This window comes from Engystomops pustulosus, chromosome 1 (assembly GCF_040894005.1).
Source record: "Engystomops pustulosus chromosome 1, aEngPut4.maternal, whole genome shotgun sequence".
In the NCBI taxonomy this organism is placed as follows: Eukaryota; Metazoa; Chordata; class Amphibia; order Anura; family Leptodactylidae; genus Engystomops; species Engystomops pustulosus.
The window spans coordinates 154508530-154570677 of record NC_092411.1 but is presented as its reverse complement, the minus strand read 5'-3'; the positions used below and the strand labels follow the sequence as shown (position 1 = coordinate 154570677).

The 62148-nt window shown below is 40.7% G+C and overlaps 1 protein-coding gene across 2 annotated transcripts; it reads right to left on the bottom strand.

The window, feature by feature from the left end:
- Positions 1-3351: 3351 nt before the first annotated feature.
- On the bottom strand, positions 3352-59205 carry APC2 (APC regulator of WNT signaling pathway 2). 2 transcript variants are annotated; one of them, XM_072111971.1, is made up of 16 exons: positions 59105-59205; positions 58222-58294; positions 39738-39896; positions 37482-37566; positions 36738-36924; positions 30531-30639; positions 30278-30391; positions 26879-26956; positions 20654-20740; positions 19048-19426; positions 14967-15062; positions 14248-14387; positions 13355-13432; positions 13154-13270; positions 12859-13073; positions 3352-9668 (listed from the first exon to the last, which is right to left on the bottom strand). In XM_072111971.1, exons 2-16 carry the CDS (start codon positions 58225-58227, stop codon positions 4520-4522), a joined length of 6999 nt encoding a protein of 2332 aa, XP_071968072.1. In that variant the 5' UTR covers positions 58228-58294; positions 59105-59205; the 3' UTR covers positions 3352-4519. The 2 variants fall into 2 exon arrangements, with proteins under 2 accessions (XP_071968072.1, XP_071968079.1); XM_072111978.1 differs by lacking the exon at positions 20654-20740.
- Between the last annotated feature and the right edge of the window lie 2943 nt (positions 59206-62148).

Below are 62148 nucleotides of genomic sequence, written 5' to 3'. Positions count from 1 at the left end.
GCCTGCTGATACACAAGCTCTGCATATGTTCTTCTATGTTACTCACACCTAATATATGTGTTTCCCTTATCTACCTACCTGGGGCTTAGGGGTGTTCCCCTGCTGCAGCTACACACTCTTTCCTTTCTCTTAATCTCACTTCTCAATCTTTTTTCTATCTCCTACTGTTCCCTCCAAACACTTCTCCTCTAAGCGGTGGCCATGCCTCGTTGAGCTAGTCATAGGCTCCCTCAGTGTTCATAGCACTTCATAGCCCCTCCATTCTATTCAACCTACTTAAGCGTAGGAAAATCCAGGTCACTTTTGTTCAGGAAACACACCTCACTGAGGCGCAACCATACAACTTCAAAAATAGGGGGTACCCCCATGCGTACCATACCTACACAGATGATTCTAGGGGCACATGGATTCTACTTGCAAACTCAGTGAAATGGGAATACATGGATTCTCACAGTGACTCTGAAGGCCGTGCGATTTTGGTGGAGGGTAAAATAGCTGGTAGTGTGTACACCTTCACCTCGTTCTATCTCACAAACACAGGACAGGCCCAGGTGAGTTCTACTTTTCTAGAAATGATTGACAAGTTTGCTGAAGGGACTATAGTGGTTTGTGGGGTCTTTAATGTAGCAATGGACCTGCAATGGACCTCAGACATGCAAGCTTGCATAGGATAAAAGGACTTTTCCATGAACATCAACTGATAGACACTTAGTGACTTCTATACCTATCCGTCAAAGATTTCTCATTTTATTCAGTTGTTCATGACAACTATTCTAGACTGGATTATTTGTTCCTACGCCGCTACATCATGGGTCACCACTGGAGAGATGCCCATAGACAACATCACCTTCTCAGATCATTCACTCCCAATCCCTTCTGCCTTTCAGCGGCAATGCAAACTAAATGCATCTCTGGAGGCCCCCCTAGTTGTAAGGGAAATTAGGGACTCTATTAAGACACATTTTGACAGAACCATTGCAGAAGACGTTAACCTGTGTTATCGCATGAGAAGGATATAAACATAATATTTGCAGCATACTGATAACACATGGCGCTAACATCTCTATTAGATCATATTAGATTTTTAGAGACGACACACAAAGGATCACCTCACCTTAACACTTGTTTAGCCAAATGTCGTGGACATTTCTATGAATATAGCAATAAGTGTGGCAAGACTGTGACCAGAACTCTTTGAGACCAAAATTCAATTCCCTACTCAACTTTGCAGCTCAAACATCTTTCAGAGACCAGGTAGTAACCAGGACATCTCAGTGTCAGGATCAGGAGTAGTGGACCCACTGTACTACCTTGGATGATGACGTGAGCCGACACCTGGGAGCAGATTCTAAGTGGCACCTGGAAAAGCGGGTTGGACTTGCTGTGGCGTGGTACCACCAGGTCCCTCCACAGGTGTCACAATGTCAACTCTGGTGGCCAAGGCGAAGTACAGAGTTGTAGAGCAAAATTGTAGTCGGGGACAGGCAGGAGGTCAGCACAAGAACATAGTCAGTAGGGGAGCAGAAAGTCAGGGCAGGCAGGGGAGAAGCAAGGTCAGGAACAGAACCAAGGTCACAACCGGAAATCAGGATAAGCCCACAGGGTATGGAATACAGCTTTCTTTGAGGCATGGAGCACAAAGATCAATTATTGGCGCGCTGGCCCTTTAAATCTCAGAATGCCGACGCATGTGCCCCATAGGAGTCGGGGACACTCCAGAGCGAGAAGACCGCCGGTGGAATGTGGACAGGTGAGTAAGGCTGCAGCAAGGAAGGCACAAGGAGGCACACGGGTGCGTCTGCGACATGGGAGAGAGCACCTGTGACCCTCAGGTATTGAGAGTCGAAGTTCTTCCACCAAAATAGCAGTTTATGCTGATGATTTACTGTTTTTAATTTCTAATCCACAGATCTCCTTACTTAACCTGATGCGGGAGATGCAATTATCCCAACTGTCCAATTTTCGTATCTATTGGCCCAAATCTGAGGCCAATTTCAGCTTTAAATGGGCCTCCGACAGTATCAAATGGTTGGGGATTAATCTACCGGCAGATCTATCCTGGCTGTTCGCCTTGAGCTTTCCTCCGGTACTTTAGAATATCCGAAGGGACTGCTCCAGATGGTCCAGGACCATTTTCTCCTGATTTGGTAGATGTGCTATCTTCAAAATGAACATCCTGCCCCGCCTGTTATATTTGTTTCATCCCTACTCATCTTCCCTCCGCTTTGTTTCACTCATTGAATAATAATAATTCCTTTATTTATATAGAGTCAGCAGATTCTGCACCGATTCTGCTGCACAGAGCACGCCAAATCAGTTCCTGTCCCCATGGGTCCCACAATCTAATCGACCTACCAGTATGTTTTTGAAGTGTGGGAGGAAACTGGAGGACCCGTCTAGCAATTCATTTGGAACATTCCTTCAGTAGAAGACCCTTACAAGTGATGCCCTGGCTAGAGCCCACAAAGACGATACCCTTTAAAAGGCACCCTACGATTGGCCTGACATTAACCTCCTGCAAATCCAGATTAGTAAGAAACTGACTTCTGCCATCAAAATTGCCTCTTACACCAATTCATGGTCAACCGGATTTCCCTCCGGGATGTGAAGACCCACTCTTTAAACAGTGTAGGGTTGCAGGTAGATTTAGAGCGGAACTCTTCATTAGAGATTCAAACTGGCTAACTACTAAGCAACTTTACTGATTTGACAGACCCACAACCTCTGGAAGTGTGGAGAACCATCCAGCTGCCACATTATCTAATATCATTGCCCCCAAGTACACAATGTACCACACAGAAAACGGCCTTTGAAGGCCTGTGTTTCACCACGGGTTGACGCAGACAAACACTGTCCTTGATGTACTCCTGCCTACAGTCCATCCCAGATGACCTTGGACCCCCAACAATACAGAGAATGCGGTTCCCATTCTCACTAATGGAATAAAAAGTAGGATGAGCATGCTTATCCTGCAGTTCAGTTCAAAGCTTGGCTATCTAGCTGTCTCAGTGATATTGTTAAAACAGCTGGTTTGAAGAACCCTGGATAAGTTGGATGCCTACCTTCTCCCCCTTCCTACAATACAACAGTCTACAGCAGATAGAGACCTGATGGAATTGGTAATCTAGCTTCAATCAAATGATTATGAACTGGAAGAGGAATTATAATTGTTTTAGCACAACCATGTTCAGTCTACGAAACCAAACCTTGTTCGGGCCACATCTGTGGACTTTTGCATTATCACAGTTATGTGAATCATAGTGAGTTACAGTAAGTAATTTGATGCACTAAGAGCTAGGCAACAGTTTAAAGACATGTAGAAGACAACATAAACTCACACATCACTCTGAATTTCATAAATTGCAATATTTATTTTTACATTTCATACATAGAACAAACTAAATTTCATCTACTCATAAAAGAAAGCTTGAAATGTAGATACTAAGATGCAAAGCTCCTGTTTTGTGCTAACATTGCAAGTGAAGCCATTACTACCTTCCTTCTGCATCAAATGTACTTTAATGCCCAAGATTTAAATCAATGATCACAGGGAACTTAGAACATCTAGGGTCTCAATATTAGCAGCCTGAAAGGAGCAAGGTCATTCACTCTATCTTCTCTCCCAAGATGATGACCAGGATTTATGTGTCTTATAGTAGTGTATGACCTCGACTAAACTAAGATAGAACGTTAATGTCTCTACAAGTGTTAACATAAATTCTAAAATATTGGCACATGTGATAACTATCTATGTGACACAAAAGAGCAAAACCTTTTTCAGACATAAAAAGTTCAGTATTCTCTAATTTCTCAGCTGCTCCCCTTCGGTGGTGTTGACTGGAAATCATTTGTAATTTGGCAATATAAAAAAGTTTTACTGAAGCATTAACGTCTGCTGTTCTTCAGGGACACGGACAACATTTCTTTTCAGCCATGGTTTTTCTTTATCCATATTTTTTCAAGCTGTTACAATATATACAAGGCTTTGTAGAAACATGCAGCCTGTGTTTAGATTAAGGCTTTGCTTTAAGCATTTTCAGTTTTTTTTATTGGTTGTGATTGTAGTTAGCAGGAATAGAAATAATCAAGGCAAAGAGATATTGTATGGCTGCAGAATTTTGGCTTCTGTATGTGATTTGGTGTCTAATAAATATAAAGAATAACATAAAACTGAAATGTGGCAGAAGATTATTTTTCTGGGATGACAAAGCCTCAAAAACCTTTTCAATGGGATGGCAGGGTGTTGTTTTATTGCCCTGTAGAACATATGCAGGTTTATCAGTATTCATAAAGTGCCAAAAGACATTTAAAGTCTATTATGTAACCACCTCCTGGAGGTAGCGGAGTAGAAGTGGTACTTCTCATTTTCAAGGTTCACTCATTTTGAGGGTTGGCTGCAATGATAGAACAAAGAACCCAATACCAATTCCTGCATAATTGTTCGAAATGAACTGATCTGTGCAGTTATACACAGAGTTTTACATAGAACACAGGGATCTGATTTGCTCATTGGTACTGATCACTCACTGATTACCTTACCTGCTGCCTCCTCTGTTACCGTCACTATAGGGCTTGGCACATAATTAAATGGAGTAACTCTTGCTGCCCTACTGGGAGAACTGTGCCTGCTTGTAGGTAAGTTTACAATACCTAAGGTTAATTTCCCTGATTCAGGCATTGTTGTCGAAGTACTAGGTCTTTCTATTGTGGGTGAGGTGCTGGAATTCTTCTTGTTTATTGTAAAATCTTCCGTTTGAACCACTGCATCACTCGTCTTTCTGCGTGGCTCAATAGACTCTTCAGAAAGCGGTAAAGCGCATGCTGGTAAAGTGCTTCTCAAAATGTGAGGGATATCTTCATCTTTTATCCGTCTCCAAGTTGCCCTGCCTGAACCAGAGAAAGTATCAATCCTTGGGACTCTGGACCCTTCAGTTTTTAGTGTTCCCTGGCTTACCCTACCTTCTACACGTGACCATGGAAGGTTGATGTGGGGAGAGGAAGAGTGCCTTTTAAAAGGTTCAGGTGGAGATGGCATATTTTTTACAGGTAAGCGTGATGGACTTTCTGAACTTGTCCTTCGTGGAGGTCGGTTTGGTGATGTTGAAACATTAGGTTTTGGTGACTTGTGCACTTTTAGCTCCTCACACCGTGAGGAGCAGAGGAAAACTGCAGGTAAAGCTGCATTTCCTTTGGGAGCAGCTCTGTGCTGTTGTCGTTGAGAGACTGAGAGGTCAGAATGCTGACGTCTCATACCCCCTGCAGTTTCCTTTATGAACGTAAGCTGTCGCAGAATTCCTGATTTATCTGCCTCACTGTTTCGTACTTGACTAAGACGGGTGCTCTGAACTGGTCTTCTGTTGGGGCTCTGACGAGGAGTTACTGGTTCTATAGCCAAAGGGGAAGGACCAGGTGGACCACGAGGGCTTGGCTTCTTCATATAAGGTATTCTCACGGGTGATTTTTGTGTTTTATTGCCAGGAACCTGAGAGTTCCTTACCCCTTTTGACTTTGGAGATGGTGGAGTTACTGGAGACTGTGCTTTCCGTGATTGGGTAGAATTTCTTGAGGAGCTACAGGAAGGAGCAGTATTTATTCGAGCTGGAGGTGTAGCACTTCTTTTTGGCAAAGTCATTTCAACCCCAATATCTCCAGATTTTCCCAAGCGATGAAGACTTCTGGAACGCATACTGTTAGTAACTTTTGTTACTTCCTGGGGTGGATTATTCTGGTATGATTGCTTGGTTGGTGATATTTTTTCTCCAGCAGGCATATAAATCACTGTTCTTCCACGGCACACCATGGGGATATTAGAAGAGGATTTTTGACTGGGATTAACAACTTTTCTTCCTCTACCAATTCTGGATCCCTCACTACTACTGGACATTTGACTTGATCCAGAAATTTTAGAGTCGTGGGTTTTTTTATGATGTCCATATAGTGGTCGTCGGGCTGAAATAGAAGGGCTTGATGCAATAGAGTCTGAAGAAGGACCCCCAGAAAAAGTTGAGGATTCCCTGGAGATAGAAGCAGCTGCTTGATGTATCCAGCTGACTATGGAGTTTGCACCTTCCTTGATTGCTTCCCAGCCCACACTGTCTAGATCAGACATATCTTCATCTTTTGCTTTCCTTTCAAGAATATGCTGAGTTTCCTCTCTGTTATCATTCTTCCTTAGGTTCTGCTTCCTCTTGCGGGCTGACATGCGTCTCCTTCTAGGTACTACTAAACTTGTGCCTTTGTCTTCATCTGATGTATGGCTTGGGGAAGAGTTCTGATTCCCAACACGGTTACTAGATTTTCTTAACTGTAACCTTGAAGACTGTTTAATAGGTTTATCAATTATTTCTTGGCTAAAGGGTTGATCAAGGTCACTAAGCGAGCTCATGGAAGAGCTAAGAGAATAGCATGGCATTGCTTCATCCTCAATCAAGTTACTAAACTTACCAATAGTATGACCAACTTTATCAGAACAAATTGATTCTTTGGAGGTTTGGGTTTCAGCTTTCTGACATTTCTTTTGTGGAGATTTTGATGCTCCTGTTTTCCTCCTTGGAGAATTTTTACTTATATTTGTAATATTAAGGTCTTCTTCATAGAAACAGTAAACTGCTTCTTCTGTAGGTGTAGTGTGACAAAATGACTGAAAAGCAAAGTTCTCTTGATTATTTTCACCTTGTTTTATATCAAGTCTTGTTGGGTGACCAGAGGAACTAGTACCTCTGTCAGGGCTCTCAAAATAATTAGATGGCAGTTTGTGAAGTGCATCAAAGCTTCTACCTTCATTTGTTTCTTTTTGTGTTTTTAACATAAAATTTGCAGTTGAAGGTCTGTTGGATTTATTTGTTTTTGACATACTACCACAGAACATGTTATTTTCTTCTGTAAACGCTACATTTTCATGAGAAAATATTCTTCTTCCATCTCTATGATGATGACTATCTAAGATAGTTCCATAATCTCTAAACTCCCTTCGGCTTTTTGGCCTTTCTCTCTGGTCTTTCCCTTCTTTAAAAGAATACTGAAGAGTTTCATCACTTAAAGATGCAGTACTAGAGAAGTTTACTGGAGTTCCTTCTGCTGAGTCTGTGAAAGAAGAATCATCAGTTGCAAGGTCTTTTTTAGAGTGAAAGGCTTTGTTTACTGCAAGTCGTGCATCAGCTGGAACTAACATGTACACAGGTAAATGGACTGGCTTTTTGGTCTGAGAGTTGACAATATGTCCAGAAAGAACTGATGTTTTCATCTTACGCAACCGAGGTGGCATTGCTGAATTTATGCATTCTTTTAAAATTTCTATCTCATCATCTGAAACAAGTTCCATCTCAGATTTTTTCATAAACCCTAGAAGTCGTTCTTCCCGACTGTCTCCCTGTTTCTCATGTGCTACAAAGTTCAAACTGTTTTTTTCAGGAAGTGGTGGAATAAGTTTGAGTTCAACATCTTTTTGTATGTAATGTTCATGCAAAGGCAATGCACTTAGACTAGATGCACATGAGAAGTTTTCAGTTGGCTTTTCAACAGTAAAGTAAATCATTGAGTCAATATCTCTTGGGATCTGGAATCTCTCTTTAAAATCTGTTATCTCCATGAATTTTTTCACATTGTTTTCCCATTGAATGTTAAACTGACTAGCCTCCTTTTCAAGGTGGTTACTAGGGTCAAAACTTGGTGTTTTGCTTCTACTTGGTGGCATAGTCTGTCCAGGGCTGTCTGGTAGTTCACTAGGACTAATGGTACCACTGATCATTTCACTACATGGGTCACTTTGAATAGAACTAGCAATAGAAGGACTCTCAAAAGAACCGAGAGAACTCACAGAGCTGCAACGGCTCATTACTAAAGGTGTCTCCTGAATGTAGTTCTCTGAGGAGCTCGATGGAGTCATATCTTCATTCCTAGATGGTGAGGCATCATGAAGGTAATGCTTTTCTGGTTTTGTCAGAGGAATAGCAATTGGCTTGGAGATATTGAGGCTATTTCCATCTCTCTCAACTTCTTTAGACCGATCTTGCTTCCTCCTTTCACCACTACTGCAGCCATCTTCTTCAAGAATTTCCAATGAAGAGTCACTATCTATGTAATTTTCACTGCGACTTGGGCCATCTAAAATGTTGTCCCCCGATGAAAGAGAAGATAGGGAACTACATCGGGAGAAGCATATTGGAGTACCTTCTACTGCATACTTTTGAAGTGACTCCTGCTCTCCAGTTGAGGAAGAGTGAATAGAGGTTTTATCCAAAGTCTTTAAAAGCATATCGGAATTGTGTGAGGGAGGCATCCATGCTTTTTTCTTCAAAGTAAGAGCCTGCTGAAAAATGTTAACAGGTAATCCTGACCCATTCTTTGCTAAGTTGTCCATACCAGAAATGTGCTTATAAGATGGAGACAGCTTTATGGTATGCACTAATGCTTCTCCTGAAAGCTTTTGACTGGAATCATCTACTACTTGTTCATCATTTTTTTCAATGCTATCCATAGTTTTAAGTCCTGGAAAAGATAATTTTCTTTTTCTCATATCATGGCCTTCATTTGTATCATCTGTGGACTGGCCCTGTTTTACATGACTATCGTAAGAATCATTTCTCTCTGGTTTAATGACCAGTATGTTTTTTAGATCAAGCCGACTAGGTCGTTTTTGATACCTTTGAAGCTCTTCCTTATAATCCATCATAGCAGCTCTGCTACACGGTCTCATATGTTCTTTTGGACAGTATCCATCACTTGTGCTACCACTATTTAAACTGTCATTAGACAGACTAGTGTATGCTGTTTTCAAGCGTAAAAGTGCCTGAGCTCGACTTAAGTTATCTCTTCTCATCATTCCACTGTTGTCAGAAAGCCTACATGGAGAACAGGACTGAGCTCTGCCCTCATGCAGCTCCTCTGAACCATAGGGCCAGTCAATACAATGATCCTCAGAACTAAGGCTGAAACTGTCATCAGAGGATGTGTGCATTGTGGAAATATCTTCCACCAATCTTTCTATTTTTGCTGCTGTACAAATTGCCAATTTCTCAGCAACAATTTCATCTTGAGTCTTTTTTATTTCATGTTTATTGTTATCTGTTTTTTCAGACTCTCTTCTCAGGGAGGCAGTTCTTGGCAAAGTCTGTCCCTGGGTGATGGAGGAGTTAATGTACATAGAAAGTACAGAGGAATTCCCTGTATCTGCACTGATGGACGTGTTAGGAACCTCATCATCATCAAAGCAGCCAGAATCCGATGCATAATCTTTCACCAGACTTTCTATGTGCCGTAAAGGTCCCTTAACAGGCTGAGCTTTTAGCCCCTGCTTATCCATAGAATCAAAAGTCTCGGCTAAGTGCTTTGCATCAAGCTCAGCTTCTAGAGCTTTCTGTTTTCTCATGTAGAGAGATGGCATGCAAGACCCTGGGGAAATAACAGAAGCATCCTTGTATTTCAGGGGTCTGTGTGCCAGCAAGTTTCTTAGAGCGGCTGCACTTCCCATAGCGATCATCTTGTGCTTAGAATGGATAAGATTCCGCAGCATGCTGACACCTCCCAAATCCCAAAGTAGTTCCTGGTCTTGTGGACACCTAGCAGACAGATTCCACAAAGTTCCACAAGCATTGCTAACAATGGTTAAGCTATGGGATTTTAGATGTTGCAGAAGAGTCTGAAGACAGTTGTGATCACGCAGGATCTGCCTAAAAAAAGGAAAAACAAATTGTAAGAAATTGTAAACATGTAAAGTCAATATCTTTAAGAAACTATAATGTATTTATAAAGGAAAAAATACATTTTATTGACTTGTATCGCATTCAGAAACCATGGAAACCATTAAATCTGATGAGCAGGGAACTTATATAACACATTGAACATATATGCCCCAAACCAGTCCAATACCAAATTTTTCCCTAAGCTGATAGAAAAGTTGCTGGAGGTGGATGCACAAAACCTGATAGTGGGGAGAGACTTTAATGCGGTGACAGACTCTACGCTTGACTGCTCCTCATCTGGATGCTATCCTCCAGGTGTTTGCTACACTGAATGAAATAGCTCTCACTCTGTGATGTATGGCGAACAATACACGACTCAGTCAGGGAATACACATTATTCTCAGTCGTACACAATACATTCTCCTGCATAGACCTGTTTTTGCTGTCCATCACCTTCATGGACTCCATTCAGTCACTGTCCATCCAATCACTATTTCAGACCATGCACCAGCCACACTGACTCTGGCAGTCCTAACAGAGCAAATTGATTCCTATATGTCTGTGAAGGACTTATATTCAGTGTGTAGAACTGTTGAACTATATGACAATTAGTATCTCTTGAAGCGTCCAGACAGCTTTTACAACATCCTGGAGGTCTGTACAGCCTGATAAACTCTGACCTGAAGACTAGTTTGTGCTCACTCCAAAAGACATTTGGTCATCTCTTCTCCACACCTACCCCCATCCCTGCATCAGGACTTGGAAACAAAGAAACTGTTTGAATATTCCTGGACTCTCCCCCCTCATTAACACTTTGTCCAATCCTGAATGACCCTGTGGACTAATTAATCAATGGGATATTCTGAAACCTGAAGCAAACAGAGAACGTATAAAACAATATGATATAGTGGAATCCAGGGTTCACTCTATGGGGGCTGATTGACAAGCTGGGGTGTTCCATATTTCTCACACCTCTGGTGAATCAGGAATTTCTTTAATTTGTAAGTTTCTGTTATTCTTCTCCCTTTTTATTTTATAACCGTTTTGCCGTATTGTGTGTCATTTTATTTTGGAATTCTTTTGTTTTTAACATCTTTTTAGATGCACTGAAGCCTTTTGTAATTAAAGATTTTACTTTAATGTTGGTCCCTGTATGCTCTGTGAACTCATAGCCTTGTAAAGTGTGGTTAGCTGTTGGTCCCAGTGTAAATGCAATAAGTGGGGGTGGCAAATACTCTTGATTGGAGTGCTGGAACTGTATGAAGTGTGTTTTATGCTCAATTTATGTCCTGAGTGAAAGGTGATCGCATGTTTGAGTGGACTAAATTAACCTGTACAGTCGCACCCTAAATCACGTGACAAGGCAGCAGCGTCCTCACCCTGACACTTTCCCAGAGGTCTAAATAGGAGGACTTCCTTACTTTTCTTAAAATTAACTGGACAAACTACTTGGATGACCATTTGGAACATTCTGATGACCCAGCTTTATTGTGGGCGGCGTCAAAAGCAGTTATGAAGCACATAAAGCACATAAACGTAAAGTCGCATTGGAGAAATTTCAAATACTTCACACCTCCCTTTTGCAGGCACAACATGCTTATGCCACCTCACAACACCACAATCCAAATAGGTGTATATAGATGCTAGGGGTCTGTTAGACACTTATGTTCAAGGGCAGGCACACTGGAGTGTCGGGGGCAAAACCAGAACCATACGCTTACCCATAGGGGGGAAATCGTATGGGTAAGCTAATGGAATCTTTGACCAAACCCTGTAAAACTACTACACCTATCTTCTGCTTCTAAAACCCTTTATCGGGTCGACTAGTCACAAACCCTGATGAAATAGTGTCCCTGATTCATACTTATTTTGAGGATTGTGTTGAACCCACCGATGTCACCAATAATGAGAATTTTTTTTCATTCTCTCACTTTGCCAGGAGGGACAGATGAGTTTCCACTTTAAGTGGCAAACATCTTCCCTCACATATCTAGGAGTACAGATAACCCGTCAAGCTGTATAACACAAACATAGCTCCTTACATACATGCCTTAGAACAGACATTCTCCAGATGGTAACATAATTCTTTTAGGTAAGGCCAATCTGCTTAAAATGGTGGAATTCCCTAAGCTGCCATACCTCCTGCAATCTTTACCCTTGACCTTAACACCTAAGGACATAAACAGAATGAATTATTTATAATGGAAATCTGGTGGGGAACGAGGATAGCATTCCACAACTTCCTTCAACCTAAGCCTAACGGGATCTTAATTTTCCTAACATCTGGGTCTACAAGGGATTGGATGCATGGCACCTCGGTCTATACAAATTTTATTAAAGATCAACACTTTGCAGCAGGGATCGGCCTGACTAACCTGTTACATGCCTCATACGACCGCCTGAACACACAGAGGAGATCCAACCCCTTACTTATATCCACATGGAGTGCATGGTCAAGAGTGAGACGACACTTCAACCTTAGTCCCTCATATTCAGTGCACCTGTTGTTTATCTGCAACCCCAACTTTCAACATGGTTACCCACATCTTGATTTTTACACATGGTTTAGGGCTGGAATCTGCATGGTAGCATAGCAGAACTAATACACGACACTGACAAATGAGTCGTTATTATCACGGAACTAAAGGTGAAATTCTGTGACCTCCATACATGCAGGTTTTCCATTTTGCTGAGAGGGTGCTGGCAGGCTTGGTTGATAATGATTGGAACCCCCGCTGCAGAGCTTGTTGGAAGAAGTAGCAGCTAGATGATTCATCCATCACCCCATCCCAACTCCTGTAGGCCCTGGCAAATCCATATAGATCTCTGCCTTCACAACTCTTCCAGGAGATGTTCCTCCAGTTGTGCCACAGTTCCCACAAGTGGTTTTGTAAGGGGGTTTCACATCAGCACACATAACACAACTGCATGCTGGTGGTGTCATAGTGAGGGAGCTGGCCTTTAGCACTGTATGTAGGCAGTTTTGCAGTTTGTATGTCCAGCGTTGCAACAAAGGTTTTCTGGGACTATTGACAGCAGTGGTGTAGAGGGTTGCAACAGTATGCTCTAAACCTGGCTCAGCCTCACAGTGCCATTTTCAGATTGTTCTTGGACAAGCTCACATTCATAATGTGTATAAACTGGATAGAATAGCTAGAAATATCAGGAAAGTGCTTACCTGTAGTCATCACGTGTTGCAATTAGACTGGATACGTTTCTCAGGATGCCTCCGCCACTCTCTATGATGGACAGCGAGTTGCTCTGGCACTTGTATGTCAGGGTGCTCACCAAAAAACCTAGTGATCCCTCAACAGAACAAACAGAAGCCTTGTTCTCAGTGCTGTGGGCAGACAGATTCCACAAGGCGCTCAACACACTTTTCAGAGTAGACTCCTGTTCAAGATAAAATAAACAGTACATTTTTGTACCAAGGATGATAGATAATATGAGTAACTCTTAGCCCATTTTCTTACCTTGTTGGCATGTAATGCACACTGCATTAAACTGACCACACTGCCTATTTCACGCAGAATCTTCTTACTATTAATATCTGCTCGCCATGACAAATTTCTTAAGATACTTGAGGCCACCTGAAGTAAATACAATTTGGCATGATCAGCACAAATTGTTCTATGTGTTGAACAAAAATGTGGGAAGAGTATAAAAGAATTTACCTGCTGAAGTTCTTCACTCTCAGAGGCCAAGTGAGCCACAATAGCCTGCATACACCCACGCCTGGAGCACAAAGTGGCCTGTGTGATAATAAAAATACTGTTACCTACTGTTACTACCCACTGGAAATTTGATATAAACACTACACAGGAATACATGTAAATAAAAAGTTAAAGACCAATAAGATTACTAACTACTGTTTATAATAGTATTATAAGTAGTAATATCTGCAAATTCAGTATATTTACTCTTTCCCTCTATCAGTGAATATATTCAACCAGAATTAGGCTCACAGTTCACACCTGCATTCAGCAGGTTCTATTCCCCCTTTAATTATGAAATAGCAAACAAATAGTGCAGCAGTCATCGTCTTTTTTTCAGCTATTAGAACGGAATTCTAATGGAAGTCAACCTTCCTTTACATGAAAGTTTTGAGCGGTGTACCTACCCAGGCCACCGCTCTGGAATCATTGTATATTACATTTTTTAATTGGTTTTAAATGTATGTCTTTGTGTTTTGCTTGGTTTCTCAATAAAATTAATTGTATTTTTCACACGCAATAGATCATTGTCTAGCCATTTTTGTGCTATCCTTTTTCTTTTTGTTAGTGTTAATTATATATTAGTAGCACATAGCTTCTTTTTGAATTATGGGCTGTGCTGATCGGAATTTTTCGCCTAATGAAAGTTAATGGGCACAGAAGCTAAACTGAGACATTCCATTTGCCTTCCATTCCTAGTTTCCATTATTTTCTCCTAAAATGGAAACCCGGACATAGATGTGAACTGAACCTTATTGGTATGAATAACGTGCAACATATGTCTTCAACATTTTAAGGTAGATTCTTTTGAAAAATGCTGTCTGGTTAATTCAAAATAATGGATCAGTTCTCACCTTATTAACAACATCGCCGAAAGTGAGATTAGTAAGTGCCATTCCTGCATATCGCCGAAGTGCCAAGCTTAAGGGATCATTGGTCATACGATGCATCTGATAGTCTACCTCTAGAAGCTCTGTGATTGCTTGCAGACCACCTAATAAATTAAAGGCATGGAATTTAAAAGATGCAACACACAGGGGCACATGTATCATAAGTCAGGCATTGTCCGTCTGTTTATGTGGACTTCTCTTGGCTTTTCTGTTGGTCAGATGCATCTTACTAGTTTTTACATATGACATCTGATCTTTATGGAATTTGCAACTTTTTAAAACAAAAGTTACAAAAATTCTCCAAAAATTCCAATCATTTCCATGCTGATTTCCATGCCTGGTTAGGAGCAGCCGTAGATTTATGCCCAAAAAGTTTTTTTAAAAAGTCACAATTTTCACATCTGGATCCAGGTGATAACTTAGGAAACAATGCAGAAAACTAGACAATGGCAAACTATGAAGGGAGACCGTTTTAGGCACAAAAATGTTGCTAATAAGCACAAGTACCATGAAAAGTCTCAAAAATTAAAGAAAAAGGCAGGCCAAAAGTTTGATACATGTACCCCACAGTCTTCCAATAAATAATAAACCATCTTCATCTCTCCTACTGGAGACAGGAGCTACATTCTTTAGGAGAATCCATATGAAACTGGTGTAATATAAATGTAATTTGAAATACCTACCCAGCTCATTCATTGCTCTTCGATATTCCTCATCAAATGATAATTTCATGATAGCACAGCTGGCTTGGCAGATCTGTGGTTCTACAGGCACTGGGGCTGAAAGAAAAACTTCTGTAACTGGCATGTCTTGCGGTTATACTTTACATTTCCGTTTCTTAAATTGTAAAACTGTTTAATAGACATAACTAGCTAAACTGACCCTTACTAGGGGAAAGATCTCAAGGTCTATTACGCACATATTTATGCTACTGTAAAACCTTAGGCTTAACCTAAGGTGTGCACAGGGGCCCCCGTGCAGGAAAAAGCAGTGAGCCGACTGTCTTATGACAGCCAGGACCCTGCTCTAACAGTCCGGATTGGAATGAGTTCCGATCTGGCCTGTTTAACCCGTTAGATCTACCTACCTATAAAGGGAGGGGCCTGCTTCCCTCTCCTCTCGGCACTCCGTGAAGCGGCCACAGGATGCCGTCTTTACCACCAAGCATCCAGGGACCTAATAACATGATCACTAGTTCACTAAGCTAGTATTGTAAAAATAAAAAAAGGAAAAAAAAATAATAATTAAATAAAAATTTTAAATAAAATTCATTAAAATGTCTTAAAAGCCCCTAATACATGTAAAACAATAAATAATTTTAAAAAAGTGGAAAAAAGTAAAAGAACAGAAGATATTCTGTATGAGGTATTAGGTATAATATATTAGGTATTCCCCTAATATATATATCACCGCGTCCCAAAATTCCTAGTATATAAAAAAATTAAAATCAGTTATTCCTGAAGGTGAACCCTGGCACTTTTTTCTGTTTTGCAACACATAAAAAAAATAATAAAAAGGGATCTTAAGGTCACACTGTCCCAGCAATGAAAACATCAGCTCGTCATGGAAAAATGACACCTTAGTCAACTTTGTACAGTACTCCTAGTAACATTTGTTACGCAGAAAATAAGCCCTCATACAGCTCTGTACATGGAAAAATAAAAAATTTATAGATTTTTGAAAGTGGGGAGCAATAAACAGAAATTAAAATGGAAAAAGCCCATCGGTGGCAGGGGATTAAAATCATACCACATGATAAAAAGTTTACAAATTTTCTGGGATAAGGGTTTGTGGTACCCGAGGCCACTTCACACGTGGAGTTTTGGAAATGCAATCCAAAGACTCCACTCATGATCACATATTTTGGTAATATTGTGTTTCAAACGCATTAACTAAACGCAAAGTAAATGCAATCTAACCTCAATGTTCGATAGCAGGATGAGCCTTTGGATTGTGTTTCAAAAGGCAACCAAAATGCCACATGTGAACGCGGCCCCAGGGGTTCTTCCAACACGTCATGGCACCTGAAAACTATTCTGCCCTACAAAAGTTCAATGGCTCCAGACAACAGGTTACATCCACTTGAGGAGTGTCCTCTTACTCAGAAGAAACTGCACAGTATAATCGTAGATGAATTTCCTACTTTTATTCAGTTTATGTGGGTAAATTTTAGGGCTAAATGAACATATTAATGATAAATATTAGTGAATTCCAAATTAAACCTTAATTTTGTTTGAAGGTCCGTAAAATACTTAAAGGGTTAACCTTTAAAAGGGTTAAAGGGTTCCTACCTGCTGTTCTGAATAGTTTGTGGGGTGAAGTTAATAGAACAGGGTTATATGTGGGGGTTTCTATTAACAGAACTTCCAAAACCCTATAGAAATGAAATGGTCCTTAACCCCTTAACGACATGTGACGTAATAGTACGTCACATGCCGGGTGCGGGTGCATGGAGAGGGCTCACAGGCTGAGCCCTCTCCATTACCAGTAACATCCGTGATCAGTGCCAGCACAGATCGCGGGTGTTTTCCCGCCGATCGCCGCCGACAACGCTGCCGTTGGCTTGAAAAAGATGGCGGCGCCCATCTTGCTGAGGATCGTCGCTCCCCGTGACGTCATCGGGTAGCGGCGATCCATCACCATGACAGCCTCAGGTCTTCTGAAGACCCGAGGCTGCTTCGTGTTAACCCATTCATTACAATCAGCACATTGTAATGAATGAGGAGCAAAATCCTTATATACTGTAGTATGGCAGTATATGATAGGATCGTACAGACAACCTAGGGTTAAAGTATCCTAGGGAGTCTGAAAAATAGTAAAAATTAAAAAAAAAAAACATTAAAACTCAAATCACCCCCCTTTCCCTAGAACTGATATAAATATAAATAAACAGTAAAAATCATAAACATATTAGGTATAGCCGCGTCCAAAAATTCCCGATCTATCAAAATATAATAAAGGTTTTTAACTGCGTTTAACTCCGTAACGGAAAATAGCAATAAAACGGCACTTTTTGGCCAAATGATAACATTGTAAACGGCATCAAAAGTCACAAAACAAGACACCTCCCAAAGCTCTGTATACCAAAGTATAAAAAAGTTATTAGCGCCAGAAGATGGCAAAATCCCCCCCCCCCCCCAAATTTTTGTACAGGAGGTTTTAATTTTTGTAAATGTATGAAAACATTATGACACCTATACAAATTTGGTATCCCCGTGATCACACCGACCCAAAGAATAAAGTAGACATGTCATTTAGGGCATACAGTGAAATCCGTAAAATCCAAGCCCACAAGAATACGGGCCGAATTTTTTTTTTTTACCAATTTCACTGCATTTGGAATTTTTTTCCCGCTTTCCAGTACACGGCATGGAATATTAAATACCACCATTTTGAAGTGTAATTTGTTACGCAGAAAATAAGCCATAACATAGAGCCATAGCTCTGATATCTTTTTTCTCCAGGCATGGAGAGGGTTTTTTTCTCGAACGCTGAAAAATGGCGCTGGCTGGTCCCGTTAAGAATGATTTTATTTCATTAAACGTAAAATAAAATAATTAAAATACAACAGCGCATTTCAACCAGAGGAAGCGCTTAGCCAAAGCGCAAAACGCGTTGTTCTATTTTAATTATTTTATTTTACGTTTAATTAAATAAAATCATTCTTAATGGGACCAGCCAGTGCCATTTTTCAGCGTTCAAGAAAAAAACCCTCTCCAATCCTGGACAAAAAAGATATCAGAGCTGTGTTATGGCTTACTTTATGCGTAACAAATTACACTTGAAAATGGTGGTATTTAATATTCCATGCCGTGTACTGGGAAGCGGGAAAAAAATTCCAAATGCAGTGAAATTAGTAAAAAAAACATTTGTGCCGTATTCTAGTGGGCTTGGATTTTACAGATTTCACTGTATGCCCTAAATGACATGTCTACTTTATTCTTTGGAACAGCATAGAACAATGTGTTTTGCGCTTGGGCTAAGCGCTTCCTCTGGTTGAACCTTTTTTAATTATTTTATTTTATTTTACGTTAAATTAAATAAAATCATTCTTAATGGGACCAGCCAGCGCCATTTTTCAGCGTTCGAGAAAAAAACCCTCTCTATGCCTGGAGAAAAAAATATATCTGTTTGGAAATGCCTATTCAAGTCAGGGGGGAGTAAGCAGGACCACGAACGCGGCAGCGGCATCATTTGGGAGTTGTGCCCTGGATGCACAACCCCACAAGGTTAGTAGCCTGAAGTATCAAATTTTGACCATTTATCACAAGGGTAATACACCACAGGAGCGCCCTTCTGTCTCTTCTATCCCCCATTTCTTCTAGTCTATAACACAGCTCTGTACATGGAAATAAAAAAGTTATAGATTTTTGAAGGTGGGGAGTGAAAAATGAATATGCAAAAACGAAAAAGGGCTGGGATGGGAATGGGTTAAAATAATTGAAATAATCAAAATTTTCTAACATTTTCTTGAAAATTTGAGAGAATGCTGTTCAATTTGTGAGCTTTCAAGATTCATTATAAAACAAAAAGACACTTCTAAAATGATTCCAACACAAAGCTGAGATATGGTGAATGTGAGCCACCATGTTTTCAGACTGAATACTGTGCTCTGGTGGTTTGACACAATAACCTCTTCTGCTCCTTAATCATCCCTCTAAGAGCACGAGAAAGTGCCTTAGACTACAGTATGATAAAGTGTGTGTTTATGTCTGTGTTTAAAAGAGCATGATTTTTCTAAAACTTTTTAGCTTATACTTTTACCTGGGCTGCTGTCATGCACACCATCCATTTGCTCATGACTCAGCATCCAATCCCAACAGGTCTCTGTGTATGACCGTATCTGTTCCAGAATGTGGAGGACTCTCATCTCCTTCTTGGCTTGTCCTTCATCTGGTTGGGAGAAGATGACATTGTGCAGTGCTGCATTTGCTCGCATGCGAGCATCTTTGAAACTCTGTGATTCTAGTGTCCTTCCATCCCGTTCCGTTTCATGCAGAATCTGGATCAACAATGGGAGACAGCCAGATCTGCGCATTGCTTGACAACTGTCCTGTGAGCTGGACATGGCCAACAGAGTACGTGACATGTCATCTTTATCACGTGTGGCCAACATGGACAAAAGCCAGAACACAACTTCAACCTACAAAGAAGAGAAGGTATTAAGATGTTTAGCATAGCAATGCTGTTCCTTAGATGTGTTACTTCTTTTTCCTTAAATGTCCATGTTAATACATATTCTATGCTGAATGGTCATTAAATAATGTCATCCTAGTGGTTATTTTGTTAAATTTCCCATCCCATTTTGTTTTAATTCTTCTAGGGATTGCACTGGATGAGATCACCTGCTGAAGGATAGATCACATGATCCTCACCTTCTCAAAGACACCACATCTGCTTACAGTTGCTGAATGGTCACTAGATAATGTCATCATAGTTTTTTTTCATTTAATTTCCCATCTGCTCTGTTGTTTTAATTCTTCTAGGGATTGCACTGGATGGGATCACCAGCTGAAGGATAGATCGCATGATCCTCACCTTCTCAAATACACCACATCTGCTTACAGTCGCCTACTCTCCATTACAAGGTATAAGATATCCACTGTCTTTACACAGAATATTAAATAAATCTATTAAACACTACACAATCTCCACCCCAACATAATAGACAAGAGGGGAAGCATTAGTAAATGGGTTCAGTGATATCAAGCGCATTAGAGAGATGTAAGGGCAGAGGGGAGATATCAATATATCGACATGGTGAAACTCACTCAAACACCAGCAGAATGGTCTGTGACTGAATGTTAGTCTGTCTTATAGACACATCTCATATGACTATGGTCTGGCAGGGAAGATTCTTCTCATGAATAGCTTTTCTGTTTGCACAATGCATTGGGATCTCTGAAACCAGCCTCTCTCTTCAATAACAAAACCAGTTCACACACAGACACTAAGAAGATAAGATAAGATCTCTTGTCTCTGATCTATCTCATCTATCTTTTTTCTGTGTCAGATACTAGTAGAATGTACAGAAGCTATATAAAATGTAGATAAACCCTGGACCCTGATAATCTAAGCACTTTGTTAGCACACTAAGCAGAAACTTCCTTTGTGCTGTGAGAGACCCTCTGGAATTTTACACTGACCATCACTGAGTGATAGGAGCTAAAACAGCAATAAAACTGAGTAAAATTGTAAAGTAAGGGGGTTAAAATGATCATTATTGTTTAAAAATCGCTAGGGACTTAACATTTGAGAACTAATGGGCAAACCTTTTTTGAAAAATGTAAAGGGCATTTCTAGATTTGTGATACTGATGAACTACTGTATGTATAGATGAGTAGTACCCCAAACCATCCATTATTATTACCTTGTTTTCCGGTTGACCAGGGTTGTCCACAACTTGGGAGATGCTCTCTGTCATAATTTTCTCTGTAGGCTCATGAGTTACATTAGCCTGAGAAAGATGTCTATATTATTTTTTGCAAAATTCTTTTTCACACAGACAGGGGGGTAAAATACATTTAATACTTCACCAATTTCTAAACGCGCTACTGACATGAAAAGTTATAGTGTACCTACCTGTTGTTGCTACAAAGATTGCTTTTGTGAATGGATTCTTATGCTGGGGCCTCACCACTTTCCCTTGCCCAAAGGAGGCACCTGTCAATGTAGGTTATAGAACTTCATGTGGCCAGCGCAGGCCACTTGAGCACTATTAATGTGGAGGCAAAAAAACTGTTGGTCATTGTTGGTCATAATGTCATTGTGCCGTCTGCGTTGTTTTGCAAAAATCAGGGCTGCTGGGTAAGTTTTATTTCATTATTTTCTTAAAGGATCCCAGTACTGTTGCTCTGGGGGGTGTCAGCTTGTATATAAAGTAACTAATGGAAAGGCCAACGAAAAAAATTTGATTCAAAGGAGGCTTGTGACATACTCTTCTGTTTATGATATAATGCAGGTATTCTTTTATTAAAAAATAGTTAGAAATGACATTATATAGTTCAGGAGGTTTGGTTTACATAATTGTAAGTTATATTATTCAGGGAATGGTGCATGTAATAATATTTAGAGGCTGGCACTGTATTACATAATTCAGAGAGTCTGCTGAAATATAAATGTGGCAGCAATCTTTATAAATAATTGTAGGGGTACTGTATGTAACGAACAAATAAAAAAAATTGTGGTGACTCAAGTTTTTCACCTGATTCTGGGTATTTTTTAACCTGCCAATTCCTAGAATACCTTTCATTTCTCTCTAGCAGCTCTAGTTGATTCTTGTTATGCTCTAGTTGAGCATTTCCATCAATAAATAAGTACAATGGAAGAATAGTACTATGGATACACATGATAGGATACACATACAGTATGACGGCTAAGTACTGTTGGAGCATCCAGCATGAATGTCCAAGAACACCTCTTCACAGGATATCACTGAAACAAGGTTTCAGCCACCTGATGGAGAATGTCTAGACCAGTGATGGCTAACCTATGGCACTGGTGCCAGAGGTGGCACTCAGAGCCCTTTCTGTGGGCACTCCGGCCATCACCAGAGGACTCCAGGTATCTTCCTGCAGTCCCAGACAGCCCAGGACTTGCTGTGCACAGAGCTATTTTAAAGTGACAGCGCTACCTGGGACTATTTTCTGCTTTATTGGTGTCCTCAGGGGCTGGTATCAATGAAAAATGTGACAGAGCAGGGAGTATAAATCACAAATTACATTTCTGTGCTGGCACTTTGCGATAAATAATTGGGTCTTTGTTGTAGTTTGGGCACTCGGTCTCTAAAAGGTTTGCCATCACTGGTCTAGACTATAGCCACAAAATATGACATTCATTTTCAAAAAATGTTTTACCACTAAATCGAACAATCGAACAATAGTTTGAGGAGCAATAAGACATTTACCATCTAGGTTAACATTAATTTAAAAAAATTCTCTAGTGTAGTATTGATTGACAACTAGTTTGAGTAGCGTATACTTCATAAAGTGGCAATGGCAGATCTCCAAAAGTAGAGCTGGATCAGGGCCCAAAACATACTTAAAAACAGTTCCAACTTTTAACTAGTTGTGGCCACGTGACGATACAGATAATCCTAATTAACGAGCTGTTGCCGCATAAGGAGGCCATTTTAGGCAATGTTTTTAAGGTGTAAGGCACCGAAATTAATGTTTTTAGTGTAATTACCGTATATTCCGGCGTATAAGACGACTTTTGAAGACTGAAAAATCTTCTGTCTGGTCTGGGGTCGTCTTATATGCCGGTAATGTTTCTCACCTTTCCTGCGATCCACCGAAGCTCCGCTGCTACACTCCGGCCGCCGGTGACAGCTCCATGGGTGCCGGCGTCGCAGAGAATATGACGTCGGCACGTGGCTGACGTCATATTCTGTGAGCCGCCAGCGCTCAATGAGCTGTCACCGCCGGCCGGAGTGTAGCAGCGGAGCTTCGGTGGATCGCGGGAAAGGTGAGAAGCTCTGGAGAAAAATTAGAAAGGAAAGAGTGGAGGGGGGGGAACATTATTATAAATATTACAAAAAAAAATCCCTGGATGACAATTCAGATGTTTGGAATGTGCTGTGTACTAGGGGGGGGGGCAGTTTGGCTATATACAGGGGGCTGGCTGTATACTGGGGGGACTGGCTGGCAAAATACAGGGGGAGCTGGCTGTATACTGAGGGGACTGGCTGGCAATTTATAGGGGGGGCTGACTGTATACTGGGGTGGTTGTTTGGCTATATACAGGGGAGGGCTAGATATATACTGGGGGGCTGGCGGTGGTATATGTCATAGTAGTTATATTCCTGTACATAAGGGGCAGTATTATAGTACAGTATGGTAACATTTACAGTAAAATGGACGATGGTAATGTTGTTGTTGTATGCCTTATGTTTATGAGCGACAGTTTTCCTGCTATATACCTGCATGTCATAAGAATTTAAATTAAAAAAGGACCATGTTAAATTCAAATCAGTTTTTTTTTGAATTTTTACCGGTGTTTTGTATGCGTTGGAAAAGGGGTAGTCTTATACGGCGAATATATCTTAAACTCTATATTTTTACAGGAAAGTAGGGGGGTCGTCTTATACACCAGGTCGTCTTATACGGTAATTTAAGATGGGGATATTTATATGATAATTCAAAGGAAACCTGTCACAAGGGACCTCATTTTTTCTAAAGACATATTGCAAAAGTCCTTTACACCTGCATTGCAAATAAGCCTTTGTGCCTTTTTTACCCTTATGTCTTGCAGGTTATACAGGATACATAGTACATTGCACAATATGATTTTACATTGTGAGTAGATATCAATAAAAGTGAGAGCAATGAATACATAGCCCGGCAAGAATGGTAATCATATAGGTAATAATACACATAGCATTAACAAATAAACAAACAAGACCAAAATTGATTGCTACTTCTAGATTCTGTCCTAGTAACAGCCATCACACATACAGATAAAACCCAGTTACAACTGCTACATAGTGATTGTCAGTTGAGTATCTCTTATAACTGGAGCGTGCGAGAAGGGAATGTGCAGGGGGGTAAGACATCCTTAAGAAGGTACATATTACAACTTGTGTCTAATAGTTGCCATTAAATCCTAGGTTAGTGGGTTGTGAGAGATGAATCACACCACCAGTCCCGGATCTTATTGAATTTAAGAGGACGCTACTTTTTTTTATAAATTACTTTCTCATATGGTACAATGGTGTTAACCAATTTCTTTCACATGCCAAAGGAGGGAGATGTAGGGTCCATCCACCTGAGCATGGTTGCTTTCCTGGCCATGAATAGCACTTCTCTAAGAAATATGCGGTCATGGTAAGACCAGTCCTCCTCATCCAAGAGGCCAAACAAACAAATGATTGAGAGGCACTGGTCTCTCCACTGCAGAGTACAAAATAGAGACAAGCTCAGCCCAAGCATTCCCATATCATGTAGTAGAAATGACGTCACATTTTGTACAGTCATAAGGAAGTAGCTCTGGTGGATAATGGAGCTGAATAATTGTATTGTTAACGGCTGGGGACAATGATACATGTGACTGACATAGTTTATCAATCCTAGCATCATCTAAATCTGGCATTAAGGTCCTCCACTTCGCAACTGCTGGTAGTGGATTTTCCATAACTCTGGCACGAATGAGGTGCGATTAAAACATAGAGATCATACCATCAGTTCCCTGTGAACAGGTGAATAGGTCCCCTATTAAAAGGTCTTGAGATACCAAGAATTGGGGATTAGCAAATTATGCAGATAACGCATAGCAGAGTCGCAGGTATTTTTTTTAAATTGCATATTAGCTATATCAAACTTTGCATCTTTGCAAAAGCCAATTACACTGGCTTTTGCAATCTGTCTTTAGTGAGAATTAGGTCCCTGGTGACAAATTCCATTAAATCGAATAAAGTACATAATAATAAAATTTGGAAAGATATGTTGTCCAAAAATCAGTAGCCAACGGAGAAGACACGTGAATTGTGAGTTACTATTTGTTACAACTGGCCTTTATCTGAACAGTACAGTATATTGCCTGTATCTGATCAGGTCAGTAAAGCTTCAGTTTTCTGGTGGAGAAGGCACATAAATCTCCCCTGTATTCTCCAGCCTGCACGACATATTGGGAATGTCGCGGCAAAGGTCAGGGAGCGGGACAGGCACGGGTGAGAACGCTGCCAGTTTGGACTTGGTTTTAGAGTCAAACTGGCTGAGTTTGTGCCTTATCTTATAAGATGCTGGGGCCTTTTAGTAGGTGGGTGTCGGAGTACCGATGGGGTACTCATTTCAAGACTAGTGTTTAAAATGTCAGTCTTAATAAATTCTCCCTATGTGTAGTGTGACTCACAGTGTATCACTGAGCCAAAACTGTATTCCAAATGCAGAGGGGGGTTATCAGTTATAAATATTGTCAGTTATTTTTTTTTATTTAGAAGTGGGCTCTTTTGGGAGAATCAGGGGTAGCATGGCCCAAACTTTAGCCATGCCCCTGGCTGCAGTTCCTGAACCTCTGTTATAGAACTGTGATCTGTCATCTATGGCCAGTTTAACGCTGGAACACCACAAGAGCGACATGTCACTGCCGAGATCACTGCTGTATACTTCAGGAACTCGCTGGGACTTTATAGCCTTTCCATATGGCTATTTTCATAAGGAAAAAGATATTTCGCATATTGTGGCCTTATTCTTCACCTTTGGAGTCTGTGGGGTCCTAAGAACGGGTTTGTAGCATGAAAAAAATTTCCACTCAGGTGCTTCCTTGATAAAAAGAAATGGCTATTTCTTTGAGTTTGAAATCTTTAAAAATACAATAAAATATCTTATCAGAATAATTCAATGTAAGCCTATGAATTTGTAACTCTGGATTTATAGCAAATTGAGACATGTTTTTGTTTCTGAACCAGAACCATTGTCTGTACTGCATGTGAATGTCGGCTTAGAGCATTTAAACCTGATTAGTATTGAAAGGCAGTTATGAGTATGATTCATCAAGTAGATTGTAAAGTATCTGTGTAAAGGCCAAAAAGGAACAATCTTCAGAGAAAGCATTTCTTATTTAACAGTGGGGCTTGTACTCAGGATTGAGCGCAAGAAGATGTTGCAGATAATGACCTGGAGTGTGTACAGCAATAAGGGTAAGCGACACCCATTTGGGGTGTAGTGTCTAGATAAACCGTGATCAGTTTATTTTTTTATATTGGACCTATGTTGATTTAGGCGATTATGTTTACCTTATATTGTTTACCATATTTGCAGTCTGTTAGGTAAATCACACAATAGCTTTGATATGTTAAGTGATGTTATATGCTAAATTTTTCTTCCATGCTGTTTGAGGAGAATTTAGTTGTAACTTTTATTTACAACACAGACAATTTCTGTTCTAACAGTTATAGAGGCCTAAAATCAGAGAGTCCGGAACTGAACTGGCACGCTGAATTCACCTCCAGAGCATTCGCTGGTATTGCACCCTCCGCACTGCAAACTATCCTTCATATTCCACCAATGATATTTGTATCTTTTTGTGGTGTATAGTATACTGCCCTTTAGTGTTGGAACCTATGGATAAAATTGGTAACACACAAACATGATTCTTTTGCAAATAATTTCAGACGGTCCCCGACTTAAGGACACCCGCCTTACAGACGACTTCTAGTTACAGATGGACCCCCCTGCCCACTGTGACCTCTGGTGAAGCTCTCTGGATGCTTTACTTCAGTCCCAGGCTGCAATGATCATCTGTAAGGTGTCTGTAATTAAGTTTTATTGATAAGCCTGGTTCCAATAACAGCACAAAATTTGGAAAATCCAGCTGTCACATGGACAGAAAAAAATTATTTCAGGGGCAAAATAATGTGTTCTGCACTCCTAAAAGCTGGAATGGAAATACACTATCTCTGGCTTCTCTATGAAATCCATGCAGGTGCAGATTTATTACATTCGCAAGTATTCTTGTTGGATCATAACCATTGGATAGATGGAGACACTAATTAATTTTTTTCCAAAGAGCTTCTTGTCTACATATATATGCTGTATGCATGCAAACCCATTATAAGGCCTAGCATAATTGATACATCACAATCATGGAGTGTTTATACCTCTGTAACCTCTAGGTTTTCAATTCTTTGGATTTCTTCCAGTTGCTGCTCAATCTGTTCCATGCGGGATGCCCGAATCTGCCATAGATGGATAGAAATATAGAAAATAATATCTTTTCTTTTTATGCTACTTTAGAGTTTTTAGTTTTTATACATTAGTACATAATTATGATTATGGCTGATAAACTTAGCCATGAAAAATTAACAGGGTCAAGTTCCTTCTATATACCATGTTGAAACCCTAGAAAATGTACCCAATCTAGCACAGGCTCTGCTTGTAGGAACATGAGAATATATCACACAACAACATATTGCCTGGGCAATAAAAGCAGGGACTCAGTACATACCCGTTTGGAAAAAAATAAACAGTGGAAAAGGGTTTTAAAATATTCAAAAATATTCCCCTTATTCCTTTAAAATAATTTTATTACGGTAAGTTAAAAAATAAAACGCTCACATATTTGATATTGCTACAATTGTAACTTCTGGATCTATTAATGAAATTCATTATTGAACCCTATTAGTGAACACAAAAATTGTCTAAATTCTGATCAAAAATCCACCGCTACCACGAATGGTTCTAATTAAAATAAATAATAATAAATAATAATAATAATAATAATAATAATAATAAAATAAATAATAAAAATAAAAAAGTTAATAATAGCCAGGATTTAATTGTGTCTGGCATTCTGTTTTTACTTTTAACTTTAAATCATAATTGTTATTTCACATGCCTCTTCTGCTGGCAGCATTGTGTATCTGACAATGGTATAATATACAACTACACAGTAATTTTATCATTTTTTGGCACATGTTTATGAGCACAGCCATTTCACTAATAAACAAAAGATAAAACATAAGTTCAGCTAACCTCCCTGACACTGTCGGTATATAGTTCTTTTTCTTTCGATGCATGGAGAGCTGTGTGGGGGCCAACTCTCCATACATAAATACAATCTAGGTATGTATATGTTTCTTTTCTTGTCTTTTGGGATATATTCATACTAAGCTATGACTAAGGACAGACTTGTCCGAAACACGTCAGCTTTTTGACCATACTATGTATTTTAATACTGCTTTTTTCTACTGCTTATTAATAAAGTAAAGATTTTATCCACATCTCTTTTGGATCTGGTTGCTGGAGTTCGCAAGGATTAATTTTCTCTTGGATATCTGCTCATTGCACTAATAACTCTGTAGCCTTTTTTATGCGACCGTTTTAACTATTTGACAGGCATAAATTTTTGGAGAATTCAATATGCTGGGAAAACATGAATGTGTAAATATGTGCTGTAATTGATCTATGCTAAAGCATAGAATATGTGTACTCTATGAGAAGAACAATTTAAACTGTTCAAGCGTTGTTGATCTTAGCTTCCCTAGGTCTGGGCAATACGGAAGCACAAAGAAATAGATGGTTTTGAAGGTGTAGCATCTATTTGGCCCATGCATTTTATGCTTCCATATTGAAGGCTCCTGACTGCAGTTATGATAGGTTTCTTCATAAAAGCTTCACTGCCTCTGTGTTAAATAAATGTATATGTACATTCCCGTATCTGTGGCATTGTATTACAATTCATTGAAAGCAAAATGAGCAAATGCCTTGTACCATATCTTGGTCTTATGTCATGCGCTGATACAGGAGTAGTAGAAATATGTGTTTTTATTTTTTCCTAATGTGAAGTAGAGTAATTGCTTCTTCACAAGGCTCAAAATAACCTGAGCACTGAGGCTTCAGCTAAGTGGCTCTTTATGAAAATTTAATGAAAGTGAAGTAACTATCATCATATACCTCTTAGGCACCACTTCGGTCTCCTTATGAATCCACCATGGCAGCTGTGCCAGCGTACAATTCTACATCCCATGTTCTGAGCGTATGACTTTTGGATCCAGGTCCAGTAAATTAGTTATAGAACAAGGAAAATGTCCTTGCATTCTGACATTGATGTAGTATGTGAGTGTGGGGAGGTGCAACCAAGTGAAAAAAACTAAAAAAATCGTTTTTGTTACATTTGTGTGGACAAATTTTGATACTTAGCTCCACCACTTTGTTTGTGGTGTTTAGTACATGCTTTTCTCCTAGTGTTTCTGAAGTCTTAGAGAGAAGTCTTATACAATAGTGCAGTGGTATTTGGGACCAAGAACCTAAGTAGGCCCACACTGGATGCCTTCCCCAAGCAGAGTGTCTATTTGATTTCCTACTAAAGCTTCATCCCTGGCCTGATGACATACTGTATTGTCAAAAACAATATATTATTTAATTCAAGGTCTTCTTCCAAATATATCATTGTAATTTCTATGATGTTTTATTCTTAACAATATTATCCAAACAAAGAAATCTAATATTATTCCCTGCCCAATAGAAAGTGTAATAGTGTTCACAAAAATGAACAACTATTTCTTGTTCCTATTCTTTAATCCTTTATTTAGGTGCAGTATGTACTCATAAGACTGTGTATGCATGTCTCCTGGTCTCAAAGCTGCACACCAGACCTTTCTAGAAACTGTAATAGTATATAAGATTACAAAATTTTCATAGAAGAAAGTGGGTCTTATTTACTAAGGGTCCGCGGCTACACTTTAGTCAGAGATTCCGTCATTTTTGGGGATTGCACGGCTGTGACAGGTATTTTGCAGGGGATTGTGTCGCAAGCGATTGGATTTTGGAGCAGGTGCGCTTTCATGCGGGCCGTCGGACGATCCATCTGATTCGGACTCAGCACGGGATTTAACATTCAAATTGTTTCGCAAGATAAAACACTTAGATGCAATGGGAAGAAGAAGGTGAACTCTGGCAGACCTGGGCGGGAAAGCGACACATGCAGGAAATCGGGCTCACGATCGCAGTACAGTGCATTATCCTCAGAACAATGCACTTTGGGTGAACTCCTCGGACAGGTAAGTAAATGTGTCCCAGTATGTTTTTTCCCATAGTAGATTACACTTTCAGGTCCTATTACAATAGTTCATTGACCAAAATAAATCTTTACTGAGAGCTATGTAACTGTTTAAACCATTTTCTCTACCGTGCTAGTGTTTATTCATCACACAGTTTATGGTGGTAAACTTACTCTAAAGTTCTTTTAATGGTTCTAATTTGTGTAACAAAGACTGGGCAGATCATATGTTCCTTCTAGGAAAAGCTGCTGTTTTAATCACAAATTCATGCACTGTGCAATAATTGGTGATTATTTCAGAAAACTGGTAGAAGCAGTAATAAATCCCCCACAGTGATAATGGCAAAGCTCACAAAGGCCCCTTAGCCATACATAAAGATATCAGTATTATAAATGGCACTTGGAAAGTGGCTAAAATTTACAGGAACCTTTCTTATTTCATTGTTGACAGTTACCATAGCTCCCATTAATCCCCTTTTTGTTTAGTTTTAGTTACTACCTGAGCTCTTTGCACCATTTCATCTGCTGTTCCAAATCTTTCTTCCAACACACAACGTAAGTGCTCTGACTCAAACTCCAGCTGTTGGCGGATGAGGTCAATCTGCATGGAGAACTGGAAAAGAACATGCTGTGATCAGTGGAAAACAAAGGAATTCTAATACAGAAATGTAAATATGGAGAACATGTAAACAGGGCAAAGAATGAAGGGCATGTATATGATCTGTTAGTGTGAATCACAATACAACCCTTACCGTCTCCACCTGGGGCAGCTCCTCCAGGCGTTTGGACAGACTCTGAAGCTGGGAGTAATACCATAGCTTCTCTTTTTCTTCCTTGTCAATTTCTGCCAGCAAAAGAACTCTGACAAAAGAAACATTTAATATCAAATTAGATGCAACTGATTGTGTAATGATTATTCCTGGATAACAAATGTATCTGCTTGAAAATAAAGTGTTTGGCTGAGTATAATATCAACCCTTGCATGTAGAATAGCTCCCTTATGCAAACTATAACTAGGCATGAACAAACTATAACGAGCTATAAACAATATCTACAATTATGTAGTGTTTAAAGTCACAAATTATGGCCCAGATTTATTAATAGTGAGGCAAACTGCACTATGTGTGCTGAGTGCACTGTAATAATAGGTCTTCATTAATCTGGCACACCCTGCGCTTATATTGAGTGCACAAGTTTTTTCCTGTTGTACTAAGTTTAACGACCGTGCGCCACAATTATGTCGGTCATGCCGACATAAATGTGGTGCATGGTGCGAATACACACTGCAACACCCCTTCAGGTGCACAGTATTGTATTGCGGCAGACACAGTGCAGCTGTGACACAATACTGGCGCACACGCTTAATAAATGCATGTGCAAGCAGTTTACACATGTATTTATGCGCAAAGACCGCCAGAATACTAGCACAGATCCCTTAATAAATGTGGGCTTGTGGCTTTTTGATCCTTTGTGCTTTTACATTGTCACTTCAACAGGGTTGTGTAATCGAAGTGGTTTCTTTTAAATTAGTACATTCCTCCATGATATATCATATTAGCACATACAGACTGAATCTGTCATCCATTTAGGTTAACTATTAGAGATGAGCGAACACACTCGTCCGAGCTTGATGCTCGTTCAAGCATTAGAGTACTCGTAACTGCTCGTTGCTCGGACGAATACTTCGCCAGTTCGAGAAAATGGCAACTCCCGCCGTTTTGATTTTTGCCGGCCAGAAACAGAGCCAATCACAAGCCAGGAGACACTGCACTCCACCCAGCATGACGTGGTACCCTTACACGTCGATAGCAGTGGTTGGCTGGCCTGATCAGGTGACCCTGGAATAGACTAGCCCCTGCTCGCGCTGCTCGCATCATTCTCTGTCTGGATGCCGTTCGGGAGAGAGCTGCTGCTGCTGCAGGGATAGCGTTAGGGTGTTATATTAGCTTAGTGTTAGGCAGGAGTGAGTCCACAAGAACCCAACAGCCCTTCTTAGGGCTAGAATAGCGTTATATATATATTTTTTTATTTGCTTGTGGCTGGGCTTGCTGGCACTAGTAGTGCAGCTAGTACCATATTGTGAGGAATTTGCAGGGAGAATTGGGAACATTCTATTTAGCTCTTAGTGACACACATATCCATCTCAAACACCTAAGTGGGACAATTTATTAGGGGTTTGATTGAATTAGGCACAGTCTGCCGATTTTTTTTTTTTTTTACTTTTTTTTTCAAAATTAAAAGTCATCACAGGCAAAGCACAAAATCCAGTTGTGTGCTGTCAGTGTAGGATACAAACTAGCCATAGCAATCATCATCATCTTCTGTGGTTGCTGTGGGATTTCTTCTGATCATTTTGTTAAAAAAAAAAATACAAAAACATTAAAAAAACACAAAAAAACAAAAAAAAACACATTTTTACAGTTTACACTTTAATTTTGAAAATGTTGAACCCGAGGGCTAGGGGTAGGGGTAGAGGACGAGGGCGTGGGCATCCAACTACTGCAGGGGTCAGAGGCCGTGGTCCTGGGTGGGGTGAGTCACCACCTGATGATGAGGGAGCAGGGGAACACCGCAGAGCTACACTCCCTAGGTTCATGTCTCAAGTTACTGGGACTCGTGGTAGAGCACTGTTGAGGCCAGAACAGTGCGAACAGGTGATGTTGTGGATTGCGGACAATGCTTCTAGCCTTTTGTCCAACAGTCAGTCTTCCACGCAGTCTACCCATGTCACCGGAATCAGCACTCCTCCAGCTCCTCCACCTCAGCCTCCTAGAGACTGAGGCCTTTCGCAACCTCATGGCGGCGGCCGCCCCTCAGTGTTCGGTCCCCAGCCCCCACTACTTTTCCCGATGTGCCGTCCCAGCCCTGCACCAGCACATGTCAGACAACATCATCCGTGCCCTGACCAACGCCATTTCTGACAAGGTCCACCTGACCACGGACACGTGGACGAGTGCTGCCGGGCAGGGCCACTATATATCGCTAACGGCACATTGGGTTAACTTGGTGGAGGCTGGGACCGAGTCTGACCCTGGGGCTGGTCATTTACTGCCGACGCCGAGGATTGCTCACGAAGGTGCGCCGCATCTGTGCGCATTTCAGGAAGTCCAGCACAGATGCTGCCACTCTCAGGGCAGCGCAGCGCCGCCTCCAACTGCCCGCTCACCGACTGTTGTGCGACGTGCCCACGAGGTGGAATTCAACATTAACCATGTTATCCAGAGTTTACCAGCAGCGCAGAGCGATTGTAGACTGCCAGATGTCAACTTCCACCAGAACTGGTAGTCAGGTCAGTCAGCTTCCTCAAGTCTACAATGAGGAGTGGACGTGGATGTCTGATATCTGTCAGGTGCTGAGTAACTTTGAGGAGTCAACACAGATGGTCAGTGGCGATGCTGCCATGATCAGCCTCACCATCCCGCTGCTTGGCCTGGTCAGCATGAAGTCGGAAGCTTTGCGCTCGTCACAAGAGATGGGGGAAGAAGATTCCCTTGTTGTTAGCCAAAGCACCCTCAGGTCTGTTTCTCAGCGCATATCGGAGGAGGTGGATGAGGATGAGGCGGAAGAGGAGGAGAACGTTGGCGAGACAGAAGAGGGGAGCATTGCTCAGTCCTTCACTGTTCAGCGTGTATGGGCAGAAGAAGAGGAGTTGGAGGAGTTGGAGGAGGAGGAAATGGACAGTCAGGCCAGTGAGGGGAGTGAATTCTTGCGAGTTGGGACTCTGGCGCATATGGCAGATTTCATGCTAGGCTGCCTATCCCGTGACCCTCGCGTTCAAAGAATTTATTCCAGCACCGATTACTGGGTATTCTCTACTGGACCCACGGTACAAGCAAAATCTTTCCACTCTCATCCCTGGAGAGGAAAGGAGTGTGAGAATGCATGAATACCAGCAGGCCCTGGTGCACAAGCTGAAACAGTATTTCCCTTCTGACAGCGCTAGCGGCAGTGGGCGTACTTCTGCGGACAAGTAGCGAGCAGGCAGCTTGTCCAGCACTGGCAGGGGTACGCTTTACAAGGCCTTTCAAAGCTGGACATGTGGCACGAACTGGCGCTGTACGCCTTGGAGGTTCTTGCCTGCCCTGCCACTAGCGTGTTGTCTGAGCAGGTTTTCAGTGCAGCTGGTGGCATCATCACTGATAAGCGTACACGCCTGTCGACTGACAGCGCTGACAGGCTGACGCTTATCAAGATGAATAAAGCCTGGATTTCTCAGGATTTCCATTCTCCACCAGGTGAAAGAAGCTCAACCTGAATAATGTATGCACTCCTCCTCCTCATTTTCCTCCTTCTCCTCCTCTTTGTACACTAAAGCAGAGGAAACTGGCTATTTTTTGCCAGGGCCAACTGGCTCTAGCTATAGTCTCTATGTATTTACTCTATGTATTTACATTTTCTGGAGGGCCACCTACCCGGTCCTCTGTTTTAAACAATTTTTGGGAGTGCTACATACAGGTACTCTATGTATTTAATTTTTCTGGAGGGCCACCCACCCGGTCCTCTGGTTTGAAAACTTTTTTGGACTGCCACATACAGGCACTCAATCTATTTAATTTTTCTGGAGGACCACCTACCTGCTCCTCTGGTTTGAAAACTTTTTTGGACTGCCACATACAGGCACTATCCAAATTTAATTGTCTCCATAGCAGCCTCCACACGTCGTCTTTATAGCTGCCTCCACACGTTGTCTCCATTGCTACCTCCACACATCATCTCCATAGCTGCCTCCCTAAGTCGTCCATATAGCTGCCTCCATACATCGTCCTCTTAGCAAACGAGCTGTGTCAGGCAGAATTTTGGGATGTTTTCATGACTTCCACATCAAACTTGTTAACTTTGTCGCCACCCTGCTCTGTTATCCACAAAATATACTGGCAAACTTTTATCATTTACCGATATTATTTCAGCGCTTCTTGCGCATCTGTTTACATTCTCCTCACCCACCATAACCAAGCCAATTACTTATAAGAACAGTACTACACTTGATCTTATACAAAAGGTTCTTAGAAGTGCTGTTTGTAGCCCCCGCCTGCTTTGAAAATTACAATTTTTTCAAAGTAAACGCTTCTGGCCCCCAGGCCCATTTTGGGTGGGGAGGAGCCGAGAGACAGGGGCTTGGACAGACAAAAGCTCGCCTGGCAGCGGACCACCAGCTCCATCCCAAGATTAGGCAGCCTCAGAGGCATCCATGCATACTGCCCCTGCTGTTTCCTGTCCATTTCGCCTCCATGATCCTCCACAGCGTCCACCAATGTCTCCATGCGCAACTTTCAACTGTCTATACCCCAGATGCTGGAGCGCGAGAGGATATACAGCACATCATCCCTTTATCAAACGAGCTGTGTCAGGCAGAATTTTCAGGTGTTTCACTAGATACATAATGGAACTCGGCGCATCTGTCGCCGCCATGCTGGAGACCTGAAGTTGCAATCATAGCAGCGCAATATAGATGCCCCATACTGTCGCTCTTAATCATGGAACCATTTCCGAAAAAACAATTAAAAATAATACCGCTATGCTATTCCATTATTCCTAGATTAAATATTCAAACGACCCCGCCTGCTTTGAAAATTACAATTTTTTTCAAAGTAAACGCTTCTGGCCCCCAGGCCCATTTTGGGTGGGGAGGAGCCGAGAGACAGGGGTTTGGACAGGTGAAAGCTTGCCTGGCAGCGGACCGCCAGCTCCATCCCAAGATTAGGCAGCCTCAGAGGCATCCATGCATACTGCCCCTGCTGTTTCCTGTCCATTTCGCCTCCATGATCCTCCACAGCGTCCACCAATGTCTCCATGTGCAACTTTCAACTGTCTATACCCCAGACGCTGGAGCGCGAGTGGAAATACAGCACATCATCCCCTTATCAAACGGGCTGTGTCAGGCAGAATTTTCAGGTGTTTCACCAGATACATAATGGAACTCGGCGCATCTGTCGCCGCCATGCTGGAGACCTGACGTTTCAATCATAGCAGCGCAATATGGATGCCCCATACTGTCGCTCTTAATCATGGAAGTCGTCTCCATGGCTGCCTCCACATGTTGTCCCCTTATCAAACAAGCTGTGTCAGGCTCATTTTTTGGATGTTTCACCAGATACGTTATGGAACTTGGTCACCATGCTGTGTTATCAACTAAATATACTGTCAACCTTTTGTTCACATAGGAAATCATTTCAGCGCTTCTTGCTCACCTCCTTTGGTTCCTCTCTGCCGCCTTAACCAGACAAAATACTGATACATACAGTGCTGCACGTTATCCTCGCCAAAAGGAATTGTTTAAATTGGTTTGAAGCCTGAGTCCATTTTGGGTATGTCGCCATGCCACTCTCTAGCCTGCCGCTACTGCTGCTGCCTCTCCATGCCGTCTTCTATAGTGTCAGGGTCCATTATTGGATGTTTTAGATGCTATCTAGCCTCATTCGGTCACTCTGTCATCGCCATGCTGTTGCCCATAATTTTGGCATAATGGTGCGATTAAGCAGCCTCAGAGGCATCCATGAATGCTGCCCCTGCTGTTTCCTGTCCATTTCCATGGTGTTTCCATCATTTTCTGAGGTTTCCAGGTGTTTGGCCAAGCTTCCCTGTGCAGACCCTTGGTCCCCTTGAAAAATGCTCGAGTCTCCCATTGACTTCAATGGGGTTCGTTATTCGAGACGAGCACCCGAGCATCGGGAAAAGTTCGTCTCGAATAACGAGCACCCGAGCATTTTAGTGCTCGCTCATCTCTATTAACTAAACAAGATCGAAATGCAACAATTCTAGGTTGGAATAAATCTGTGAACATTTGGACTTCATTTCTTCACTTTCACTAACCATTTTACCCAACATTATCTGATCATATGAAAATTATTTCATTTAGTCTTGCAAGTTAATTTTTTAGGCGTTGTGCCGTATCTATGCAGTTAAGCACAATGCTACAGTATCTATTTTTCTATTGTATCTTACATTGATTTTGCTCTCACCTTTCCTTATCCAGCTCAACTTTCAGAGTCCCACTGGGCCGGCTTTCTGCTCTTCCTTTCTTCTGAGAACTGTCAGTGAGCATTGATGATGTTCCTGAAGTCCGACCCAAGGCAACAGAGAGATCAGGAGGACCAACCCCTGTCGGTGCATACTGATTATATAGACCAGGAATATCACATTGCAGAACTGAAACAAATGAAAGAATAGTCAATATAAAATGAATTTCTCAGAGAAGATGACTAGAAGAAAGCTTATAAATCCTATTGATAATGTTTTGCTCATACATACATACAAAGCTATATGTTTGAAACACTATGGCGCAGATTTACTTACCTGGTCCATTCGCGATCCAGCGGCGCGTTCTCTGCGCTGGATTCGGGTCCGGCCGGGATTCATTAAGGTAGTTCCTTCGCCGTCCACCAGGTGGCGCTGCTGCGCTGAAAAGCATCGGAACGCGCTGGAGTTCACCGAGCCGGGCTGAGTGAAGGTAAGTGCAAGCTCCGCAACAGATTTTTTTTTTGATGCGGCGGTTTTTGCGAATCCGTTGGGTTTTCGTTCCGCCACGCCCCCCCGATTTCCATCGCGTGCATGCCAGCGCCGATGCGCCACAATCTGATTGCGTGTGCCAAAATCCCGGGGCAATTCAGGGGAAATCAGCGCAGATAGGAAATATTCGGGTAACACATCGGGAAAACGCGAATCGGGCCCTTAGTAAATGACCCCCTATATGTTACCTTACTCACCTTTCATCTGGTCACATAGATCAGGCTGCAGATTTGTTGGCCCGACATCATTCTCAAGTTTGCCTTGAAGATGTTTCAAAACCTCCTAAAATCAAGACAACGCAAAAATGTTTACATTTTCCATGTAGTATAAGCTATATAGATGACTGTGTTTATACATTAATTTAAATAAGCTGCACATTCTATGGGTACCTTTATGGCCTTAAGGACCAGAATGCACGGCACACAGTCAACACTCATTATCCAGACTAATTATAGGGGCTAGTGAAGTGGAAGGGGAAATGTAACAAACTTTCAGATCAGACACAGATGAACACATACATATAATGAAGCCAGTGGCTGGGGGGGGTTCGGGGGGAGTGCATCATACTGTTTGGTAGCAGGGCCCAGTGTGGGCAGCATTAAATTAAATTAGCAGCAAAAAGTCATCCAGATGTCAAAATCCTTAACATCCAGGGAAATATTTAATGATACAGGCGGTCCCCTACTTAAGAACACTCGACTTACATACGACCCCTAGTTACAAACGGACCACTGGATATTAGTAATTTATTGTACTTTAGTCCTAGGCTAGAATAAACAGCTGTAACAGTTATCAAAGGTGTCTGTAATGAAGCTTTAGTGTTAATCCTGGTTCTTATGACAACCCAACATTTTTAAAATCCAGTTGTCACAGAGACCAAAAATGTTCTGGCTGGGATTACAATGATAAAATATACAGCCCTTACTTTACAATTTTACACAGCTTTATTGCTGTTTTAGCTCCTATATCTTGGTGATGGTCAGTGTAAAATTCCAGAGTGGGCTGACAATGTGGTTAGATTATCAGGGTACAAGGTTTATATACACTTTCATTTAGCTTGTGAACATTCTACTAGTATCTGACAAATAGAAAAAGAGAGATGAGAAATGAGGAGATCCATGAAATGGATGACACTCTGCTAACTCAGCATTAATAACTTCTGATAACCACATATTAAATGAGTAAGTCAATCTAAAAAATGTCTGATGTCCTTGAAATGATGCATTGCTTGGGAAACCAGCCATCATGCAACAATGTATCCGTATACCACTGCGATCTCTGAATACTTGGGTATTTTTGCCTAAAAATCAAAAGGCAACTACATTCGTTATCCTGCAAATGAGAGAATCTGTATAAAACTAATAATTATCACCAGACAATGTCTAGCCAAGCAATTGTGTAAATTGACTTTTAAATATGTCAACGTAGAAGGGCTGTTTCTCTACACAGCCTGTTATTAAAGGGCATCAACCATATGAATTTAGTAGTTTTAACCCAAACATACTTACACGCTGCTTCTTCCCCGGACCGCCCCGCCCATTCTATAGGCTGGCGGTGACTGCCAGACTTCATGTGGCAGCCACCGCCTCTTTGGACCTCCCCCCCCCCCCCCCATGAATATACGCCAGACTGCTGTAAACTTTTCGGAGGGTATGGCGCTGCAGTGTTTGCTAGCTTTATCGGAGGGTTCCTATAAAGCTACCAGTTTAACACTGCTACATTTCATGTAGAGCTGGAGTGACAGGTCCTCTTTAATACGCTCAGCATAAGAAAGTTGCCCTGCAAGTCAGCTATTTGTTCGCAACATGTGCAAGCGATCTTCTTCCACTGCTACTGTAACTGTTCTGGATCTGTCGTGCACACATCTGAAGTGGCAAATATGCAGATTTTACATCACATATGGACATCATTTAGTAGACATCATATAGTGGACAGGATGAAGGCAGGATCAGACTTTGGATCAGCTAAATTGCCATTGGCTACCTATGGTCATTTACAGTATCAAAGTGTTGTCTGTTTAGCCTGCATCGGCATAGAAGCTGATTACAAAAAGTTATAGGAAATTTTAAATTACAAAAAATATTTTGCACTTTTTGCAAAAAAATTTCCTTTTGGATAAGTATCTACTTACTGACATATGCCATCAATGAAGTTGTAAGCTACATGGGACCCCAACAAACACTATTAAAAGGGGCATGTTGAACTGTTGGCATTTTCACAACCTGAGCCCATAGCTTTCTATATGGCCAAGCTTTGATGCCCTTTTTGTTTATTTCAGGAAATAAATGAATTTGCATTGCTTAGCCGTGCTCCGAGCTGAAAGGCCATAGTGCTCGAAAAAGTCAAGCAGGCCTGTTCATTGTAATCATCAGTGAAGTCAAAGCTTATGGACCCCTACCATCTACTAACATATCACATATGTTAGTGCATTTACCTTTTTTTGTTACTCTTACCTTCATGTCAGAAGTGTCATGTTCGAGGCGGCTCAGTTGGCTGCTGTTATCCTGTAACTCCCTCCGCAGGTGGGAATTTTCCTTCTTTAGGTCTTCTACCTGACGAACAAGCTGATCGTAGGAGGCAGAAGGGCCAACTAGTCCAATTCTTGAACACACCTGCAGTGATACAGGACTTCTGTCATAATTTGCACCACCTAAATGCCTTGCTCCACATTAATCAAGGTTTTAGCAGTTTAAGACACTTGGAAACTTGTAAGACAAAAGAGAAGAGTGGAAAAGAGCACCCAAATTTTGACACAGTTTTCTAGCATAAACTTAGCCAGCTAATAGCAGATGCAGGGCCGACGTTATGGGGCTGCAAACTGGGCATTTGCTCAGCTCCCCCTGTCCTAATGGGGCCCCCGGCATGTAGACTTTTGTGGGAAAGAGGATGTGTTGCTCATTTAATACCCCTTGGTTAAATATCCGGGTAAAGATTTCTGTTGCACGAAAGCTGGCGCCAATGCACCAAAATCCGATCATGTGCGACACAATCCCCGACGCGATCCCCAAAAAGTCAGAAAACCCGGCGAAAATGCGGCCACGGGACTCTTAGTAAATAAGCCCCAATGTGTTATTATTGTGCAGGACTGAAGGAGCCTCTTATTTTATGTGACTGTTCATAAAATAGTTATTTTGAGGCCCCACTTTGTCTAAAACCTGAGTTGATGCAAATATAGAATACGTAAACAGTTGTAAACTGCACCAATGTCTAGTCTAACTGTACACTGTCTTACTTCAAGATACGTTTGATAAATCTGCCACAATATGTCCACAATCAAATATCTCTCCTCCTTTTATAAAAAGTCCATGCACAGCCCCAAAACAATTGTAAACTAACAGTTGTATTGACTAGCATGATGAAAATATCAAATTGGCAAAAATTAGACTCATTCTAGTCTATGGATGTACGTGTGATGTGAACATAACACAATTGCCATGAAACATAGTATATTGAACACTGAAGCCATATAGAGTTCAAAGACTGAATAGCTGTAAGAATAACATTGCAGAAACAAATCTGCGGCAATGAAGGTGTTAATCTTTGCAGGTCTCTGCCTGCATGAGAATTCATTGGTTCTGTAGCATTACATCTGTGATGTCATCGTCTGTGGATACAGAACTCAAATCGACCCCATTTAGCTAAACTGTTGTTGAAGTCCACCAATCACAGCGAAAGGCTGCGGAGAAAATATCATGGCAACAACCAATTGCAACCCCCTGATGTGATCTCCTGGAAAGATGAGATAAAGAGAACCATTTCATGTGCTGTTTCTTAGTGACACACTTTCCGAGGAGCATAGCTGATTCTTGTTCAGGAATTTGTGCTGTTCTTGGATTTTCTATAGCGACATCATAGATATTGATCCAAATAGAAAAATCTTTTCATTTCAGGTCAGTCTTGGATTTGGCAGCCTGTGATATTGTACTGATGTTAGATACACAGCAGATTCACTGCCCAAGGTTTTCTTTTTTAAATCAAACGCCCCTATTGATGCTTATACCACAGAAGATATTACAGTGTCATATCATGGCAATAATACAGAAAAATGTTTTTCCAAAGTAATTATAACAACTTATGTGAACCCCAGCCTTCAGGGCTGCCGTTGGGGCGCATCCCGTCCACCAAAGTGCTCACACTGCACTGCTAGGTAATAGACCCATGCATTCAGTATCGCCAGCCCCCCCCCCTTCCCCCTATCCTTAGGAAGTTGTAGCTTTTCCTGTTTTATTCTAGGTACCCCTACAAACCAAGTCCCAAAACAAACTATGTATTCCTCAAAACCAATACCTCAGGAGCCTTACTGGTGCATTATGAAAGATATAGGGGGTCATTTACTAAGGGCCCGATTTGCGTTTTGCGCCGATTTTCCCTGTATTGCCCCGGGATTTCGGCGCACGCGATCGGATTGTGGCGCATCGGCGCCGGCATGCACGCAACGGAAATCGGGGGCATGGTCGTAAAAAAAAACCACTTATTCGGAAAAACCGCCGCATCTAAAAAAAAAAAAATGTTGCTCGACACGCGCTTACCTTCACCCACGATGGCTCGGTGAACTTCAGTGCATTCCGATGGTCTTCAGCGCAGCAGCGACACCTGGTGGACGTCAGAGGAACTGCCTTAGTGAACCCGACCGGACCCGAATACACTGCAGAGAATGCGCCGCTGGATCGCGAATGGACCGGGTAAGTAAATCTGCCCCATAGAGTAGCTGCGGCATCAGAACCATCTTGATTAGATTGGAGCGACCTAGGGCTGACAGGGGTAGCTTATTCCAACCCAACACTCGAGAGCGCATTACACTCAACACGGGTGCTAAGTACAGATCAATGTAATCCATTAGTGATCTAATAGACGCGCAGAGCCGTCTTAATATGTAAGCCAGTTAATACGTAACCCGGAAAAATATACAAACTGAGACAGAAGTTCCATGACTATGGGCAGGGATTGATCCACCTTAGTAAGGAATAGAAGTAAATTGTCTGCATATAATGCAAAAGGTCCCCGCCCAATGGAGTATCTAAAACCTCGCAGACCAGGATGTTGTCGAACCAGACAAGCCAAAGGCTCGATGGCCACTGTGAACAGAAGCAGGGACAGTGGGCAGCATTTTCCCTGCTGTAATCTGCCCAGATACCATCCCATTAACACTTACGCATGCCAATGGTGCCCTGTACAGGAATTGGACCCATTTCACAAAATTCAACCCAAAACCCAATTTCTTTAATACCGCCCACAAGTATTCCCATTCAATCTGGTCAAAGGCTTTTGCAGAGTCTAATGAGATCACAACCGCATCCTCCACAGCCTCCTGTGTCGCTTACATGTTTAAGTAGAGGTGCCGTATATGCCGTGCCATAAATAACAATGGATTTCGATGGGATAAATCCCGTTTGTTCCTGATGAACTATGGACTACACTACTCTACCCAGCCAGTTGGCCAGCACTTTTGCTAGGATTTTTTATTTTTAATTTGGCCTCCTCAGCATATCCCCATACTCCTTGAATATTTCTCATGGCTGCCTATTCTAACTCTTTTAATGTTATAGGCCCCTCTAGAAGATCCTGTGCCTCCTGGGCATTTTTATTCCGCTCAGGTAGTCTTCCACTTGGACTATAGAATAATTTACCCTAGAGAAATACAGTTGGGCATAAAATTTTTCAAAGACTCCTGTATCTTTTGTAAGATGTATTTCTTGCAGTCCCATGATGGGGATGGGATGATAAAATTTGACATAGCACAGACATTCACATGTAACAAAAGGAGTGAGGTCCCTGCTTGCAAGAACTTACAGTCTATGGTGCATAGAATAAAATATAATACAATAAATAGAGGTGCTGATACTTGACCCAGTCATTAGCAATCATCTTATATATAAAGTCCAAGGTGAATGGGACTGCAGAAAAGCCTAAAGCTTGGTGTCTGGTGGTTGCTGGATAACATATGGGAGGAGCACACAGGATGGGTTAGTAAAGAGAGTAAAAACTTCATGCAGTTAACGTGTTTAATAGGCTTGCCTAAAGAGATGGGTTTTAAGAGTACTTTTAAAACTTTGGAGCTTGGGTGTTAGTCAGATAGTCTGCGGCAGATAATTCTATAGAATGGGTGCAGCTCTAGAGAAGTATTGGAGGCATGAATGGGAGGTTCATATTAAGGTAGAGATTAATCTAAGATCACTGGCAGAGCAAAGATCACAGGTAAGAAGATAGACTGAGATGAGAGAGGAGAGGTAGGGATGTGCAGCATTATGCAGAGCTTTGTGGATGAGGGTGAATGCTGCATTAAAAATAGATTGGAGAGGAGAGAGTTTAGTGAGTGGAAGTCCAATAAGTAGGGAGTTACAGTAGTCTAGACAGTAGTCTAGACGAGAGTGAATCAGAGCAACAGTTAGATTTTTACAAGTTTCAATTGTGAGATGCATGCGGCAAGAGCGAGCAAGAGATGGAATATGTGGTGCATATTCAATGCAGGGCCCCTAAGCCCCGGACATTTCAGGACTTACAGTGAAATACTTCTTCCATAGTGCATATCCTCCCTTCACCCCCCCCCCCCCCAAATTTTACTTCCCCACAGACTGCAAATGTGTGTTAATGAAATAATAACCTAAAGGCCAGATCGCTACCCTCAAAAAACATTCCTGTATTCCAGCTTCAGTGAAGCATTGAGAGAGGAGTTGCAAGAGCTCTGGATGTCAGTCCTTTGTGCCTCATTGGACTCACATCTGAATAAGTATAAACACCATAAGGACCTGTGGTCCCAAATCCACCTGGCAGGTTCTCTTTAACAATTCCAAGATCCTGCTGGTAGAAGTCAGAGAAGCACTGGTCAGACGGGAAATGTGTACAGAGATGTCTACTGTAAGTTAATGCGTTCCGAAGTTATAACCAATTATCATGACGCATGTCAGATTCTAAAAATCGAGCCTGGTCATTAAGCTGAAAACAAGTTTCGGTAATAAGGGGTTAAAAAGAATAGATATAATATTTGTTACATCAAATATATCCCCTCCTACCATCTATTTACTTAACCAGTTTGTGTATATAATAGAAAACACTGCCAATGGTCTTCTTACTACTCGTCACTACAACTGATCTACAAATCTATCTTTTTTTGGGTAGGTTGCAGAGTCCATATTGCAGATCTGATTGAAACAAGACCATCCTTCTGTCCCCATTTTTACCTTTATATCAACACGGTGACTTTTGAGTCCTTGTAACTGTTTATCAGCATTTTATCCACAGTCCAGTCTTTTTTTCTTGTTTTAGAGGTTTCTATTAAACCTTCTTCTGTAGTTCAGCCTATATGTCTTCCAAACTGAAAAAACTAAGTTCTTTTTATCCTTTTTATATTCTGCTTTTCTTTCTCCTTCCCTTGCATTTTTCTTTTATTGGCATTGTGTTTTTAATGCCAAGATTCAATAAACTTTGTTATCTTGCGATGCCATTGCTCCCTGGTTTATGTAAACATTTTTTTAAAATGTTCAATAAAAAGAGATTTAAAAAATTATTAGAAGTCATTATGGATTTCATGAGTCAATGTACTTAGACTGCAGCTTCATACTTTGTATGGAACATCTACTATTCTTACAATTTACAGTAGCAGATTTAAAATTGCAATTAATAATTTTGATAACATTAGCTATTAGTTATTTATTTATCCTTTTTATTTTAATAATCACATATGCAAGCTATAAAACAAAAAGTTGAGGTTTTGTTGGATGCTTGGTACAAAGCCTCTATGACTAATGCCAGTCTATGACCAATGCCAGACACATTGCTTTATGCTTGAGAATCTCACCTCCATATGGCGTCTACTGTGCAATCTGCTGAGTTGCGAAAATAATGATTTGATCATGCAATTTGCTATTTACTTTGGACCCAAAAAGAAAAATTAATCCATGTTCACTCGCCACTTTCACATGTGAAAAATTTAATCTGGCGCGAGATCTCTATCACATCACTATCTAGTAGAGAATTTCTGTAGGTGCACATAGAATGTTGAAGAGAACAATCAATAGCGATGAATGCAATGTTTGATATTTCTGGATATGTACGGATGTTTCTGGATTCAGAGGTGTATACCATATTTGTTTTATAGGTGATAGGTTAACTCTAAATTCAGCGATGGATTCCAGTAGAGGAAAGACCTGAGGAAGGGCTTAGACCCAGAAATATGTTGTCTGTACAGTACATATAAATTATGATATCACTTTTGAATGAAGCAGAAACACTTTTTAACCATTATAATTCCTTGCCTTTTTATCTGTTTTGTTATATAGTCTGCCTATTGCAATAACAGTTCCTATTGTATGAACAGTTATGCAAGTGGGTGTTACCAGTTATGTGTGTGTTGATGAAGAAGCCCCTGTATTGACTGACACTGGCATACTACACAACCATACTCACTTCATTAACCACTCAATCATTTGTAATTGGATTAAGAAAAAAACACATATAGTTATTAAGAGAATTTTTTAGGCCCCTTTCACACAAATCTATTATTTCTCCAGTCCTGTATTTCTATGTTGTATGAATCCGTATATACGTAAGGTTTTTCATCCATATGTGCATGTACAGGCAGTCCCCGGGTTACGTACAAGATAGGGACTGGGGGTTTGTTCTTAAGTTGAATTTGTATGTAAGTCGAAACTGTATATTTTATCATTGAAGTTCTAGACAATTTTTTTTTTTTGCCCCATTGACAATTGGAGTTTCAAAATTTTTGCTGTAATTGGACCAAGGATTATCAATAAAGCTTCATTACAGACTCCTTACAGCTGATCATTGCAGTCTGGGACTATAGTAACATCCAGAGAGCTTCACCAGAGGTCACAGTGGGCAGAGGGGTCCGTCTGTAACTATGGGTTGTCTGTAAGTCGGGTGTCCTTAAGTAGGGGACCGCCTGTATGTCAAAGTATCTGTACTATATGCCTATAAATATGGTGGGCTGGCAAAGGATGACTGGCTGACATAATGCACCTCCCACTGGTTCTGGTCTCCCTGGATACTGAACATATTTTCAGTAGCATACAGTTGAAAACTATATGCAGCGGGTATGCAACACCTATTTTAAATGTTTCCATAGGCTTCTATAAGGCATGCGGAATGGAAATACTGGAGAAAATAGGACATGCTCTATATTTTTTATGATGGGTTGTACAGTAGGGCCATTTAAATGGATGACCATATTGCCCATTAAAATTAAGGTAGTTGCATGCTATCCGTATGAAAATTGTATGGTATCAGTAGCAAACGGTCATTTTCATATGTTTGTGTGAAAGAGACCTAAAACAGATTTGTCAGGATATGTTCACGTTTCTCTTTGGGCCTTTTATTCTTCTGTTTCGTTACAGGAACACAACAGCTTATCTGTTAACCTCATGTTAGTGGGGACAGGTTGTGGTCAGCTTTATAAGGTAAATGTACCTTAAATTGCAGGGTAAGACAGGGCAATATCTACAGTATTTGGTAATGCTCAGTGACTTATATTATTTTGGAAGGAAAGGAAAAAGCTTCTCCAGCTGTTTTATTTTTATCCCATTCATATAGTTCTGTGGACCTCATAGGTACTAAAAGCTCATGGCTCTGTTTATGGCTTAGGTCCATATACTTGCTGTTACAAGTATGTGCAAACAAAACTTTCCATTTAATAACATACAATAGGGCAATAGGGAAAGAATGCATTTAGTCTTTCACCAAATGTGCAAGTTCTCCCACTTAAAAAGATGAGTTAAAACAAATCCAGAAAATCACAGTCTGATGTTTAATAAGTATTTGGTCAATAATAAAAGTTCATCCTAATACTTTGTTATGTAAGTATTTTGTCACCTACAAACAAGCAAGATTTCTGGCTCTCTCAGACCTGTAACTTCTTCTTTGGGAGGCTCCCTTGTCCTCCACTCATTACCTGTAGTAATGGCTCCTGTTTGAACCTGTTATCAGTATAAAAGACACCTCTCCACAACCTCAAACAGACACACTCCAAACTCCAGTATGGTGAAGACCAAAGAGCTGTCAAAGCACACCACAAACAAAATTGTAAACCTGTACCAAGCTAGGGAGACTGAATCTGCAATAGGCAAGCAGCTATTTGTCAAGAAATCAACTGTGGGAGCAATAATTAGAGAATGGAAGACATACAAGACCACTGATAATCTGCCTTGATCATGGGCTCCACACAAGATCTCACACCGTGGGGTCAAAATGATCACAAGAACGGTAAGGAAAAATTCTAGAACCACATGTGAGGACCAAGTGAATGACCTGCAGAAAGCTGGGACCAGCTTAAAAAAGGCTACCGTCAGAAACACTCTAGGCCGCCAGGGACTCAGATACTATAGTGCTAGATGTGTACCCCTCCTTTAGCCAGTACATATCCTGGCCTGTATGAAGTTTGCTAGAGAGCATTTGGATGTTCCAGAAGAGTATTGGGAGAATGTAATATGGTCAGATGAAGTACAACTGTTTGGTAGAAACACAACTCTTCGTGTTTAGAGGGGAGTGAATACTGAGTTGCATCCAAAGAACACCATACCTACTGTGAAGCATGGGAGTGGAAACATTATGCTTTGGGGATGTTTCTCTGCAAAGGGACCAGGATGACTGATCCTTGTACATGAAAGAATGAGTGGGGCATCAGCAAGGGATTGAAGATGAAACTTTCAGCATGACAATTATCCTAAGCAAACTCCCAGGACAATGAAGGAATAGCTTTTCAAGATCCTAGAGTGGCCTAGCCAGTGTCTTAACTCGCTAGAAAACCTTTGGAGGGAGTGGAAAGTCTGTACTGCCCAGCGACTGCCCCAAAAGATCACTTCTCTAGAGGAGATCTGCATGGAGGAATGGGCCAACATACCAGCAACAATGTGTGCCAACCTTGTGAAGACTCACAGAAAACATTTGACCTCTGTCATTGCCAGTACAGGATATATAACAAAGTATTAAATTTGGTAATTTGACTTTCTGAATTTGTTTTCACATTTTGTCTCTTGTAGCAAGTCTGCTTTTTGGCATCAAAAACATGAAACATTGCTAAACATCATTTGTTTTATGTAAGGTGGACTGTAATAATATTTAAAGGGTAATATTAGGCTAGCAGTTAAACATACACAAAAATAAAAAAAAAATAATAAGGAAAATGTAGACATTATGCCCTAGATAAGCCGAGACACAAAACTATGTTACTAGCCGTAGATCTCGGCATTGCCCAGGATAGTAAACAACTGTTCTTAGCTATAACAAAATAGAATTTTGTTTTTCTCTCAGTTACTCTCCCTGTCTGTTTCTCACTCACTCTCCCCGCCTGTCTCTCTGTCACTCACTCTCCTCGCCTCTCTCTCTGTCCTCACTCTCCCTGCCTTTCTCTCTGTTACTCACTCTCCCCGCCTTTCTCTCTGTCACTCACTGACACTCACTGGCTGTCTCTCTGTCACTCAAACACTCTACCTGTCTTGCTCTCTGTCTCTTATTTACTCTCCCTGTCGGTCTCTCACTCACACTCACTGGCTGTCTCTCTTTCACTCACTCATCACAACATTGCGTTAACACTTGCGTTTTTCAAACAAAACACAACATGTGAACGCAGCCTAAGCTGTATTATACTCATTGCCTATAGTAACCTATTAAAGCTCAGTTAATGACTTGTGTTCAAAATAGAAGCTGAGCTGTGATTGTTTGCTAATTGCCCCAGCAGACAATGGCTTCTGTATATGGTGGTTATTATATTACCTCATATTACCTCACATATTACTTCACAACTTACCTCACACATAAGCTGTACTATACTCATTGCCTATAGTAACCTATCAAATTTCAGAGATCATATTAATGACCTGTGGCAGAATAGCAACCACTCACGGCTTAGCTTCTAACTGCCACAGCAGCAAATGGCTTCTGTATATGGTGGTTAATAAGTGGATTTCGGAAAGCGCGGAGTGAAAATTTCAGCTCAAAACCTAGTCTATGACATTCCCTGAGAGCCAAATTTGGTGACTGTAAACGCGACGGTGTAGATTCCTTTAGCGGACATACACACGTACAGCTTTATGTGTTAGATGTAATGTGCAAAAAAAGCCACATCTTATAAAATCTGAAAAAAATCACAGAACAAGGCAGGTGGAAGGGCTGTGAACTACATTAACCAATGCAATCACATAAATTACAAAAGAACACAAAATAATTACACAAGTAGGATTAAGGTATTGAATTACCAGGGAGATCAATTCAGCCAAGAAAATGAAAAAATGACACAGAGCAAGTCAAGCATCTCGCAATGTCTCAGCAGACAGGCGACTGTGTGACCCTGCAGCTATGCTAGTGTGTGAGGTAGGTTCAGTCATGTAGGAAATTCTAGAAAGAGCTGGCATGAGGCTTTGCTGGGTGACCATCTGGGGCACATGCAGAAATTAATGAGTTCTTTAAATTAGCTGTTTATATGTAGAATCCCAAGAGCCTTGCATCTGTATAATCAAGGCACGGTGGGTGTGCCATGTAACATGCAATTATGGAAATTAAGAAAAAATCCAAACAAAGGCTTGTACTGGGTGTTTTTTTATAGCACAATGCTATTTTGTGATACAGTCATTGCTGAATAAGTACCAGCGTAGTCAAATACTACGCACCCATTCACTTTCTTGTATTCACCAGGAATCCCACAACTATTTTTCGTCTGCTTACAACATGTGCTGGTTGCTGAGCAGTTCCAGAAACAGATAATGCCAGTGTTCCCTGGGCAGCTCTTATAGACTGTAGAAAGATTTTTCTCCCAGACAGAGAAACAAGAAGCCCATTATAACAACAATAAGGGAGAGCCACCACCCCTCTTTCCCATAAATCCTACTATTGTCCCTATGCGGACCCTGAATTACGGCCTCAGTCTGACAATTATTAATGCATGTACAGTACAGCCCTTTCAGCCTAGGCAGTGAATATGAGGAACACCTTATAAAAATATAACTTGTGTGACAGAGGCAGGGTTACTGGATCAGCACTCTGGACAGATCCTGATATAAAAAGGAATTGTAAAGATCAAAACATTCTCAAATGGGATGTGCAGCTCCTTTTTATGCCTTCCAATCTTTATTATGTGCATTTATTGGCTAAGCCCAGATAAATCAACCTCCCACAGAACACTGAGTATATGTAAAAATAATCCAAAGAAAGATATTAGCATTAAAATCTTCTTCCCAGCCAAATACAGTTAAACAAAGACATGACGTAATGCATTAAACCCCAGAAGGCTAAGAACCAAATTGCATTCCGGAGGCGTCAAAGGGTCAAGAGAGAGGGGGCCCAATACTGACACTGAAAGATCCTTTGATTGCCTTCACTGAGGCACTGGTCTGTGCCACATGAACATTTAACACCTTCAACACCAAACATATTGATTTTTTTTTTAAAAGAAGTTAATCTTGTGAAATCCCAGGGGAAAGATGAGGCTTGATGTGTTATATGCAAATCAGCCTTACATCAAGTCAGAACTGACAGTGAAGATTGTGATTGGTCTTTATCACAATGCACCTCACATATAATGGCTGCAGGGCTGGATGGTTGTCAAAAACACAAGATGGTGTTTCCACTGCATGCTATTGATACCACACAAACAGCATACATTTAAAGTAGTTTTAATTCTCCTTAAGATTTAACAGGTAATAAAACTGCCATTTTCAGCACTGAAAAAAAATGTTTTCTACAACACAAATTGTAATCCAAAAACCTGCATTTCCTGTTGGAAAGCTGAATAATAACCAATATGGCCATAAATTTGACTTCCAAAGGCAACATACATGGTACCATGGTAGAATGGTACACTATCTCTGGTTTATACTGTCCTATCTGAGATAACGGGATAGAAGCTGAGTTCTGTGATCTAAAGGTTCAATGTGATACATGGAAAGCTGCCACTATGCCGGCGGCCGCAGCCCTACACACCCACATTGTGTGGTGGTGGTGTAGTCACAATGAGAATTTGTGATTATTTCACTGCACTGCACTGATAAATTTCCCCTATTAAGTCTATATATCACTCATTTTAATTATTACCATTAAGTAATAGACAGCAAATAGTCTGCAGAAAAGTATATATTAAAAATCCAGACCTAGACAGGAAAGATAAATAGATAATTCAACTAAAATGACCCAGACCAATGCCTCCTTTATACTACTCCTATTTATATGTATTCTGCATAGAAGAGATGCCATTGTTCACATTACTCTCTATCTTCCCTAACACAGCATCATAGACAAAATATAAACAAAGATATAGGGACATGCAACGTGATGGGAGTCTGAGTTATCTGCATTTGACCACAGTGGTACTAAAAAGAACCATAAGTTAACATAAAACATGAGTTTAAAGGGAACCTGTCAGCATGGACTTCTTTTTCACTAAAAACAGGTTGCAGAAGCCCATCACACCTGCAGTGAAAATATTCCTATCTGCTTTGTCTAATCATTTGCATTACAATATAATTGTATGTTTTAACTTATCAGGCTGACCGATGTGCTTTATGTTACCAGGATTATTTCTCAGTGTACGTTACTCAGAAACGTATTGAGGATTAACCCCCAACACTCCCCCAATTTAGAAGAGGATGGTTAATCTCACACACTGCATATTCACTTACGTTCTTATTCACACATGCTAGCTAACTCATTTGTTCACACCTTGAGTTCAAGGTGTAGTAGCTTGCTAGACAGTCACAAACAATGCTGAATTCAAACCTATAATAGTCCTAACGTGTTTCGCCACCTAACGTGGCGCCCTCAGGGATGCGTGGGCTATACTGTGGGATGCACGCTACAAATGCTGCATTTAGTAACTCTGTTAGGATGCAATTCCAGGGGGGGGCGGGGTCTGTACGGTTTAGCCAATCAATGACAAGTGCACTCAGATCATCTGATTAAGAACCTCCACCCTGGTAAATCTTATTTGTAAAGTAGAGCGTACGCGCTTTCTACCTGGCAGCCCCCGCCGGCTGAAGGGTGCGCATGCACGCTATTCATATCCTACTCATACTTATGGAGTGTTCCCCCAATTTTACTAAAACACCAATGTCTCGTCGCTATTCGGCGTTGGCATATATGCCGTAGAATGCCATTTGCGCTTTGGCCAGGGACTTGTGTGACTTGTGTAAGACAGGATTACACTACGTAATTTCATAAATGTTGTGCCCGCTAGTATAGTGGTCAGCTCACGGCAGTCAAGGTAACTGGAAGCCAGATGGATTTATAGGTTGGGAGCTTTGAGTCCCAAAGGTCTTTATGAAGGATTCACGTTCCCTGCATTTTTAAAAAGAGGTCTCTTACACTGTAGTGCTAACTACACCTGCCAAAAACGAAGGCCGTTGTGATTGGTCAACAATAATGTGTGTTTTATATTGATACTTCTGACAAATACTGACTAATAAATTCTGTGAGGATAAGACAAGGAATCAGTATTCAAAAAACTTTATACAAGTGATTATCTACTTGAGGATGACATGCCACATGAGATCACCACTTTGTTGGTAACACAAATTCTGTATATTGAACCGTTGTGACAATTGTCCAAGTGCCCATATATATATATTATATATTGTACAGCTCTGGCTTCATTAAAGTACTATGAAGGCGCAGAGAACAAAAGAGATGGATGTGATGCGTCTAAGTGGACCCAACTCTAGGTAAGTATAAAGTTTTTTTTTAGATAGCAGCCAAAAATGGACTCTCAAAAGGGCGATTTGTGTCACCTGTGGGTGGTTTAGTGTCCCAAGTTTCCCTGACTGGTTTCCTTTAAGCAGTTTGTGTAAACTAGCTTTCTGTCTATCTTTCACTGACACCTGAAAGATAAAGGAACCTGATAAAGTGTCTAAAGATTTAACTCTTCATGGACAGAAAGAAGGCACAGAGAAGCTGCTTTCCTTAATGAAGTAAATTACAAAGTTTACTATTATCATCTAGTCTATTAATTTCTGAAATAAAATTACACAAAAGCTGTCTTAGGTCCAGACATACAGGTACATCATATAGATTTTTTGTAGGTTGGTTCACTACCCACACTGGACAATTGCCAGGTTCCTATAAATAACTTATATAAGTCATGCTGCAAGAGGGATATCATAGCATACTGGAGAAAAACTAAAATCAATACAGTGATATTATATATATCAATTGCATTTTCCCAGCATGGAAAATATTACTCCCCTGGATAAAGATCTTATCTGTCTGTAGCTTATAGCTTTACTCTCCTCACACGCCAGCAGGAAGTCGTGTGTGTGTGTGTGTGTGCGTATGTAAGCTCAACCTGGAATGCAAGGCTGGGGGCTAGAGGCACAGAGAAGCTCAGCTCAGTGCAGCACCAGACAGACAAACAAGTCTGCCAACACTAAAGTCAGAAGATTCAGAGTCGGGTCCAGGGGCAACCAAAATTGTGTACACTAGCTCTGACAGAGACAGGTTGGAATAATATCTGTGAAATGCTGTATTTTTGTTAATAACTTTGAATTAGAGAATGATATTTTGTTATCCTGAGTACATTTAAGAAACTTGTCTTTGTGGGAATACCACTTTAATCAATCCTACATAGATAGATAGATTGATAGATGCTAGAATTTAGACTCGACAAGATAAATGAAATACAGTGACATTGAGTTGAACAAAAATCTTTAGATAATTTGTATAGATATTTTGGGGTATTTGATAAATACAGTATATATATATATATATATATATATATATATATATATATATATATATATATACACACACATATATATAGTAGGGATAAAGGTATAAAGATCATACAGTGTGATATTCTACTATATAAATTACAGACCTCTCCATTCTTTGGGTCAAGTCAGTACATTATGAACTGTTGCCAATTGAGGTCCAAATTGAGGTCCCAAGCGATCGTCACAATTGGGAGTTATTCATCATTGATTTTGCTGGGCTTTTTTTTGTAAAAAAAATCTCAAAAAACTCACATTCAGGCTTTTTCAACTTTTCACTGCTAAAAAGTCACATAGGACTATTATCCGCTAGTGCAATTCCAGATTTGTGGCTAATTCTAATTGTTGCAAAGTCACTCCAGTCCCCAGCTGGCACATGTGCTGGAACTTTTCATGCATTTAGCGACTTTTTGAAAAATAATCCAAGACACAAGTAGAGCAAAAAAACATTAACTAAAGGTATAAAGTCACTTTAATTAATATGACGGGCAGCGGAACACCAAATTCAGATATAGAAGTGTTCCTAGGAGCCTGCCTAATGATAAATAGCCCCCTTTGGGTTTACTTCATGTAGAGGCAATGGCTAATCTGCCCTTGAGTCTTATAGATAAGGGAATCCCTAATTACATTGTTATAAGTCATATGTTATTATTTAGTGCATTATATCTGTACAAATTATTTCAAATGTAACATTACACCCATATTATCACAGATTTTCAGTTCCACCATACAACCACATAACTTTGTGTCCAGCTATGGGCCATATAAATGCGGCCATAACAAATTATGTCAATTAATATTATAGAACAACTAAATGAATAAAAGTGGGATTTAGAGTACATTTTTCACCATAACTCATAAAGTTAATTTAATATGGACAAGGGCACAAATAATGGACTAAAGGTGAAACTTTTTGTAAAACATTGGAAATGTTATTCATGACCCTGTTTGATAACCAAGTTACTTACTCTTTGGGAAATGTTGTTTTAATTATCAGTTTAGAGAGAATGCAAATAATCTCTTATAGCCTTGATCTTCTCACTAAGGACATGTCCACGGAAATTCTTGCAGTGAATTAGCCGCCACAGGTTTGCCATAGCAGCATAGTGGATGACAAAACATCACTATTCTGCTCTCATTCTTCTTTATGTATCCTCTGCCTTTGACAATGATGACCATTCTCTCCTACTTCAGTTGCTATGTTCTTTTGGCATCACTGACTTGGGCCTCTTCTGGATCACCTCATATCTCTCCAAACGGACATTCAGTGTCTATCGCTCACATATCATCTCTTCAACTCTCCCCCTCTGTGTTGCTATCTGTCAAGGTTCTGTCCTAGGACCACAACTCTTCTCCATCTACACCTCTGGTATAGGACAGCTCATTAAGTGCCATGGCTTTAAATACTCCTCCAATGCTTTCCACTCCTATGCAGATGACATGCAGATCTATATTTATCTCCCAGCTTTCTTCTAGCCAGAATTCCAGAGTATCAGCCATATTCTCTTTCTTCTTTTTCAGTTTTAAAAAACTTAACATGGACAAAACAGAAAGCATATTCTTTCCTCCACCTAACACATTCCTCCCACCAGACCTATCCGTCAAAATTTATGGCTCCACATTATCCCCAGTCCCTAAAGTCTGCTGCCTTGACTCTGGCCTATCCTTTAAGCTTAACATACAGGCCCTTACTACAACCTGCCGCCTCAATCTCTCGCATCCGGCCTTCGGACTAATGCAATATTCCTCTTTGTGGTCTCCCAGCTAATTTTCTAACACCCCTTCAATCTATTCTTAATTCTGCTGCCCGGCTAATCCATCTGTCTCCTCGCTTCTCCAGTGCCTCTCAGTCTTTCCACTGTCAGTCTCTCCACTGGTTACCCATTACACAGCAAATTCAATTTGAAGGAAACCTGCCACCAGGATAAAGGATTATAAACCAAGCACACTTACATGCTGATGTGGGCCCCATCTGACAGGATCCTCTCTTCTTTTAGCTTCTTATGCCCTTGTAACATAGATGTAAATTAAGCTCCAAACCCTTGGGCTCATTTGCATATTTTTAAACCCTTTTTTTTGTAAAAACAATTTCATAAGAAGTTAAAAGCAGAGTACATCCTGCAAGAGGCGGCACACAGCAGCATGTAAGACTGGGGTCACATAACGTTATTTACCATACGTTGTAAGGACACATCAGGAGGATTCCGACGTGTCCTTACAACGTATGGCACAGACGTATCCCACAGTACGCCCAGTGACCCCCTCTCTGCCCTGAATGCGGGGGGAGAAATATACACCTAATATGGACAGTGACAATGATATACACCTAACATGGACAGTGACATCACTGGGTCCGTTCATTGTCCCCGCTAAGTGCATTCGTTGCTCACGCTGAGGCTTTAGGATGAAAAGACGTAGCTTACTATGTCTTTCCATCGTGCATTTTTTGACAGACAGAATGTTCAGCGCTTTCCCGACATAAATAATGTGATGTGAACCCAGCCTAAGTGTGCTTGGTTTACAATCCTCCATCCAGGTGGTAGATTTCCTGACCCGTCTATATATCTCTGAACTAATCAGCCAATACCTTCCCACACAAAATCTTTGTTCCTCACAGGACCTTCAGCTTTACTATGTTACAACCCGCTCTTCTCACAGGCATCTCCAAGACTTCTTCGGTGCATAGGGGGTCATTTATCTTAGTCTGATGCACCTTTTTAGTTGTATTTTAGTGACTTTTTGAACGCATTGGGGTATTTGCTAAATTTTTTTCCAAGGAGATTGCCTACAGTGGCGTTCCATAGAGAAGAATTGTGCAGCCCTGCCATCCATGGCCACCTTGGGGAGCGACAATGGGGCCGAGAGAGGTAAATCGGACCCCATAGGACTCCCTGTTCTCATCAATGAGTGTGTATGTCTTTTCAGCCCAACATAGTCAATAGTAACATCAACAGAGAGTTATACTTCAAAGTCTTAGGCTGGTTTAAGTTTCACAGTGGGTTTATAGATTAGATTTGAAGTTGTTATCTGCCTCTCTATGCAATCTAAATATGCTTCCTTGTATCTGCAAATTTTGGGTTTATCTTCATACATTCACCCACTGAAGTTTCTGTAGCGATTCCACCCCTGAATCTCTGGAAAGGTAGTGTTTTTTCCGCATGTAAGATAATTAAAAAGCAAAATATCTGCTTTCCAATCTTTTCAAAGCAAGGCATATTGGGGGTCAATTATCTTATCATTTTTTTTCTCTTATATGTGTGACCTTTTTTTAGTAAAGTTAGGCGCCTTCCACGCTTGCGTTTTTCACGCGCACGTGCTTTTGACGTGCAGAACTTGCATTGCACTCTGACCCATTGTAATCAATGTGCTTTTTCAGACATGCATTTTTCTTCACGCGCATGCACGTGCGCATGCGTGTTTTTCACGCACCAATTGCCATAGAAAAGATAGAGCTCAGTCCTGAGTCCTTTCACACGCATTATCTGCGTGTGAAAAACGCATTGAATTGCATTTAAAACGTGCGTGAAAAACTGAGACACTGAACAAACTCTGACTGAAAACTGATTGAACTCTGATGCAAAATGTCAGTTTTTCACTGACCAAACCCTGATCGCTCCCTGATCAAACTCTGACGTGATCAGCAACACAAGTGTGGAAGGGGCCTCAGACATGCAAGAATATTTAAGTGTTGTGCCACATACATAGTTAAAATAAAAATGTCGCAATTTAGGAACAAATAATGGTAAAATGGTACAATTTTGGCACTCCAAACTCCAGTCCTAAGCAGACGTAGGCAAATGTTTGGAATAGGGTTGCAAAAAAAAATAGTGTTTTTTAGGGTTTAGACTAGGATTGCAAAAGAAAAAGAAGTCCATAAAACAAACAGACTCAGCTACCTGAAATAAATTAAACAACTCCAAAACCCCAGAGAAAACAAAGAAAGACACACACAAATGTCCCGACTAAAGATAAATGACCCTCATTGTTCTAATTTTACTGTAGCAGATTTAAAGTAACCTGACATAGGAAACCCATAGTCAGCTGTAACAAGAAAGATAATAAATAAAACCTATAGATGACATGTCTCCACCAGTATCCAGCAATACAATACCTTTTTAATCTATAATCTATTATCAAATATACATAAAGTGAAAATACAAACAGTTGCCAAAACTTAATAGTTACTGCCTACAACATTACAGGAAACTCTCTTCAAGATCTCAATGCTTCATACCTCCATTGTAGATAAAACAAGTCAGCTTGATCCTCAGGGTAAATGCCAAAGATAATCCACCAAATTCTTCATTCTGGCGACAAAATACAATTTTCACAAATGTAAAATCAGATTGTTTGCTTATGAGATACAAATAATAATCTACATTCCACAAATACACTGACGTCACGCCAAGCCCAGCCCATGGCCTCCTTTTATTATTGACTACCGACGGTAAAAGATAAACTCGCCTACCACATAGTGTAATTACCACTATTCCAGATCCCCAGATTCCATAGAGTTCCATTCTCCAGGATGCTATTGACATTCTCTGAAGATCTTTACTGTAGATCCATTTAAGTACATTCCTGATCTGGAGACAGGAATGTACATGGCTACACCTATGGATTCCTGCTTCTCCAATCCTCCCCACAGATGCATGTACATAGAATATTATGGATGCTTCAGAATCTCTCATCTCCATAACCAGCACACACATTTACACAAACAATCCATGTCTCCTCTATGTGATCTGCCGCACTATAACCCAGCGTCATGCACCTGCATATATTATAGGCCCATTACTTACCTCACAATTTCTTTGTTTAATGGCAAGAAAAATCGGTTCTATGCAATCGTCCCTAAGCCCACCCACTTCCATCCATCACTAATCCTCATAACCTCCCACCTTTCCCCATAAATATCCTTTTATTCCTATACTCACTATACACACTGAGTCACCAGTTAGAGTCTAGTTAATTTCCACCATTGATAACCTGTCTATAGCTGCTATTGTAACAAGGAATGCAACAAATCAGAAATTATAGGAGCGACCAACATTCCTCCTAGTGACCTTCACTCTTGCCTCTAGGAAGATAGAAGAATTCTCCTGCATCCTACTCACCTGCTATGATGTAGAAATCCAAAGGATGCTGAGATCTCTTGTGTTCTCAGCTGCCTCCATGAATCCTTCCTCTCTCTCTCCCTCCACCAGTGTCACCTCCCCCTCCCTGTATTTCCAATCCCTCCTCTCTCTGAACACATTCCTCCTCCTCTCTCAGTCACACTGGTGCTCCATACTGTATTATTTCATCATCCCTCTCTCAGCATCCTTCCAGCTATTCCCTCTTCCATCAGTTAGTCCCTGCATCTTCCTCCTCATTACTAGAATACACATGCAATCAAGTCTACAGATCTATGAAAAACATCTCAAAATATCAAAAACAGAGTTTCAATGTGTAATATAGAATAATTATATAATTTTCAATTCTTCTACAGTGTCTATTGTCCACTGCTTTATTAGCTGTATTATTCCTTAGCATTTTATTTTTTTATTGATAATTGTTTTACTGCTTTCACAAATGATCTGACTGTAACATCCATCATTTGCTAAGGAAAGCTTCAAGCCTATAACAACCCCCTAGAGTAATCCTAATGCAAAGGAAATGCTGAGGAAATGGTTTTATTGTCTTTTCATATATACAGATGAGCAACCAGTTTACAGATTTTTCTATACTGGTGTTACATGTATGTACAGAATTTCATGAATTAGTGTCAATTTCTTCAGATTGCAGGTATGAGATGCAATGCTTGGTTCCGTACATCTCTCTACAATGCCCTTACGCTAATTACTGATGATTTTTTTATTGGTTGGACTGGGGTAATCCATTGGCAAATTTAGACTGGCATCTAGCAACACTTATTGAGACGTGATTTTGGATACTGTATATTGTTGCTATGAAATGTTTGCATCTATAAAAAAGTATTTTATTTTCTTGAAACAGAAATACACATAGTTAGCGCCATTTTTTCACAGACGCTGTTTTTAAGGGTTCACTCAGATGCCTATTTCTTGCCTAAAACCATGCTTTTAAATGCTATGCTGCCATTTAAGTGCTCATCTCCTGTTCGACCATCGCACCTGTGATCAGAGCCAGTAGGGATTGTCACTGTCCTCTGTATAATGCCGTACAACAATCAACTGTGCAGTACGTAAAGGGCTCAGAGTGTGGAGTAAGCAACATCTAATAAATTACCTGAAGCAAAGAATCTACTAATAAACTAAATACAAAAGTAAATTAATAGTAATTCATAAAAAATTAAGAAAGAACAAAAACTCCATCTCACAACATACATGACATACAGTCACAGCTATAATGGCATTTTAAAAATAATAAAACATTATTTACTGATTTTGGTTCACGAATCTCCTTTACCCCAAATGCTGAAAAATGGCTGTCATTTTGAAGGTAAGATCTCTGGGGGACATTGTTTATCCTAATTCATATTCAACATTACACTTTACATTTAGAGATGAGAGCGTTGGTTGAAAGCGGGTTCGATGAGCTCTTCTGAATATCAGGGAGAATTTGGCATAAACTTGAATCCAAAGAGAAACAATGTCACCCAGATATTTTAGCTGTAGCTCTGTACGGCGCAGAGGTACAAGGAATGTATGAAGAGGGCTCACGGGCTGAGTCCTCTTCATACAATGATGGGGGTTGTTGCAAACCTCCACCGCTAATAACCGTGGTCGGTGCTTACACCGATCGCGGCTATTAACCCGTCCGTTGCTGCAGGCAGAGTCGCCGGCGGCTTTATTCCGATCGTCGCTCCCCCGAACGTCATCGGGGGCGGCGATTGGTTGCCATGGTCAGGTCTTCGATTGACCCGAGGCTATCTGGCTTCTGCAGATTCGTTACAATGAGCCAGTGGCTCATTGTAATGAATGACCTGAAAAAATGCCATATATTGCAATACAGAAGTAGAAGCGAGGAACGGTCTGACCATCTAGGGTTAATGTACCCTAGATGGTCTAAGACAGTGATGGCTAACCTATGGCACTGGTGCCAGAGGTGGCACTCAGAGCCCTTTCTGTGGGCACTCAGGCCATCACCAGAGAGGACTCCAGGTATCTTCCTGCAGTCCCAGACAGCCCAGGACTTGCTGTGCACAGAGATATTTTAAAGTGACAGTGGTACCTGGGACTATTTTCTGCTTTATTGTTGCCTCAGGGGCTGGTATCAATGAAAACTGTGACAGAGAAGGGAGTATAAATCACAAATTAAATTTCTGTGTTGGCGCTTTGCGATAAATAAGCGGGTCTTTGTTGTAGTTTGTGCACTCGGCCTCTAAAAGGTTTGCCATGACTGGTCTAAGAAATAGTGAAAAAAAAAGTTTAAAAAATAAAAAAAAATTAAAAAATTCAAATCTCCCCCCCTTTCCCTAGAACTGATATAAAACATAATAAACAGTAAAAATCACAAACACAATGGGTATCTCCGCGTCCCAAAATGCCCGATCTATCAAAATATAAAAATGGTTACAGCCTACGGTGACCTCCGAGACGGGAAATGGCGCCCAAATGTCCAAAATGCGACTTTTACACCTTTTTACATCACATAAAAAATGGAATAAAAGGTGATCAAAATATCGCACAGACCTCAAAATGATAGCAATGAAAATGTTGGCTCATTTTGCAAAAAAATGACACCTCACACAGCTCTGTACCCCAAAGTATGAAAAAGTTACTAGCGTCAGAAGATGGCAAAATTTTTTTTTCTTTTTTGTACACATACGTTTAATTTTTGAAAATGTATTAAAACTCAATAAAACCTGTATAAATTTGGTATCACCGCGATCGTACCAAACCAAAAAATAAAGTTGAGATGTTATTTGGAGCGCACAGTCAAAGTCGTAAAAACTGAGCCCACAAGAACGTGGAGGTTTTTTTTCAAAATTTGTTACGCACAAAATAAGCCCTCACACAGCTCTGTACACAGAAAAATGAAAAAGTTATGGATTTTTGAAGCTGGAGAGCGAGAAATTAGCAAAAAAAAACCTGCGTCCTTAAGGGGTTAAATTTTGAAAAATTCTCGATTTTTGATATTCAAAATGTTCTACTTTTTCCACAAATAGTCATAACAGCAAAAAACTTAATAACTAACA

What these genes read in the sequence shown, in the direction of transcription:
- APC2 (XM_072111971.1), bottom strand. An exon ending in AGAGTGAAGAACTTCAGCAG is followed by an intron (nt 13,271 to 13,354) that starts GTAAATTCTTTT and finishes TATTTACTTCAG; the next exon opens with GTGGCCTCAAGTATCTTAAG. An exon ending in GTGCATTACATGCCAACAAG is followed by an intron (nt 13,074 to 13,153) that starts GTAAGAAAATGG and finishes TATCTTGAACAG; the next exon opens with GAGTCTACTCTGAAAAGTGT.